The sequence below is a fragment of the Balaenoptera ricei genome, chromosome 10, assembly GCF_028023285.1.
Source record: "Balaenoptera ricei isolate mBalRic1 chromosome 10, mBalRic1.hap2, whole genome shotgun sequence".
NCBI lineage: Eukaryota > Metazoa > Chordata > Mammalia > Artiodactyla > Balaenopteridae > Balaenoptera > Balaenoptera ricei.
The window spans coordinates 8,119,815-8,191,903 of record NC_082648.1 but is presented as its reverse complement, the minus strand read 5'-3'; the positions used below and the strand labels follow the sequence as shown (position 1 = coordinate 8,191,903).

Below are 72,089 nucleotides of genomic sequence, written 5' to 3'. Positions count from 1 at the left end.
GTATTTTATTTCCTTGAGCTCATTTTAAATAAGTTATTATTTCAAAATATTTATATTTACTTTTAAAATATAAAAAATGTATATTTTAGAAATTATATATATATAAATCTAATTTTCTTTAAATTATATTTGAACGTTCTTATGTCAAAGTCTGTGTCTCACTTTGCACTTTTGGGAGCCCTTGAAGGTCTTTAACAGCTGTCTATTATTTCTATGTGTTATTTTTCATGTTGCCTTATTTACTCAAATACCCATTTTTTTGTCGTTGTTGTTGAGGGCTAGATCTTGTTTGTGAAACATGGTAATAACTGTCTGAGAACTGAAATAAGGTTATATTATTTGGCCAAGTTGGACTTAATGTTCCTCTCACTGTAACTAAATCTTAGGTTTCTTCCTGACTACAGGCTCCTGACCTCCCTTTTCTTAGAGCATTTACTTGAAAAAACTTGTAATTGAAAATTCTTTCCCTGTCCCTTTGAGATGTAAATCTTCTTCTGGCCTCTTGCCAGTTTGACGGCCCAGAAATGTTTTTCTCAAGGACTTGTGAGCCATCCCTTCGAAATGTAATCACCAAGGAGAGAGCACCCCTACCTTCCAGTCTCTGCAGGAGGGTAGTGACCTAAACTAAGAGCAAAATACCAATGAGCAAATGAGCACCAATTAGCAAATACAAACGGCCTAAGCACATTGACCAGCTCCCCTAACATCATTCAGCACCTTCTGACCCCAGCACTTGAAAATCTTCTTGCCGTTTGTTTCAACAGAATTGACCTCAATTTCTTCACTTATTGCAATAGTCTTGAGTAAAGTCTTCCTCTCCTGTTCAACTTATTCAGTACAATTTTTCTTTGATATCTTGCAGAAGTTAAATTTGCTTCCAGCAAATCATCGCGGTCACTAACAATCTGGGATCACTTCCTTTAACTCTTTAGAGACTGAAGGAATTTGAAGTTGAGCTCCGCCTCCTTCAAAGACCAGTCTACTCTCAAATCAACCTTACTCCTAGAGTGGTGTTTTTCAACCTGGGAGGATTTTGTCCCTCAAAGGATATTTAGCAATGTCTAGAGATATTTTTGGTTCTTCAACATGGTATGGAGTAAAGGTGGAGGGAAGCTTGCTACTGGCATCTAGAAGGTAGAAGTAAGGGATGAAGGGATGCTTCTAAACGTCATACAACGCACAGGACACCCCCCAACAGCAAAGAATAATCTGACTCAAATTGTCAATAGTTCCAAGGTTGGAAAATCTTGTCCTTGGGTATAGATTTTGGTGAACCAACCCAGCGAGATATACTGATTTTTCAGTCCCTTACCCCTGCTTGAAGACAGAGTTACCCTTGCTTCTAAGACCCCAAAGCCCTGTTCAGGAACTCGGCTTCTTTGTCTGTCTTTGAAAATCTTCTATAGGAAAAGCAGCTCTTCTTTTCAGGTTTCAACTTTCTCTTGGACTTGCATTATGTTATTCTTCACTACTTTCTATCTCACTGATACCTTTAATATGGTTTAAAATATTTTACCTACTTTACAGGTTGCTCTCAGTGGGGACAGGGTTGGTATCACCTAGTGAATGATTATCCATGCGTTTTATGAATAACCAAATAAGACTACTTGAACTCTCCTGCTGCCTTTAAGAAATCTCTTCTGAATAATTACCAAAGTTCTTGGGGAGTGCTTAAAAACTTGTTTGTTGCTTAATATCTCTCACTCTTAACTGTTGTTCCAGGCTTTCCATTAGTTACATTTTGCTGAATTATACCTGATTCCATGTGGTGCAGTCTTCAACTCACACTGCTTTGCTAAGTTTGAGGACATTTGCTCCCTGTGTTATCCAAAGCGCCAAAAATATAAAAGTAACACAAGTTTGCATCGAATGATGATATTGTTCCAATAAACATAATAAAAATATAGCTATGGTTATAACCAACATTATTCGGTGCTTCTATATGTCAGGGACTAAATACTTTATATATGATCAATTTACTTAATCTTCACAACAACCCTAGGATTTAGGTGTTAATTGAGATCTCATTTTATATGCAAGGAAACCAAGTCATAAGGAAACGAAGTATTTTGCCCAAAGCCTTTACATTTCAGATCTAGGACTCATACCCAGACAATTCGACACTGAGAAAATATGGCTTATTTAGGCACATAAAAATATAGAATATTTAAAATTGAATATATCAGATTTCATTGCTGTTACTGTTTATGGCAACCGCAGTCACACAGCGCCCCCTACCGACATGACATTTTTTTTCCTTCAGCTGCCACCCTGTTGCTAAAGCTTGCCTGTTCATCTTCAGATGAGATGCTTTAAAAACCATCTACTCTTTCCCTAATTCCTATAAGTTTTGTCAAAAACATCAGTGACTATTGCTTCACTTTCTAAAGCAGCAATAGTAACAGTGGAGACAAAAAGCTGACCAACATTTAAAAGGAAACACTTTGCTCATCAGTAGATTTTTGATACTTATTTGTGTTGTTGCATGTGGATTTTGAAAAGTGGGCTTTGAACCTATTCCTGGGAATCTGGAATGTCATACACATGTAACGTGTGCATGTCCAGGAATGATTTGAAAAGGCCCAAAGGTCTCACCTCTGACTGACCTTGAGACTGTAGCAATAGGAAGTGAAGGCTAACGAAAAATTTTAACTGTGTGCCTGAGTGCTGAAGCTGTGTCTCAATAGCCACCCAGGTTCCCTTAGCAAAGACTGTGGGATTTATACCTTAAAAAAACTGAGAAATCAATAAGAAAATGACAGACAGCACTAATTTTTAAAGGGGCAAAAAACTTGAAAGGGCATTGCATAAAAAAGGACATCAAAATGGCACATCAGCTTTTCAAAACCCTCAAGTTTGTCATCAGAGGAATGGAAATCAAAGCTAAAAGGAGTGACTGCACACCTACTACAACATCAATTTTTTTTTATAAAAAGAAATGAACAAAAACAAAAACTGAGAATACTAAATGCCAGTGAGAATTTACATCAGTTGGAAAAGAAAACTTCTGGAGGGAGTGTAAATTGATGACTACTTCCTTGGTTTGGCAGTCTCTACTAAAATTGAACATATAGATGCCTCATCCAGAAAGTCCACTTATCTGCTAACAAAAATAAATGTGATATGCGTCCAAAGAAAGGTGCAAAAACTTCATAGCAGTTTTATTCATCACAGCCCCGAACTGGAAACAACGGAGATGTCTATCCACTGTAAAACAGATAAATCGTGGTGCGGCTGCACCATGGAGCTCTGAACTCATCACACCTGCGACAGCACAAATAAGTATCGAAAATCTGATGAGGGGAGAAGCTAGACATAAAAGACTACAAACGGTACGATTCTATCTTTTGGAAACTTTTTGAAAGCTTGGAATGACAAGGGAAACCAGCCTAACACAAATTGTTGCATATCCTGAAAGCACTTCTTTATGGCACATTTCCATGTGGTTAGTCCACTTATTCATCAGGTTTATTTCTTAATAAAACTAAGTGCTCTTTTTTCTTCAATGTTCACATCTCATTGCAAGTTTCACTTTCTCTCGGACTCACTTCCAGGCTGCAATAGAACCTCGTGCATGCTCTGTTGGATAATTTTTTGTTTCACATATTAAATGTTAGTAAATGGGTGTCTAACTCACTAAAATCTCAGCTTCCAGTTCTAGGAGAAGCCCGTGAGTTTAGCCATTGAGTTCACATGCACTGGTGTCAAATAATGTTTCAAATTTCTGCTCAGCTCCTATCCTTCTGTGTGATGTTAGGTAAGTTACTTTGCTTTCTCGTCAATAAATAGGGATAATAAAATCACCTAGCTTTTATATTTGTTGCAATGCTATGAGGTTTAAATGAGCTAATGTCTGAAACACAAAATCATCTAAATAAATGTTAGCTTTTAGCTGATACAATTACCAGAATATATTTACAGATTTAATGTAAATGGAGGTTACTGTATTTATGTAAATATCTTTACCATAAACTTGTTAAAATTTTAAAAACTTTATATAACATTTCATGAAAATTAATCTACTAATAGAAATACACCCAATGTTTCCCTGAGCAGAAAATATTTGGAGATATCTGTCTATCTATCTGCAAATAGATACGTACCTTCAACATACATATAAATCCAGGAATAGGATCAGAAATTGGAAAGATATTGTATTTTTTAATAACAGTATGTCATCTGACAGAAAGTGCCACTCAAATTCAGAGGAAATGTGATACCAATCTAATTATATTCAGTCAAACTATATTTCAAGTTCACATGTGTAAAAAAAAAACACATTCAGACAAATTACTGAAAACTGTAATTTCTCTCTCTCTGATACGTATGTTGTCTTTGTTGACAAAACTGTCTTGACCTTATTTTGATCAAATTTCTGTGCTGATAACTAAATGAATGTCTCAGGTATTTTTGACATTACTTACTTGTTGAAACTACTGGTCGTCCCTCCACTTTTGCTTAAAACTCAATCTCTCTGTGTGTACTTGAAATTGATGATTCAATGGTTTCTTTTAAGGTAAAATTTTGCTCTTTATTTTAGAACGTATTTCTTCTTTTTGTGACTGTCTGACATTCCTGATTTGCGCAACTTCCTTTTCTTAGTTACTCCCCGAAATGTGGTTAATTACTTAACACACTATATTATCTGTTCTGTGTCTTTGACATTTACCATTATTGACATTCATCTTTTATTGTGCTGTTGTATCCTATTTTCCTTCATTGAACTTTAATAACTGGTAGAAAAAAGGGACTTTTCCAAATTCTTAAAAATGCATACAAGTTATTATTAAATAACCATTCTTCCTTAAGCATTATTATTTTTAGTCTCTTTTTCTAAACACAAAAATGCCTATTTTAGAACACCAGATTAATGGAAGGGGAAAAATAAAATAAAGCACCATAAAAGGGTAAGGAAGAAGTTAGAGAAATAGTAGGGTAAATGTCAAAGGAAGCCAGTGGTGTGTAAGAGGAAAATAGCAATATTTATATAGTTTATTACATGTTATAGTGTTCTATATCATACAATAGTACTTTCATATTATTATATCTGTTGTAGATTACAACTTCGGCATTAAAGAGATAAATTTGTCCAGAGTTGTTTAGCTACTACATTTTGAAGTCAAGACTCAGGCCCAGGCTTTTAAAATCCCAAATCCAGCATGCTTGCAATGGACTGTGTTGGAAACTTGTAACCAAATAATATAGAAAAAATGAAACAAAACAATTTACCCATGTAATATACACTTTTAAAAAACACTTGTTTATAGAATGTAATATGAAAGAAAATGTGTTTAAAATGTATAGCACCGTCAGCCACAATGGATTAACAAGAATCAGACTTATAATCAATTAGAAAATTTAGCAAATACATGCAAAAATGCTCTCAGACATTATACAATGGAGAGGTCGAGACTGTGTTCCTTCAGAAAAGGGAAACAAAAAAGATGAACACTAACATGACCCCAGATTTCACTGGGGGTAATTTTCCATAACATGGAAGCAGGAAGGACCATCCAAAGAGAGCTAGCAGCCTCAATGAAAGAGGAGGCAAAGATAAGGGCTTTGGGAGCCTGAGGCAGCTGTAAGTTGTTGGGAGAGTTCCCCCCCTCCCCCCCATCCCCCCCTCCCCCCATCCCCCCACCCCCCCCCCCAAAAAAATCCTTCCTGATTCTGCTGAATACTACTATGCTTATACATAGAATGAAAATGCACAAAGCTGGATACATAACAATGAATTAGTTATCTGCAGACCAATTCTCAGAGCTCAGACAGGATGGGGAGACATTCATGCTCGTAACAGCCAAAATGGAGAGTCATCAGTGATCATCAGGGCTATTCGGTATAGAAGCATCAGACTTTAGTAATAGGAATAAACTATCCCTGAAGGGAAGGCTACATTAGCCAGTACCTAGCAAAAATTAAAACCAGGTTTCAAAATTGTTAAACTTATCTGCAGGTAATTCAACTGCCTGATATTCTTCAAATGAAGACAACAAAACTAACATTCTTTAAATGCAGAGCACAAAATCAGGCAACTCTAAACATAAAATCACAATATCCAGCATCTAATCAGAGATTACCTAACATGCCAAAAAGCAGGAAATGTGAACAATGCGAAGTAACTGTGTAAATGAAAACAGTCCCTGAAATGATAGAAATGATGCAGCTAGCATACAAAGATGTTAAATGTTTGGGCCATATGAGCACATTCTCCTTTTCATACTAACTATAAAAACCTTCCCTTCCAAAAACGTAACTACAGAAACCATAACTGAAAATGTATACATCATAAAGCATGCAGTCCCCCTCCCCTGATTAAGGGAAACATAGTTCCACACAGTTGTTGTATTTCTCTTCACCTCCAGGATCTCAGAAGTGTGTACATGTCTCTAAGTCAGATTTATGGCCCATCAATGTATGTTTAGATGAAAACTTAAGCACCTCTAACCCAGAGAAGAAATGAAATAAGATAACCTTGGCAAAAACTCTTATCTAAAAGAACTATGTAAACAAACTTTAGTGGTTTCCAATCTAGAGACTAAGTCTCTGTTATATGTAACAAGAACTCCTTGCCCCAATGTTGGAAAGCAAATCTTTAATAATAATTCAACCTGGTTTCTATTCAATATTGTGCAGGGGGTTCTTGCCAGGGCAATGATGCAAAAAAAAAAAAAAAAGAAAAGAAAAGAAAAGAAAAGATATATACCCAGCTAAAAGTAAAAAGATCTCTATTTGCAGTTGAGATGATCTTGTATAAAGAAAATCCTATGGAATCCACAAAAACACAACAATGGTTAGAGTTGATAAGTTCAGCAAAATTACAGAATGCTAAATCAATATACAAAAATCAATTCTATTTCTGTACACTAACAATGAATGATCCAGAAATTAAATTTTAATTTTTTTTATTTACAATAGCATCAGAAGAATAAATTTAATAGAAGTTCAAGAGTTTTACCCTGGACAATGCAAAACATCATTGAAATAGATTAAAGAAGATCTAAATAAAGGAAAGACTCTGTGTAGGTGTATTGGAAAACATAATATTATTAAGATTGCAATAACCCCCCAAATTGATCTGCAGATACAATGTAATCCCTATCAAAACCTTGTCTTTTTGCAGAAATTAACATGCTTATCCTAATTTTATAAGATAGCATCAAAGGACACTATTAAGAAAACGAAAATAAAAAATTGAAGAAATTAAAGAAAATATATGCAAATCATTCATCTGAATCGAATACACAAAGAACTCTTACAATTTGAAAACAAAAAGACAAATAACCGCATTAAAAAGTGGACAAAAATTTGAAAAGACATTTCTTTCAAGAAGATATATATACAAAGGGCCAATAAGTACCTGAAAAGGTGCTCCAAAGGATTAGGGGAATGTAAATCAAAACCACTTCACACCCAGTAGGACAGCTATAGTTGAAAAGGTGAAAAATAACAAGTGTTGATGAGGAAGTGAAGGAAATGAAATACTCATACATTGATGATGACAGTGTATAATGGTGCAGCCTCAGCAGAAAACTATTTGGCAATTTTTCAAAAGTTTAAACATAGAGTTCACAAATGACCCAACAATTCCACTTCTAAGTATATATCTAAAAGAACTGAAGACTTGTTCACACAAAAACTCATAGCAGCATTATTAATGAAAGCCAAAAGTGGAAATAAATCAAATGTCTATCAACTGATGAATGTATAAACAAAATGTGGTATATCCATACAAAGGAATAGTATTCTGCTATAAAAAAGAATGAAGTACTGATACATATTACAATCTGGATGAACCTTGAAAACATTAAATGAAACAGCCAGACACAAAAGGCTACATATTGTATGACTCCATTTATATGAAATATCCAGAATACACACATCATGTGAATTATATCAGTATGAACATGTTACATAAATATAATGCAACTGACTGTACTATTATTTTTCCTCTCAGAAGAACTTTTTTCACTGTTTTAAATCACCATTGGTAAATATTTCCTGTCTGGGATTAGTAGCCACATCTCTTACGTGGCTTCTGTTTCTTCTTTTCTTTCAAGGATGCTAACTTAGATTGCAGCATCTCCATTAGTTTAGGGATATAGTGAACTCCTCCAGAAGTAAGCAACACACCAAAACATCTTGATCTTTTCTTTAAAAGTCCCTAAGTAAACATTAAGTAAACAGATCCTTAAGGCCCATCTAAGTTAACATATAGTCAGTTACTTCCAAAAATATTGCTGTGCCACAACAGAGCACAAATTGGTGGTTGAAATAAGAAAATACTGACTATCCTGTACTCCTACTAAATGTAGAATCTCCAGATTTAGGACCTGTAACATGCAACATCATACTTCTCAAATTAATTAATGTGCTGTAATAACCAATGAAAATTCTCAAACATCTATCTACTTTTCCTCCAGTGTAAGGTAAGTGTTATTTCTATACACACTGCCTCTGTTGTTTTATTTCTGTAGATTGAATTTCCAAGACACACTCTCTAGGTCATGGAGACACCTGGGCACCCATGGACCAAAACCAATCCATAGATGCATTTCCTTCAGTTCACATTGAGTTGTGGATCCTGTTTTGAAAAAGAAATCAAAGCCAGCTTTTGAGTCATGTTTTTCCCTCAGATCTGGCCTCTACTACTAAGGAGTTCCCCTGGTGTGGGAAAAATGATGGACCTTGTCATTGTTGTTGGTTTGGCATATAGGAAACGTGGTCTCTTATTCACCAGCGCTGCTATTTCTGCTCCTGTTACAGCTGCCTGAGTTTTTCTTCTCCTTATTGCTGAACCTGTACATCACTCTAAACTCATGTGTGGTAGCTTGACAGTTTTCATCTCTGGCTATATATAGAATCACATATAGGAGAGATTTTAAAAATTCTGATGCAGACAAATGAAAACTTTTTTTTAAGTCTCATGTGAAGTCCAGATATCTGTATTTAAAAAAAAAAAACACACAACTCTCCAGGAAATTTCAATGTGCAGTCAAGGTTGAGAACCACTAGCCTAGAATATTTGACAGTGTTGTAGATTACTGAAAAAGGCAAAAGACATGTCATTTCTATATAAAATTAAATCTTTTCATGCATGCATACAAGCATATGCTTTTTAAAAAACATATATCATATATTGTTGACCCTAAAAATGCATACACATACATACACACGAATACAAATATAACATAGGACACATAATTCTTTTCCTGTCTCTGTATTCCAAAGTAGATATTTATCTGCAAAATAAAATTTTCTCTCCCCTCAGAAGTATTCAGAGAAAACACTTTCTGCTTTCCACTCTTGCCAGCAAGCACAGGAGGAATTACTTTTCTGATTGGTAAACTTTCAATCATTCACTAAGTTCTTCCTGATTCCAGATGGCACTATCTTCTCTGAGCATGTTCTTTGTCACAAGTTCATCTAAGTTGAAGAAGACTCCTTCAACTCAAATGAATGACATTATATGCCACCCTCCATCACTCACCCACACGTAACTTCGAAAAGTGAAAGAAGCGGGAATCAAAGGAAAGATATTAAGCCCGAGTTTCTCCAAAGGAAGGGAGCCAACAAAAGAAAGAGGTGACACAGTGGAAAGAGCAGTAAAGTCTGGGTTACTTTTGATTGTTTGATTGTTTCGAGTTTGACATACCGAAAAGCAGTTGGAAATGAGGACTTGTACTCCAGGAAATAGGCTAGGATTGAGAATTCGATTTGGAATCCATGCACAGAAAAGTGATTGACAAAATTATTATTAATGTTAGGGCAGTGATAAAGTTTATTTCAAGTACGTATTACTCCATTATTTAGAAGTAGTATCTACCAATAATGATAACACCACATATTTAAATCACTAATGCTTAAACTTGACATTCAAAAAAGTTATACCCAGGAAAGTTGTGTCACCAAATTTGAAAATATCACTATGGACACATAATACCTAAAATACAGCAGCTTAACTAAATATCTGTTACCCTTTCACATCTTTGCTGATGAGCATTTGATGAGTTTAGACTATTTAACTAAACAGCTTTATTTTGTTTCCAGACGTGTTTTATTTGGATTACTTAATAACATGCATTCCAAGGCATTGCTACTTTTAACATTCCATTATGTAATTCATCCACAAGTTGACTTTATATAAATGGTCTTTCTGGCCGAGCAAGCCCTACCTATAGGGATTATGACACTCAATTAAAAGCCATATCTCATCGAATTTATAGATTACTACATAATGCATACCCTTTGTTACTTGGGGGCAGAGAGAGGAGACAGGGATCATTAATATTAAATTTGTAAATTCCAAGGATTTATTATATCACTTATAATAGGTTCTCCACATGCTAGTATTTGTTTTAGTTGTATATGGCTAGATCATCAATACTACCTTTCATATGATTGGAAGTCTACTTCTTAGTCAAAGGTAATTGCTCTCATTATGGAATGTTACACTCCAGTAATAAAATTCAGTGTAGCATTAACTGATTGGGTAATCCAACACATAATTACTAAGTGTCTATTATGTTTCAGGCATAGATTGAATGATGGAAATAGCAAGAATAATAAAACATGATTCTTACCCTCAAAATCTAGAAAGCATTATTGTATTATGGCCTGGGCTTTGGATTCAGTTTGTGATGAGTTCAAATCCCCACTCTGAAAATGGTTATGCAAACCATCTGCATGTAACTTCTCAAAGTCAGTTTTTCGTATATAAAATGCAGATCAACATATAAAGTGTTATAACAGCCCAGAAAAGAGGGAGTGTCAAAGTGGTGTTAGGAGACAGAGGTTGGTGTTCAAGGCTGACCTTCAAGGTCAGAAGCCTTGTGGGGTTAGTCTTTATACTGAGAGACGCCCTACATGTCAAGAAGCCAAGATATGTTCTCTAGCTATTTGATTAATGTAGGTTAAATTACTTTGACTGGGGTCTTGGAGAGGTGACTACAGTTTAAATAATTCTATGCAGTGCATTTGGGTGGATCTTGAGGAAATCAACCCTACTGGCTATCAGCTAATGTCTCCTGTCATTTTTCATACCTGCCACTTCTGAGCTCTGAGTGTTATGAGGGCTTCATGGGTAGCTGGGCTATCTCCTCAGTTATTTACCTCTGAATATTCTAGGCTTCACTTTCTTTTGCTTTGTTCCATCAATTATCACATCTCCATCTACTCTCCATTTTCCAGGAATTCGCTGAATTTTTTCATCTGTTAGAAGCCGTTCATTTTTTTAATTGTTTTGAACTCATACATTTTTATTCCTTTAATATAATTTTAGTGGAGTTTTAGAAGAAATGGGAGATTAAAATCTATGCTTAATACATTGCATTCAATGGTAAATTTCTGTGAAACTCATTTAAAAATGAGATTCATTTTCTTTTATGACAGAACCTTGAATTATTTTGACATAGAGTTATTTCTATCTCATATAGATTATTTTTCAGTTTGGAAACCCACTGCATAATCTATGCCTCAACTTACTTTGATGTTATTACTATAAAGCATAGAAGAGAAGAAATAGCTTTAAGGGTATTTTTAAAGTATTACCTAGGTAATTACAGTGCATTTCAAGATGCGGAGTCTATCAATTCTTTCTATTACATTCATATTAAAAACCCTCTTTTTTTCTTGTCCTCCCTTCTAAATTGCTATTCCACTTTGGAGAAAATGATAGAAGGTCAAAGAGCTTCTGCCAGAGAATATTTCTTAGCTAAAAGAGGAAGTGGTTTATAGAGGAAAGTGATGCAATATCTTCTGTAGTATTATTAAACGTTAAAATTATTCCAAATGTAGGCAGAAAACTAACTGAAGAGCAAGAAAATACTGCATGGATAGTAGTTTTCTTCTATATCATGCAAGTGTTCAAAAATCTATTGCCTTGATTGATAAGGCTGAACACATTGCTCTTATCTTTTATTCACTGGGGAAACCCACCAAGCTTGGGAGAGGGGAAGGAAATCATCCATCTCAATTTATCTCACTTACAGGAAGTTTGCAAAAATATGAGACTCCTTCAGCAGACTACTACTTGTGACTTTTCTCTCTTTTTAATATATGCAATGGCTGGAGATATAGTCTATGCTGATATCAAACATTCATCTTCAGAACATTCATCTTCACGTCAGAGATCTGGTAAGTTGGATTTAGAACTCTTATTAAAATTCAAGTTTTGCTTTTAATCTCCCTTATTTCTGTCCTGTGTCTGTATTTGTCTTATTGGAAATAGGAGACTGGATTCAAAGCAAAACTTACTGAATGCAAGAATAAGAGTGAATGTTTTTAATGACACCAAGTATTATAAAGTTAATTGTAACTTTAATCTTAATATGTAGAACTTGGCTTTTGGTTTTCATAGACCCTCTATTCCTTATATTTCTTGTGGTGAACATTTATTATACTCCCATGGTGACATCAAAACTCATAACCCCTTTCTGCTCTACAGCTTTACTCATCGCCAATCAAATCTGCCCTTTTAAAATAATATGATCAACTCATTTACACTGAGAAAAATATCCCTGGTAATTATTCACATTGTTATTTAGCCTTTTGGAATTTGCATATTGGTAAGATAAAAATGTTAAGCTAAACTAAAGAGACATATGATGTTACTATTTCATTTCCTGAAGTTTAGAATTAATGACTGTCTGAGTAATAGAATATTTTTGGAACATGAGTAGATAGGCACACAGCTAAAGATAAGATTGTAACCTTAATCACAAACCACCTCAGAAATAATAGATTTTCAAATCCAGTGTATTTATACATGAAGCATTAGGGAAATTTTCATGTTGCATTTATATTCTCTTCTCTAGGGTAAGAATTTTTATATTGTAAAGTTTATTAAAATGTTTGAATAACTTAAAGTCTCCTCATAGTGCTTTGTCCTTGTGGAGTGAATCTGATGTTTTGCTTTTCTATTATTTCCCAAGAATGTATTTTTTCTTCTATATTTATGCGTTTGCAGTTTTCAAGTGGATCTGATGAGTTGCTTTCTCCAGCTGCAAGAGTCTGTTATTTCCTGTGTTTAAATATTCTCTCTCTAACCTGCGCAATAGAGGCTTTTCTGCTTTCTTTTCTCAATAGACTGGGAGCTTTCATTTTATATGAGTTAATGGAACTTCGTTTGAAAAATAACATGCACTAGAACTGTACTCTTATTCCCCCATTCCCCCAAAATCTCATATAATTGGTCCATTTTTCTAGAGGTTATTTTAACTCAGTTCAAGCAACAAAACCAGTATTTTTGATTCTACATTCCAGGATTTAATTTCTTCTGTTTATGGGAAGGACATTACTCTTTTCCTGGTTTAAAGATTTTGGGACAACATCTTTAATTCTGTCCAGTCCAATATTGTAATCTTAAAAATGAAGATATATGAATATATAAAAATTAAATTATCTACCTGCAGTCATGCTTATGACCAGAAGTCAAATATCATATTATTCTTTCACTGCATGTCTCTGTTGTGGATAAACGCAACTTCTGTTCTCATGTGTCATATCAGTGAAGAGGGAAAGAACTATTTGATACATTGGATTGTAATGTCCTACAGAGTCGTACACAATTATCCCTGGCCTTTCTCATCTAAGCTTGGTGAATTTCACTTATTTTGCTCTGGTTGTTGGCTTTCTCTTCCTCTTTAAAATTACCATATTCCTTCCCATTTCAGAGCCTCCTGTGTGTTGAAACCCTCTCCCTAATCTCTTAATCTTTGTATACCCAGCACCTCACACAGTACTAAGTACAAAGCAGGCAATCGATAGATGCTTGGTAGGCGGATGAATAAATGGATGACTAAATAAATGGATCTCATTTATACTAAACACTTTAAATATTGTAGGTTCATCAGTTCTCCAAGATATAAAACAAAGAGGGCTATCACCATGACACTGAGTGAAAACTCAGTAACAAAATATGATTCCACTGAGAATATCCCAGGCTAAGATTCAGAAATTCATGCTTTTATAACCTTTACTTCAGGGGCCTAAAAGAATGACCTAGTACCCCTTATATTAGTCCTTTCATGAACTCTGATGCTTTATTCTCCAGCTTTTTAGGTCTGTAATCCCAGTTCTTCACACTAGAAATGTGTATTGCGATATTATCACATTCTTCTGGTGATGGCCTTGACTGGTATACTTTGCATTGTTTTGCCTAATAAAAGAAAATACATGGACTTCTTTTAGTGTTTTGAGAATTAATAAATTCTCACTAAAGATGTTTTACTTAATAACAATAATAATGTGGACAAAACACTCTATAATAGGATTCCACTAAATAAACACTCAGGTTAATGTCTCGACACTTGGTTTTATAATTGGTTATATTTCAACATCAGTTATAGTAGTACACTCTCAGTATATTGTATGTGTGTGTGTATATATCACATATCTAGTGGAATTGATATACTGTAACTATTTGGGATAAGAGCCTATTGGTTTTAACTATCAACCCAAAGCTAAAAATGCCAGTTTCTTTTTATGATTTATTTATCTTTCGAGTACAAGAGACAGAGTAGATAGTGAACACAGTACTAATTTTGGTAGTCAAGAGACCCAAGGTACAGTCTCAGCTCTGCTATCAAGTAACTGTGTGATTGTGGACTTGAAATCCCCATTTTTAACACGCGAATGTTGGACAAGATTAGCCCTAAAATTACTTTTATTTTAAAACGTATGATTTTATGAAATTACAATTACATGTCACAGGAAATAGGTGTATTGTATAAAGGAGGAGGCATAAAAGAACAGATCAATCCAAATAAGTGAGCGTTGTCAGTAAGCTTATTAGAGACTGGGGAATTTCACAGTCTTATATAAAAACTTAGGGATACAGAGAGTAAATCATAATTAAGATTAATATTGAGGAATACGTATGGTAAATCAACAAGGAAAAAGTTACATCTATCCACAGTTTTCTAGGTCCCCCTTTTCACAAACCAGGGGACCAAATATGCTGTGTGTGTGTGTATGTGTGTGTGTGTGTGTGTGTGTGTGTAAAAGGAAGCTGGATCTACATATTTCAAAGGAAAGTAACTCAAGACCATAACTGACAAAGTTTATTCAGCCTTTCCCTACCTCTTACTACCTAAGGAATTATTTACTGGGCTTATTAGTGAAATCTATCCAATTTTATAGATTCTCACCACCATGGAATTTTCCTGAAAGTTGGATGTGCAATGATTATCATCCTTCTTGTAATAGTAATTGTGCTGAGCATTCTTGGTAAGTAACTATCAATACCATTTATTTATCCCAAAGTATTATTTTAGCACCACCTATTGTAATTGTGTTTGCTGTTCAAGTGGTTCCTATACATTATAACTTCACAAAAAGCATGAAATTTGATACACAATTAAAATTAGAGATTTTCCATAGAACTTCAGCTTGTGATATAATACATATTATGGATTCATTTCATTGATAAAGGAAAGAGATTAGATTTATATTTTATGACCAAAATCATAAAGTGCATTTTATGCACAATGCATTTCCCAATGCAGTTGATCGTGAGTTATACACCATCTTCTCTGAAACTGTGGTCAGTGAAAGCAAATTAAATAACAAAGCATATTTCTGTTTAAGCTTATTCATATTAGTTACTACTGGACATCATCATCAATCTTGTATTCATGGATGGGAAATTTGTCTAAAATCAATCAATTCAATCAAGGATCTTAAAATTATACTCATATACTGTGGATATAGCTAAACATAGCCCAATTTCATGTGACAATTATTTTAATATTTTATTGAATAAATGCTTGGAGAAAAATTCCCAGATGATATATATATTCTAAGGAATTCAGATTTCCAGATTAAACCAAACTCTAGAACAGACAAAGGCCATGTCTACCTATGTTGCCCTTGTGAATGATATTAGTAATTATGAATGTCATTAGTAATTCGAGGTCATTAGGCAGAGTCATAGAATTCTAGAACTGAATGGGGCTCTAGAAATCAGCAAGGTCAAACCTCCATTTGAGGTGAACAATCCAAAGCCCAGAGTGATAAGTGGTTTGACTAGTTTAATGTAACTAGTCAATAGCTGAATTGGGGCTTTAACATTGAGGGGAGGAAGCAAAAATACTTAACATTAAACATCTCTGCTAGGACTTCCCTGGTGGTCCAGTGGTTAAGACTCCACACTTCCACTGCAGAGGGCATGGGTTTGATCCCTGGTCAGGGAACTAAGATCCCCCCATGCCAGGCAGTGGGGCCAAAACAATAAACAAAAAACAAGAAACTATCTCTGCTATGTTTCTTTTTGTTATAAAATAATAGATTTGTTTGTTATCAAAACAGTTTTTTGTTAGTAAAACAGATTTGTTTGTTACTACAATAGATTTTAAAGATTTAATTGCCTAATACACACTATTGTGAGATTATAAATTACCAAAAGTAATTTCAGTTAAGTGGCCATCAGAAAGAGAGCAGTCTTCTTCATGGTAGAAAAATACTCTGGGCTCACCCTACCCTTCTATGTGTAGGATTTACATGCACAATCTCAAAAGGAACAGAATCATGAACTGAAATCAAAACACATAAAACCCTTTCCATGAATCAAATGATACATGATACAGTTAATAAGAACTCACAAAGCACAAACTATCCAAATGAGGCTTATATCCAGAGCTGGTTATTTTGTGTTTATTAAAATAAATATGAAAACTCCAGAAAAAAAACAAGTGAGTATCTTTCTGGTCCCAGATCATATTTTTCCAATTCCCCTAAAGTTAACATTAATAAGATTAACAAGAATGCTTGCAAAGGAACATCCAAATCTTGGAAAAAGTAATGTTGTTTTTCCCTCTAAATTTTTAATCATTTAAATTACTATGGAGTTTCCACATTAATGAACTTCAGAGTCTCTAGAGCCCAATGATTTTCTGCTTTGTATTTAATACAGAAAATATGTTTCTTCTTTTATTAGTTATCCAGTTCAAATCTGCAAGACATACTAAAGTAAATAATGAATCAAAAGAGAAATACTGTACTGGGCAAAATAAATCTGAAACAAGCACTTCAATAGGTAATGTTATTTTATATTGCCTAATTCCTGGGTAAACAAGTATGGACAGTAGTGTGGAGTTTACTTGGGTATATCTGAATAAAGAGGAGATTCCTCTACCCCTAGCGAGGGATGGTTTAGATCATTGTTTTTCAGGGACCTATTACAGTCCTTGACAAAAATATTTAAAGATCCAAGACAAATGAGAAAAATAAGCTTATATAATGAGATGTAAATGAATATAGAGGTATTATATTGGAATAATTGCATTTTCTGTTTTTAACTTCTTTTGGGACATGTGCGGGTGCAGAATGTGATCAAAATATTTTCATTCTTAAAATTCATGATCATGTCAGGTAGCTTTTTGTCAATTCTTAATGTTATTACATGTAAAAAAATGTAAATGGTAATCTTTATCTTGCTTTCTCATCTGAATGTATTTACCTACTTTTTAAAGTCAAGAAGACACTCAGTCATTTGTCCTTTCTGTTTTCTTTTTCTTTCCAGCTGTTTTCTTTATTATTTTTAATCCATTAATTTAATTCTATATTGAAAAACGATATACCTTTCTTTTTTTGAACATCCATATATAATTCTATTAGAAAGACTTACCAGTCCATGTTATAGTGTACATTCAAATTCTAGGAATTCATTAAAACTTTAAAATAGATTTTCATGTCCCCAACCCCCCTTGACCACATTCTAAAAACTTTAATTTTTTTTAACTAGTGAGACTATGAGGGCAAATTCTGTGGGACATTATCCCCAGAACAAAAGCATATTACTGTACTCCTATACCCTTGATACAGGTGGTAATGGTGGTATTTAATAAACCTCTAGCTTTAAATTCTGTCTAACTTGTTTTCTAATCCTTATATTGTTACAGATAATCCTATCTATAACAGGTCCTAGAATCCTAGTTTCAATCCATCAGGAAAGGATACCAACTCTAAATTTGTTTCATCTTAATAAAATAATATTTTATTGATTTGAGTCCTCTCCCTCTTTTTCTTGATGAGTCTGGCTAATGGTTTATCAATTTTGTTTATCTTCTCAAAGAACCAGCTTTTAGTTTTACTGATCTTCACTATTGTTTTCTTTGTTTCTATTTCATTTATTTCCGCTCTGATCTTTATGATTTCTTTCCTTCTACTAACTTTGGGTTTTGTTTGTTCTTCTTTCTCTAGTTCCTTTAGGTGTAAGGTTAGATTGTTTATTTGAGATTTTTCTTGTTTCTTGAGGTAGGCTTGTATTGACCTATGGTCAACTAATCTATGACAAAGGAGGCAAGGATATACAATGGAGAAAAGGCAGTCTCTTCAATAAGTGGTGCTGGGAAAACTGGACAGCTACATGTAAAAGAATGAAATTAGAACACTCCTTAACACCATACACAGAAATAAACTCAGAATGGATTAGAGTCCTAAATGTAAGACCAGACACTATAAAACTCTTAGAGGAAAACATAGGAAGGACACTCTTTGACATAAATCACAGCAAGATCTTTTTTGATCCACCTCTTAGAGTAATGGAAATAAAAATAAAAATAAACAAATGGGACCTAATGAAACTTAAAAGCTTTTGCAAAGCAAACTACAAACAAGACGAAAAGACCCTCAGAATGGGAGAAAATATTTGCAAATGAATCAACAGACAAAGGATTAATCTCCAAAATATATAAACAGCTCATGCAGCTCAATATTAAAAAAACAAACAACCCAATCAAAAAATGGGCAGAAGACCTAAATAGACATTTCTCCAAAGAAGACATACAGATGGCCAAGAAGCACATGAAAAGCTGCTCAACATCACTAATTATTAGAGAAATGCAAATCAAAACTACGAGGTATCACCTCACACCAGTTAGAATGGGCATCATCAGAAAATCTACAAACAACAAATGCTGGAGAGGGTGTGGAGAAAAGGGAACCCTCTTGCACTGCTGGTGGGAAAGTAAATTGATACAGCCACTATGGAGAACAGTATGGAGGTTCCTTAAAAAACTAAAAATAGAATTACCATATGACCCAGCAATCCCACTACAGGGTATATGCCCAGTAGTAAATGGAGAAAGAAAAAAGAAACAAGAAAGAGAGAAAGAAACAATATACACATGTTGCAATTCTGTTAATCTTTATTTTTTCCAAATCCACCTGGAGAAAAGCACTTACTTTTGTCAAAGAAAGCTTAGGCCATAATTTAACACATTTTGAGAAGCTTTAATTAGTATGCACACAGTATTAGGGATACAGTCACAAGTTCCTTTTAATTACTTATCCTTTTTCCTTCCAGTTTCTTTCAACTCTTCTACTGCTAGTAAATCATGCCCCTCTGAAGACTGGAAGCTACATGGGGGGAAATGTTACTGGGTTGCTGAAAGTGAGAAATCTTGGAATGAAAGTAAAAATGACTGTGTCATGAAAAATTCACATCTCATGGTGATCCGAGACATCATTGATATGGTGAGATATAAAATTTGGAGATTATAGCATCCTTCGCAACTGCAATACCTTCTTTGTGTTACAAATTTGAAAATTTCTGTGAAATTAATTTTTTAAACCTCATTGCTATTAACTACACAATTATTGGTTGAATGAATCATTGAACTATATTATTATCTTAGGCTTCTTTTTTTGTTTTGGCTAGGTATAAGAGGAATTCATTTGGTATTATATACCTAAGTTCTTCTCTACAAGGGATCCCCACTGTTTACCAGATTTCATTTTAAATGTATGACATAAAATATCTATCTCATCTCCCATGTTTAATCCATTGCTCACAAGGGTTGTAATCAGATTGCATGGCAGCTGAAATTAAAGATGATGTTGGGGGAAAGGAAATACAGCATAATCCTTCTCATTAGGTTTTGCTCTTTGTTGAAGAAAAATAGTATTTTTCTAGCTCTGGCTTAATTTAGATTGAAATTTTGCTACAAGTAGGTTGGACACTAAACCTTCTAAATAAGGCCAGTATTGATTTCATTTTTATAAATTTATTTATTTATTTTTTATTTTTTGGCTGCGTCGGGTCTTCGCTGCTGCACGCAGGCTTTCTCTAGTTGCGGCGAGCAGGGGCTGCTCTTCCTTGGGACGCACAGGCCTCTCATTGCGGTGGCTTCTCTTGCTGCGGAGCACGGGCTCTACACACATGAGCTTCAGTGGGTGCGGCACGAGGGCTCAGCAGCTGTGGCTCGTGGGCTCTAGAGCGCAGGCCCAGTAACTGTGGCACACGGGCCCAGCCGCCCCACGGCATGTGGGATCCTCCCGGACCAGGACTCGAACCCATGTCTCCCGCACCGGCAGGCGGACTCTCAACCACTGCGCCACCACGACTGGCAAACATCAAATAAAGGTTCAGCATAAGAATTAGTATGTTGGAATCACAAGCTATGTCAAAGGCTCAGTTTCAGAAAACTCAATGACTAGCAGTGCTTTACAATCCTGGTTGAACAACAGCCATCTGGAGTTATTTACAACAGGGCAGCTGTTGAAACTTTTGAGGGGGAAAGAAAAAAATCCTGAGTTTCACAGAAATCCACAACAACAAGAAAAACAAAAAGAGAAGTAAACTATCTTCCGTGTAACCAGTGTAACCCCAAATATCAAACTGTAAAACTCTTTGTCACATGCAGTCCAAATTGGTTCAGTTATGAACCAAATCCAAAAATAGATTAAGAACTAAGAAGAGACTTTTTTCTTCTCTTAGAGGTCAATTTTAAAAAAGGGGAAGCAGGTATCAACTGGAAAACATCTGATAAGAATGCCCTGAGGGAAGGTGGGAGGGATGGAGCGCAAGAGGGAAGAGATATGGGAACATATGTAAATGTATAACTGATTCACTTTGTTATAAAGCAGAAACTAACACACCATTGTAAAGCAATTATACTCCAGTAAAGATGTTAAAAAAAAAAAAAAAAAGAATGCCCTGAAAGGAATAGGCAATAAATCACTGCATGGAGAAAGAGCAGGTGAAAGATTTCATAAAAACCTTATCTATTTCCTGCTCACCATCAAAGGCAAAAATGCTGAAATGCAGGAAAAACATGTCTCCTGGGCAATCAAGAAACCAGATTTTGGAAAAAAGTGGGACTGAGACAACATAGTTTAATGGGAATTTTCCTCCTCCAATTTAGGTTACACCTCTTCACGTTCTTAAGCAAATGAATGGGCCAAACACAATTGTTCCCTTTCAAAGATAAATACAAACACAAAAGGAATCAGCATAGGATTACTGCATAAGTATCTCCATTTGAAACTTCTCCAAAGTCAGGTAAAATATCTATTACAGAAGAATAATTACTCTATGAAACAGAAAATAATTTTCTAGAAAATACTTCTCCAGCTCCCAAATAAGTTAAAGATAAGGTGATCAAAAAAATTATTAGTCCATCTAGAATACACATGCATCTTCACATGGCAAAAAAAAAAAGGAGAGGAGGAGGACGGGAGAGAGTTAGAACAAGAGGAGGTGAGAAAAAGTATTTTAAAAAGCAAGGGAGGGCTTCCCTGGTGACGCAGTGGTTAAGAATTTGCCTGCCAATGCAGGGGACACGGGATCGAGCCCTGGTCTGGGAAGATCCCACATGCCGCGGAGCAACTAGGCCCGTGAGCCACAATTACTGAGCCTGCGCGTCTGGAGCTTGTCCTCCGCAACAAGAGAGGCCACGATAGTGAGAGGCCCGCGCACCGCGATGAAGAGTGGCCCCCGCTTGCCACAACTAGAGAAAGCCCTCGCACAGAAACGAAGACCCAACACAGCCAAAAATAAATAAAGAAGCTTTCATTTAAAAAAAAAAAAAAAAAGCAAGGGAGATTTATGGCTTTCACTCCATGTGCAAAGATCTGGAAGTAATTTTGCTACCTCTTTTACAATGAATAAAAGCTAAGTTGACTTTAAATTGCCAGCTTTTTTTCAAATCCATTGGAGAGTTGACGTTGCAGAGCCGAAATCTAGGGTGCAGCAGGCACCTGTGGGAGAGAGGAAACACATCCTCTCTTACTTGCGATTGAAAAATCAGACACCAGACATGGGAAAGAAGAGTTCAGCCAAAATAATTGAAAAAAATGAGTTAAGGAGGAGTATAGGGTGGCAGGACAGTGTGAAGCTCCTAAGGTCTGCAGAAATCGAGGAATTCTACAGTCTCTTGAAGGCTATTTCTCTACAGACCCCAACGGCTCTCAAAGGAAGATTGGAAAGAACCATAAGAAAGTGTTCATTGTGGTGCAGATCTGGTAAAAGAAAACAGCAGTTAATACCGAAGTAGCAAGAAATTCCACCAAGACCCTTCTCCCTGTCTGCTATCTGCACTATGAACAGAAGCTTAATTTAATGTGTGTGTGGGGAGAGAAGGGCGACAAACACTGCTGTCCTTAGGGAACTGATGAAATGTCATTGTAGGTGACAAAGAGGGTTAGGGGAAAAAATACTCCTGTGGGAGGGGCAAGAATACACACTGGGTCAACAGCTACAGCCAGGGTAGGGACAGCAGAACTGGAAAAGCCACACATTGAAGACACAGAGATTCAGTGCCTACCTAAACCCGAAGCATCATCGGAACAAGAAAGACCACTCCCTTCACCACATTTTACTACCAAGCCAACAACTTTCAAATGAGAAGTCAAGAAGAATACTGCTGGGAAAAGGACAAGAGAGAAATAAGAATGTGCAGAGATCCTTTCTGAGACACAGTAGAAAAATTAGAATAGACCCGCACAGGGAAAAATTAAATGGTCAAGGTTAAGGAGGCGTTGCTCTGTGGGTGGAAGTCGGGGGCTGGGAACCAGCGAAACACCAGATATCATTACAGGATTTTTGAAACCTGTGGGACAGTGAGGGTAACCATAGCAACAACAAATACGAAATCTAGCCCGTCACTTAATGATTGACTGAAACTCCACATTAAAGACCTAGGAGGAGGAACTGTGTGTTCATTTCCAAGCACAAAACTATGTAACTCAGTCTCTACTGTTCTAGACCAGATGTCCAATTTTCAACAATCTATATGAGGTATATAAAAATATAAGGAAAAAACAAGACACTCCCAAGAACAAAAAGGAGTATTGCATAATAATAAAGGGATTGTATGAGTTTGTTAGAGTTAACAAAACAAAGTACCACAGACTTTATGGCTTAAGCAGCAGAAATTTATTTCTCACAGTTCTGAAGGCTAGAAATCCAAGATCAAGGTGTTGGCACGTTTGGTTCCTTACGAGGTCTCTCTCCTTGGCTTGTGGATGGCCACCTTCTTGCTATGTGCTCACATGGTTTTTCCTCTGTATGCATGCATCTGTGTCTCTCTGTGTGTCCAAATTTCTTCTTCTTATAAGGATGCCAGTCAGATTGGATTAACATCTGCCTTAACAGCCACATTTTAGGTTCATCACCTCTCTAAAGGCTGTGTCTCCCAATGCAGTCACATGAAGTATTGGGGGTTAGAGCTTCAATGAATGAATTTTGAAGAGACACAATTTAGCCCATAATATTCTACCCTCTAGCCCTTAAAGCCCATTATAGTGATCCATTATACAGGTGAATGCAACAAGGCAAACACTGATAGAACTGAAAGGGGAAATGGATAAATCCCCAATTATAGTTGGAGATGTCAACACTCTTCTCTGAGTAACTGACAAAACAAGTAGATAATAAATAAATAAATAATTAAACAAACAAATAAATAAATAAATCTGAACAACACTATCAACCAATTACACCTAACTGATTTTACAGAATACTATCCAACAACAGCAGAATACACATTTTTTTCCAAGGAACTTTCATTAAGACAGATCATATTTTGGGATCTAAAAATTTTTAAATACAGATATCACACAGACTATGTCTCAGACCATAACAAAATTAAACTGCAAATTAGAAACACAAAGATGTTTCGAAATATCCCACATATTTGAAAGTTAAACATCACACTTCTAAATAATGTATGGTTCAAAGAGGAAGCATCAGGGCAAATTTTTTTAAAACATATTTTGAGTTGAATGAAAATAACAATATAATGTCAAAATTCATGGGTTTCAATTTAAGCAGTTTAGAGGGAAATTTATAGCATCAAATGCTTATATTTGAAAAGAAGATAATGTAGAATCATTACTCTAAGCTTCTACTTAAAAAAAAAAAAAAAAACCCTACGAAAAGAGCAAACTAACCCAAAGAAAGCAGGAGAATGGAAGACTTACACTACTCAATTTCAAGCCTTACTATAAAGCTAAATTAATAAATACGGTATAGTATTGGCAAAGAAGAGATTTATAGATCAACAAAACTGAATAGAGAGGCCAGAAATAGACCCACACAAATATAGTCAACTGATTTCTTTTGACCATAGTGCAAAGATAATTCAGTGGAGAAACATCATTCTCTCTTTTATATGCCTAATGACTATTTTCCAACAAACAGCTTTGTCATTTAGCATATGAGTTAAGCTGCATGTGACAGAGTTCCAGAATTGCTGTAGCTGAAACAAATGGATGTTTACTTTATTCACAGTATCTAAGACACTTTCAATTATAAGATGTATCATTAGTACCCTTAAAAGAAATAGTGCAATTAAAAAGCAAAAACTAAGCTGCCAATTCAACTACCATAAGCCATAGATTGTTCAATGTTTCCAAAGTCAAAGTGTTAAAATAGGGGAAAGATCTATCTTAGAATATATGTAATAAGTTATGTCACTCACATTGTGGTCTAAACTGCTGTGAGATTTCTGCTCCCATCAGTAGGGTGCTGTGTCTACTTGTTTCTGATTGGTTCACCACTAGAACCAATCACAGTTCACAGTCTAACCATCAGGGGAGAAGAAAATGATGAATAGAAGGATATGAACTTACTCTTTAAATGCTTAATTAGAATTTCAGTATTTGTTCATTCTATCCCATTAGTCAGAAATTAGGTCACATTGTCACACTTAGCCAAAAGGGAGGCTGGGAAATATCACCTTTATTGTGGCTGGCCATATACTTTGGCTCAGGGGTTATGTCACTGTACAAAAAGAGACATTAAAAACCTATGAACAGGGCCTTCCCTGGCAGTCCAGTGGTTAAGACTTCGCCTTCCAATGCAGGGGGTGTGAGTTCGATCCCTGGTCGGGAGCTAAGATCCTACATCCCTTGTGGCCAAAAAACCAAAGCATGAAACAGAAGCAATACTGTAACAAATTCAATAAAGATTTTAAAATGGTCCACACCAAAAAAATCTTAAAAAAAAACAAAAACAAACAAAAAAACCTATGAACAGTATGTGTCCCATCAACTCAGAGATTGCTTTCTTTCTGTAACTTTCCCTGTGTATTCTCTTGCTTCTAGATATTATTTCATACTTGTATTTAGTAGTAATCATTAACATTTATGCAAGGAGCATTTATTATGTGCCAGGCAGAGTTTAATAATATTATTATTTATTAACAAAACCATAATAGCTCTTTGATATAGTACTATTACAATCTGAATTTTAGTGATTGGAAAAATACAGAAGTAAAAAGATTGAATAACTGTGCAAAGATATGTAGTAGTAAATAGTAGTGCTAAGACTCAAATCAGGGAGCTGGACTCCACAGCTTTGGTATCTACTAACATTGTACGTAATTGTTGTTTAACGGTCATCCCATCGAGTTGCAGTAGTTTTTCCCTCCACTGTGCTCTATTTGAAAGCATGAAGCATGTCTAACCTGTTCATTCCCAGCTTCCAGTGCAGTGCCAAGCACATAGAAGGTGCACATGCGATATTTTTCTTGCATCTGTCAGAATCACTTTGTTTCATGTAACATTTCCTATTCTCTTTAGACTTTCCTATGGCAGAACCTACATGCTTCAGCCTCCTTTTGGGTTGGTTTGAGGATCCCTCCTGGAGAGGAATTATGGACCTGGGTGGATGATAGCACTTTTGACCCCCAGCTGTAAGTTTGTTGCATTTTTTGTGGTTTTAATCCCATATTGTATGTGACAAGATAGAGACGTTTGACATTGTTGGCCCTGAACTGATAGAACAGGTATAAATTTCCTGACTCTTACAGTCTGATAAATATTTCTATAAAATGGTTCACACAGAAAGTTGAGAACGAAAAGAAATCTCCCTCCAGCCACTCAGAAGATTTATGTGAGAAACAGGATTTGCCCCACTGCCTGATTTTGTCTTTTTATCTAAAAGGTAAATTAGCAAGTATAAACTCTCTTATGAGTGCACATGTTTAGTTTACAAAACATAACTTTCTGCTTATTTCTTACAGTGATCAATTTTTAAATGATAAAAAAGTCAGAGGTAATATTTTAGCTATCTCTAATGAACTATTAACTTCTCTGGAGAGAGGTTTGGAGAAATAAAGCTAAAAGTGGGAAGAATTGTTTTACCCATCATACTGTTGTGTATTTAAATTGTTTGAATGATTATATTTTCATCAAAAAATTAAAAAATATTTCCTTTTAAGTCTCTTGACATATGCATATATTCATGGATGACGTAAAGGTAACCATTTGCTTTCTTTCTATAGGTTTTCAAAGAAAGAAAATAAGCCACGGACCAGGAGTATGAAATGTGTCCTGGTGTCTTATACTGAGATAGCTGAAGAAAGTTGTGAGAGACTTCATCAGTGGATTTGTCAACTGTAATCCACTCGGCAGAAAATTGGTCTCTATTTGTCTGACTGAGAGACACCACATGAAGCTTGAGCTCAGATCATAAGAAAGTTCAGAGGGTTGCCTGTGTCCTAGAGGGTTGTGTGTGTGTGTGTGTGTGTGTCCATTTATGATTCACGTGGGTATAGTACTATTTCTCAGAAGTGTGGAAAGGGCAATAGAGAAAATAAAATGTTTTAGAAAATGAGTAGATATGATGAATAGATTTTTGCATGAGAATGATCAATGTAGTTATTCAATCATCCGTCTTGTTTTGCCAGTATTTTTGGAACTTCAGTCTTTATCTTTTCTGCATCTTCCCTCTATGATATCCTTAGCTAATCACCTACATTCTCATGATTTCAACTACCACATACAATGCAATGCCTATCAAAGTTATATCTCTAGCCCAGATCATTCCCTGATCACTAGACCTGTATATCGTCCTGCCTGTTTAACACAGCAAATCTACAATCCCAAAGGTACTCCGAATTCAACATATAAAAATAATTCATTAAATTTCATCATAAAAGGAACCATCTTCCAGCACTCCATATCTCAATAAAGGGTATGCCATACAAGACAATTATGCCGTCTATAAACCAGCTGTGGTCTTGTTATTACCCTCTCTCACACATACACCTCTAGGCTGCTATCCCCTTTCCATCTCATATCACCAAGTTTTATTTATTTTTTTATTAAATCTCTCTCAAACTTGTCCTCCTCTCTCCATCACCCCTTTCATGATCTTAATACAAAGGTACTAAAATATTAAATAACTGCAATAACAACATCTTCCTGTTTTACTTTTCTTCCATTTCAATCATTCCCTGCCTTGAATTCTGTGATATTTTAAAAAATATATACTGACAATGCAATCTTCCCTTTAAAAAATACCTCAATATCTTCCTTATAATAATACCAAATTCCATAACATGGCCTAGAAATCCCTATCAGGTTTAACCTTTCCTTACTTATTCTGTCTCTTCCTACACCAAACACCCAAACTCTCAGGACCACAACTCCATTAAACTAATTTTTGGAACTCGTGCTGTATTTCACCACATTGCCTTCACAGAAGTTGTTCTCTAGACCTGAAATTCTCCTTCTTCTCTTCTCCATCAGGTTACCTCCCAAATATTCTCTATATCTCTGCTCAGTTTTTAAGAGCTTTTCCTTGAGCTCCATGATAAGGTCAAATATTCTGACATTATATTCCCCTCCCCAGCACTTACCACATTTTAGGTCTTACCTATACCAGTCTTTTGAGTGAATATTTGATTAATGTCCTCTGCCCTCACTTGACTGTAAATCACATAAAGACCCCATATCTGTTTTTATATTTCTAGTGCCTTTTAAATTACCTACTACATAACAACTACTCAAAAAATATTTATTATATTAAGTTTTCTCTAAGAGATCACAGAAGTAAAATGCTGATACGTGGCTAGGGAGATGGGGTGCAAAAGAAAAAGACTCAGATGATGGAGGTCTAATTGTTAGGTCATTAAAAATCAACTGAAAACCCAAGTATCTGTCTGCTCTGTGACTCATATAGAAAGAGAATCCTATAAATACCGAAGGAGTTTATAAGAAGGGTTAAGTGCTTCAGAGACAAACATTTTTGTGATGTTTATGCTCACCTCTTTACCTTGATTATATCTTTACAAGTTTTCTTGCATATTATCTCATAACACAAACCACCTTATATATGCTGAGTTGGACATTGTATATAAACTGGTGAGCAAAGCATTTACATTGTGGGATGTCAGTACTACATCCCAACAACAAAAAAACATGTTTCATTTTATGGACACAGTAGTGTTCATAAAACAATTATGAAGGTCAACAAAGAACACATGAAAGATTAGCAGAACCCAGTGGCCAAGAAGACTCAAGGCAGAGGTTATAAGACCATTGGTGGGGCACAAGGAAATTGATTTGTCAGTATGTGCTGACCAATGTCAGAGTGGTGTCTGGTGGCTGGGAAAGCCCAATGATTGAGTAAAAGGAGCTCTTTGGGAGCAAGACCCAGACTGAAGTTATGACAAAATGAGAAGAGGGGAGATAGTGAAGGAGAATAGATCAGAACTGAGATAGGAACCAATAAGGACAGAAGAGCCCTATAGAGCACTCAGGAAAAGAGGGGACAAAAAGACCAGAACTAGAGAGCGCTCAGCAGGGGTGGTTAGTGACTTCGAAGTGTTTGCTGAGACGGTGGACACCAGAGCTAGAGAAAGCTAAAGACACAGAGTTGTGCAGGCCAAAGAAGTTCCCCCCACAAGTTCCTTACACAGCAGCCCAGCTTCCACCATTGTTACAGCAGAGGTCTTGCTGCAAGAGCTGCCAGCAGGCACCCTTAAGGTAGAGCTTGTTCCGGTGGCTGCAAGAGACAGAAGATACAAGCTCCAGCCAGAAGCAGAACAGGAACTGGAGGACCCAGCCATCCTAGCAGGATTCATATTTCCCGATATCCCTGACTTCACCACATCCTTTTACTCTCGCCCTAGGGCTTTCTTCATGTTGCCTTCCCTGTGGTTTCTCCTACTCAATGTCAACCCAATCTGTGCTAGGGCCCTGGAACTCCACATATCATGTGAGGAAAAAGGATACAGGAAAGAATGAAAGTAAATTCATCACTTTTTTAGAAAAGAAAGCCAGTCTTGGGTCAAGCTCTCCAAGCTTGGAAACCAAGAGAATCTATCACAAGTGTTCAAGATCACTTATGTTATCATCTTATGTGAGGCTGAGTAGAACTAGTCCTTGGGGAAAACCCTTAAGAGATTAGACTTTGGTATCTCCAACCTTTAGCATACAAGATCAAATGGTCAATGCCAAAAGGGTGAGATGTGTGTGTGTGTGTGTGTGTGTGTGTGTGTGTATGTGTTGTATTATCATACACAAAGTGATTTTATATACATTATCCTATGTGAAACTCACAATAATTCTGTGTGGTATGGAGTCTAGTTTTTACTTTTGTTTTTCTCAATTAGGAATCAATGACATAAGAAAATTAAACCACTTGTCCAAAATCCAAGTCAACTTCTCCCTCTGATTACACCTGATATGGGAGGGTGACTGATTAATATCGGTAAAATACTCTCTTTCTGCAAGTATCCTGAATTCTTGTAATAAATCATGGCCATTGAATCTTCTGTGTTTAGATTTCATTCTGGAGCCCTAAACCATACTTAGATGGTCTGAGAGCTCCTATCCATACTACGCCTGCCTTGAGCAATCTATCCCCTGAGAAGAATGATATCTTATTATTTTCTAAGAGTTTCTGTCTTGGTTGTCTCTCTGAGTTTACATAATCGATGTAGAAAAGTGGGAAGACTGCAGGACCAATATAGAATCAATATCTGCTGGGGGCTGAGCCTAGACTTCCCTTACCTAATTGATGTCTTTCACAAATATTAGCAAAAACTGATACAGTAAGGGTAAAGGTGACATATAGAGAAAGAAGTGCACATCATACTCCAAGTGTGATTTTTTTTCCCCCAAGACTCTTTTGTATTCTGCCCTTGATGGTCTCAACTCTCCCCCCCTCTCCAACCATTCAGGTCCTCACTTTTCTGGTCCCTCTCTCTCAGGTACCCACCCTTCCCCTAATACTTTTTATTCTTCTCATTCATTTTAAAGAGAAATCCACCTCTGTCAAGTCCCTATCCCAGTCTGACCCCACAAATCCACCATGTTTTGGAGAGCATCTGGGAACCTGCACTAACATAACCCAATTTCTTACAAGAGCAGTCAATGTTATATATAACAATGCATTTTGGTTAATTCCATTAAGAAGAGTTCTTTGATTGTTCTCATATACTTTCTATTTTTTTTAACAAAAACTCCCTTTGACTTCTCAATACTCATTTTTAAGAAAGCAACTGCTAAGAGATTTACACCCAAATATAAAAGTAATTATGTTGAATGTAAGTCAACAAATGCTACAAATAAACAAGATTGTCAGGGTATATTTAAAAACAAGGAAAACAAAAACTAGTCTTTCAACAATGGCTAAGACAAACAAAAAATTTAAGAGTATGTGAAAGATTTGAAAAAAAATTAACAAATCTAACAGAAATGACCTATCAAGAGCAGTACATGAAACAATTGCAGTTTTCTTTTCAATTATACAAAGGACATTTATAAAATGGACTTTCAGCTGGGCTATTAAAAAAAAGAACAGAGCTCTACAAATTACAAAGGATTGAAATCATAAAAAATATGTCTTAGCAATATCACTAAGCAATATTAAGAAAGGAAAAAATAACAAAAATATAATATGAAAAAATTTATTTGAAAATAGTCTGAATCATATTAAAAGATCACAATAATAATTACAAAATAATTCTAACTGAGTGATAATGTATATCAAACCTTGGAGGTCATAGCTAAAGTTGTGCTTATAGGAAAATATATATCAGAAATGCATATGATCCAGCAATCCCACTACAGGGCATATACCCAGAGAAAACCATAATTCAAAAAGACACATGCACCCCAATGTTCATTGCAGCACTATTTACAATAGCCAGGTCATGGAAGCAACCTAAATGTCCATCGACAGACAAATGGATAAAGAAGATGTGGTACATACATACAATAGAATATTACTCAGCCATAAAAAAGAACAAAACTGGGTCATTTGTAGAGACGTGGATGGATCTGGAGACTGTCATACAGAGTGAAGTCAGAAAGAGAAAAACAAATATCGTATATTAACGCATATATGTGGAACCTAGAAAAATGGTACAGATGAACCGGTTTGCAGGGCAGAAAATGAGACACAGATGTAGAGAAGAAACGTATGGACACTAAGGGGGAAAAGCGGCAGGGGGTGGGGGTGGGGGTGTGATGAATTGGGAGATTGGGATTGACATGTATACACTGATGTATAAAATGGATAACTAATAAGAACCTGCAAAAAAAAATTAAATTAAATTAAAAAATTTAAAAAAAAGAAATGCATATTCTGAAAATGCTGAATATCAATGATCTAAACATTTGTACAAAAATATAAAAAGCAGCAAATTATATCCAAGATAAAGGAGAAAGAAATTACCAAATTAAGAGCAAAACTAATAAATTGAACATGAAATAGAGATATGAAATACAGTTGCATTTTTTAAAGCCAATTAAATTGTTAAAGCTACTTTTAGATTGATAAAGATAAAAAGATGGAAACACATACAAGCAATCTCAAAAATAAAAAGGGTACATTTCAGCAGATTTTGTCCATGTTAAAAAGATAAAAGGATAATATAAACAATGATATGACAATAAACTTGAAAATTTAGATGGAACATTTTCTAGAAAAATAAACACAACTTACAAAACTTCATACAAGAAGAAACTTAATTTTTTTTCTTAACTATAATAAAATTGAATCTATAAATTATAACTTTCTACAAAATTCCAGGCCCTGGAAAAAAAAAAAAAGTAAAGCAAATCTTCCACAATCTCTTTCAGAGATTATTTGAGAAGCAAAATATCCCAAATTGTTTTATACATCAAAAAAATTCTGACGCTCAACCCAAAAGGATATAAATAAAGAAAAGAAATAAAGGTCAACCTCAGTCATAGATAAAAAATCCCAACTAATTTATTAATATATAAAAAGATTACTATAAACAATCAAATTTGATTTATTCAAAGACCCTATGTCACCCTCTAGTGGCAGCCTGAAAGGATACATGGGGCCCCATGGCCAGGACCTCATGATTCATGGGGCCTGATTGCTATGGATTTTACTTGTTCCCAATTGGTGGCCCTGTGTAAACAGCAGAAGGGATCCATGAGCCACTCATTAGACAGGAGACATTCCTCTTGTGGTGAAGAAGGGTCACCAGAATTCTCAATGAAGAGAGTTGAATTAGCCAGGGTACCACCAGAGGAACAAAACTAGTAGGATAGATATAGATAGATGATAGATAGATAGCTATACAGAAACAGAGAAATTTATTGCAAGAAATTTGCTTATGCACTGTGGGAGCTAAAAATAAACAGATGATAGATAATTTAAGATATAGATAGATGACAGATAGATAGATAGATTGCAAAGAATTAGGTTACACAATTATGGAGGCTGGCTAGGCAAATCTAAAATTTATGACGAGATGATTGGAAGGACAGGCTGAAAACTCTCCAGCAGGAGTTGATGCTTCAGTCGACAGAAGGAATTTCTTCTTCCTCAGGAAACTTCAGTTCTGTTTTTAAGGCCTTTCAACTGATTGGATCAGGCCCACCCAGGTTACCTCTGAATAATATTCTTAGCTTAAAGCCTAGATGATAATGAGATATACAAAATACCTTCACAGCAGCACCAGGATTAGTGTTTGTTGAATAACAGAGTGCTATACCTTAGCCATAACCAAGTTGACACATACAACTTACCATCACATCCCATGCTTTGTCAATTTGGCACCCATATTTAATCTTCTTAAACCATACTTAATCTCTAAATAAAGACAATAACAAAGTTATGTTTCTGCCTAATATGATACAACTATCTTGCATACAACTAAAAACATGTTAAGCTTTCCACAGAAGAGGATGCAAAGTCCTTGGGCAATGTTCAGTCTTCTCCTTGATAATCATGTAATTTAAATACTGAGATTAAAGTTAACTACTATAAATACATCTTATTTAACATATGATACGAAGATAAGGGAGGAAAACAACAAATATTATGTGTAAATATACATATACATACATTCACATATTCATAGCAAAATAATGCAGAAATACTTATAACAATTACAGTCTTCATTTTGCAACTGGTCACATGATCATAGTTGGTATTTACAACTACCTTCTTCCACTATGCATTCCATATTCCCTTGGCCCTCAGCAAGCACCCCAGCTGGTTGTAATTCTTTGCCTGGTAGAGTGATTGAAACATTCATTCCACAAATTCTGCTTGAATTGAGCTGTTGTAATTTTCCTCGACTTTAATCACAGGATATGGTAGTACTAAGAGATGTCATGGGAATTTCCTGTATCCCAGACATACTTTTCCTTTCCTCTAATGTGTTGTAGCAGTCCAATTTTTCCTTAGAATCTGAATCAATTAACCCAGTCAGTATGGTAACTCCCTTTTTCACCCATTGATTCAGAGGCATGAGAAACCCAAACTGGTTGGGTGGCAGTATTCACTTCCAGTTTAATGGAATCACTGCTGTGGTCCCAATGGAAACATTCCTCCTTTTGGGACTAAGACCTATAGACTAGTAAAGCATACTAAGGTCACAGGAATAGGAAGCAAAAGTTTTTCCAGTGAATCCATAGAGGTAATAGTGTGGTGCCACTCTCATTTCCACTCCTTGATTCCTGGGTTCTTGACTCCTGGCTATGGGAAAAACAGGATACCATGTATTCTGATTTAGAACATATACTGCCTCCAAAACTGGTTGTAGGAGGGTCAAGATGCATCAACTTCTTCTTCACCTTAGGAGAGTTAACTTGACATGCCCTTCACTACTAGACTCCTAGAAATTTCACTAAGGTCAAAGGCCCCTGAATTTTTGTTGGATTTATTTCCCACCCTCTGACATGCAAATTACCAATATGTCTAGATTAGCTGAGACTTCTTGCTCACTAGGTCCAATCAGCAAAACATCATCATTTAAAATGGACTGGTGTGATACCTTGTGGAACAGAAAGGTGATCAAGATTTCTGCAGACTAAATTATAAGTCTGGAGAGGCGATATATCCCTGAGGTAGGACAGTGAAGATGTATTGCTGGCCTTGCCAGCTGAAAGCAAACTTTTGTTTTTATTGTTTTTATTGGAACCCATCTGAACATCAGATATACCTGGTGTTGGTTAGCAAAAACCATTTGTACAATTGATATTGATGGTGCCAAAACCAAAACAGTGACTGGACATGATGGGGAAAGACGTTGGGAACAAAAACCTGATTTTGGAGAGGAAAATAAAAGCCAGTCAGATTCAGTGAGGATTCAAAACCTGATACAACAAAATCCTTGTACAAAATATAAATTTATTATGAATACCTGGAAGGATAATCTGAGAAAGGAAAAGATAAAAGGAGGCCAACACGAAGGAGGCAGGAGGAGGGGGAGAGGAAAAAAGAGAAGACAAAGGTGAAATGAGAGGAAGAAGAAAACACAGCTGAACACAACAGAGGTGCAGAAGCTTACCTGCCCAAATGGCATTAAAGTCTTGCTATGTAATCTCAACTTCTGGTAGTCTTTACTAACTAACAGATATTGAGAAAAAAACATTTACCAGGTCAATAGGTGCATATCAGTTACCAGGGGATGTGTTAATTTCCTCAAGCAATGAAATCACATCTGGAATAGCAGCTGCAATAAGAGTCACCACTTGGTTAAGTTTACAATAATTGACTGCCATTCTTCAAGATTCATTTTCTTCTGCACAGGACAAATAGGTGCATTGAATGAGGGTTTGTTGGAAATCACCACCCCTGTTTCTTTCAGTCCTTTATGGTGGCAGTAGTCTCTGTGTTCCCTCCAGTAGTGTGGTTGACTATTTTCCTTTAAAGAGGCAGTTCTAAGTGGCTTCCACTTGGTTTTTCCTACCATAACAACTCTTACTCCACAGGTCATTGAATCAATGTGGGGACTCTGCCAGTTGTCCAGTAGGTCTATTCCAATTTTACATTCCAGAACTGGGAGAAAAACCACACGATGGGTTCTGGGACCCACTGGACTCACTGTGAGGCAGATCTAAGCCAAAACTTCATTGATCATCTGATTTCCTTATATTGACCTACTCTGACTAGTGTAATACAGTGATGTCTTTGGTCTCCTGAAATTAGTGTCAGGTCAGAGTCAGTGCCCATAACTCCCCCAAAGTCTGATTCTTTTCGCAATGCACAGTCACCCAGGTAAATTGTCATAGATCTCTTTGGGGAAACGTGGGGAAAAGATTAACTATAAAAAGTTTGCCAGTTTAGCAGGGCCCTTCCTCAAGGGACTTGCCCCCCGACCCTTAATTAAAGAGGTTCTGGCTCTGTAAACTGACTCATGTCTAGGAATTGATTGAGGGGACAGTGGTCTGTTGATTCAAGTTAGCCCCCTGTTCACTCACCTCAGGACTCTTCTGCTTAAGGGAGGCCATTACAACTTCTTCAGGCAAAACAAAGTTAATCTCCTCACACAGGGGTCACAGGGATACTTCTAATGGCAAAAAGGACTCGATAGAATCTAGAGTTTCATATGCCTAGTTTGATTGGAATCTTCCCCTATGTCCCCATTCTAGTTTTCAAGATCTCGTTCTTTCCCAATCAGTGCCCTCATTTTAACAGAAGATGTCTGCGATGTTGAAAATGCAGGACAACCCTATCTCCAGCCCCCTCACAATGCAGCTAACAGTGGTTTCAGGAAATTTCATTTCCTGGAAAATTCCAGATATTTCTAGGAACTTGGCTATCTTGTCCCTGCACAAGTTGTAGCTGATAACAACAAGCAGTGCAGACTCTCTCCAGCAGAGGGAACCATTAAACAAGGGCATTCTTAGAAAACATCATTAGAAAAACTTTTCTGTTTCTCTATAGTCTTCAAGACATTGAGAGCAACTCAACATAAGTAACTGATAAATTAGGCAAGAAAGAAAAGACATCCAAACTGGAAAGGAAGAAGTAAAACTGACACTATTGCAGATGACATGATATTATATACAGAAAACCCTAAAGATTCTACCAACTGTTAGGACTAATAAATGAATTCAGTAAAGTTGCAGGACACAAAATCAATATACAGAAATCTGTTGCATTTCTATACACTATTAACAAACAATCAGAAAGAGAAAGCAAGAAAACAATTGCATTTACAATTGTATCATAAAGAATAAAATACCTAGGAATAAATTTAACCAAGGAGCTGAAAGACCTATACACTGAAAATTATAAGACATTGATGAAAGAAATTAAAGAACACAAATAAATGGAAAGATAGTCCATGCTTATGGATTGGAAGAATAAATACTGTTAAAATGTCCCTACTACCAAAACAATGTGCAGATTCAATGCAATCTCTGTCAAAGTTACAATGTCATTTTTCAGAAATAGAAAAAACAATCCTAAAATTTGTATGGAACCACAAAGACCTTGAGTAGCCAAAGCAATCTTGATAAAGAAGAACAGAGCTGGAAACATCATACTCTCTGATTTCAAATTTTATTACAAAGTTATAGTAATCAAAACAGTATGATATTGGCATAAAAACAGACACACAGATCAATGGAACATAATAGAGATCCCAGAAATAAAGCCACACATGTATGGTCAATTAATTCATGACAAAGGAGCCAGGAATATACAATGAGGAAAAGGACAATCTCTTCAGTAAATGGTGTTGGGAAAACTGGACAGCCACATAAAAAGTAATGAAACTGAACCACTATATTACCTCATACACAAAGTTAACTCAAAGTGAATTGAAGACTTGAATGTAAGACCTGAAACCAAAAATCTCTTAGAGTTAAAAATAGGCAATAAGCTCCTTGGTGATGATATTTTGGATTTGACACCAAAAGCAAAGGAAATAAAAAAAACCAAGTGGGACTACATCAAACTAAAAAGCCTCTGAACAGCAAAGGAAACCATCAGCAAAATAAAAAGGTGACCGACTGAATGGGAGAAAACATTTTCAAATTATATACCTGATATGAGGTTAATATGCAAAATATATAAAGAACTCATACAGCTCAACAGCAAAAAAAAAAAAAAAAAAAATCCAATTTGATTTATAAATGGGCAGAGAATCTAAATAGACATTTTCCAAAGAAGATATACAGATGGCCAATGGATACAATAAAAGATGTTTAACATCACTAATCATCAGGGAAAAGGCAAATCAAAACCTCAAGGATTATCACCTCACACCTGTTAGAATGGCTATTATCAAAAAGACAAGAAATAACAAGTGCAGGAAAGGATGTAGAGGAAATAGAATCCTTGTGCACTGTTGACGGGAATGTAAATCAGTGCAGTCGCTATGGAACACAATATGGAAGTTCCTCAAAAAATTAAAAATAGAACTATTATACAATCCAGCAATCCCACTTCTAGATGTTTATCCAAAGAAAATGAAAACACTAACTTGAGGGACTTCCCTGGTGGTCCAGTAGTTAGGACTCCGCACTTTCACTGTCGAGGGCCAGGGTTCGATCCCTGGTTGGGGAACTAAGATCCCACAAGCCACGCAACACAGCCAAAAGAAAAAATAAAAAAAAACACTAACTTGAATATGCACCCCCATATTCACTGCAGCATTATTTACAATAGCCAAGATGTGGAAACAACTTAAGTGTCCACTGATGGCTGAAAGGATAAAGAAAATGTGGCATATACACAATAGCATATAATTCAGCCATAAAAAAGAATGAAACTTTGCCATTTGTGACAACATGGATGGACCTTGAGAGTATTATGCTAAGTGAAATAAATCAGACAGAGCAGACAGAGAGAGACAAATACCATATGATCTCACTTATATGTGGAATCTTAAAAAAAAAAAAAAGCTCCTGGATACAGATACAAAGATCACATTGGTGGTTACCACAGGCAGGGGTGGAAGGCGGGCAAAATGGGTGAAAGAAGTCAGAGGTACAAACTTCCAGTTATAAAACAAATAAATCCTGTGAATGTAATGTACAGCATAGTGGCTATAGTTAATAACACTGTATTACATATTTGAAAGCTGCTAGGTGAGTAGATCTTAAAATTTCTCATCACAAGATAAAATATTTTATAGCTGTGTTATGACAGATGTGAACTAGACTTATTATTTTACAGTGTATACAAATAACAAATCATTATGTTGTACACTTGCAACTAATATAATGTTGTATGTCAGTTATACATCAATCATAGAAAAGATGAGTGAGGTATTCACCTATTCAGAAATAGAAAAATAAATATTTTCATGATTTATATTACTTATTTAAATAATGTTATTATTTTAAAAATTGTAATGCATGCTTACGATATTACAGAGATACAGTATCTTCTTCAACCATTCAAACCACTCTCTGAGGGTTGTTATCCCAATTTTATAGATGAGGAAACCAAGAGAGAACAAGTCATTTAATGAAGTGTTGGAACTAGAATTTGGATCCATGTTGTCTGATGCAGAACCTGGACTCTTCAGCATGTGGATACATCATTTCTTGAAAAAGAAAGTTTTCCCAAAGATACTTATTCTATACCACCTAAGTGTCTTTATTTAATTTTCCTTTATCCTGTGAGAAACTTTACCAGTGAATATTAATGTGTGAATAATCATCTTTTTAAATCACCTACTGTGAATTTGGTTCAACCAAGAATAATATCCTCCTAATAACTTGTTACTGAGGAAGCAACATTTTGATAGGTAAAACAATCAAAATAAATTTTGATTAGGAAATTTAGGGTCTCCAAGACCAAGAGAGTAGAGCAAAGTGGTCTTTGTACAACCATAGAACAATTTAGTCATCTAGAGACTTGACCAAAACGTTCAAAAAGAGAAATAAATTATATAGAGAATAATTTTCTATAACTGTCAAAAAAAGACAGGAACAATAAAGAAATGGATGGATTTATTGACAATCATATGCAAAATATATTTACACCATAACAAAAATTTAAAGACAAATAACATGGAAAACATTTGCAATGTATATGTAAAACAAGGAGTTATAGCCTTGATATATAATGGGCTCTTTCTTTTCAGCTTAAAAAGAACAGCAGTAGAAAAGTGGAAGAAAACATGAAGTAACAATATGTGAAAGAAGAAAATACACTGTCAATAACATTTGAAAAAGTTCTTATTTGTATAAATAAATAGCCCATCTGAGAGCATTGACTGTCTCTCCATTTGTTTGTGAGAAGAGGCACAGTTGATACAAAGGCACAGAATAAAACATAAAAACAAAAACATAAACAAAAACCCACCAAAGTATGTATCTAACCACATCAAATTATTTCAGCAATTTCCAAATCTTATTTTATTTTTTCCTAAATAAGTCACCTTAATATGTACTAGACATCCTCATTGTATAACTGATACTAGATAAGAGTCCACTTGTACAAACTAATGTAAAAGAAAGACCAACATTTCATAATAAATGGTGGGGCAGGGGAGTTCAGTAAGCTTTATCTTGAAAAATTAAAAAAAATAGTTTTGAAAATAAGTTTATCTTATACTTCCAAGATTTAAGGGGCTTTCCTGGTGGCGCAGTGGTTAAGAATCTGCCTTCCCCGTGCAGGGGACACGGGTTCGAGCCCTGGTCCGGGAAGATCCCACATGCCACAGAGCAACTAAGCCCGTGCGCCACAACTACTGAGCCTGTGCTCTAGAGCCCGCGAGCCACAACTACTGAGCCCACGTGCCACAACTACTGAGCCCGCGTGCTCTAGAGCCCGTGCTCCGCAACAAGAGAAGCCACGGCAATGAGAAGCCGGTGCACCACAACAAAGAGTAGCCCCCGCTCGCCCGCACGCAGCAATGAAGACCCAATGCAGTGAAAAATAAATAAATAAGATTTAAGCTACAATTGTGTATATGCAGTAATTATTAGACTGAGAAAGAATCAAGGGTTGAGAGGGCCATTATTTCTCAACCTAATTTTATAGTAGCAGGGTAGCACGACTCTACCTCTTGTTTGACTTCTGTAACATGTATAATGTGTCATTTTTGCAAAAAAAACAGAATATTTTTGGATTTTATTTTTACCAAGAGCATCTCTTAATACTTCGTGCTTCAATTCATCCTCCTTTGAAGCACCTGCCAATCTTCTTAGTGTCCCTGTTGATTTTCTATATTTAAATCATTAACTTGTTTAATTCTGATGTTCTCCCATTTGTCAATAACTTTGCCTTAGACAAACTTAGACAAATCTCTACTACTACTTTCATGGCTTTCGTAAAATCTGAATTACTTTGAAAGTAAATGTAATTGCCATAGTACACACTGTGTTCACTATTATCAAGTGTTAGCATCTGACAGCTGGTGAAAGGCAGTCCACAATGTCCTTGATGTCATGATACAGATGAAGGAAGGCTAATGCCAGGTAGGAAGGGTGAGTGAGTGGCAGGCAATTTGCAAGTGTCAGCTCATCAGTAAATAATTTTGCTTCTATTGCTTTTAACATTTATTGCTTTCTTATACAACCTCATAACTGCAATGATTCTGTGAAGAATGGGGACTTCCTGTATAATATGGTAAAACTGAAGATGCTTTAACACAATTCTTAAGTGATTCTCTTAGCTCTAATGTGATGTAGTCAAGACAGACATCATTATTTCCACTTTATACTTGACTTAGAGAGCTTACACAATTTGCTTGAGTTCACAGAATCATTGAATAATGTAGCTGAGATTTGTACCCAAATCTGTTTCTGTACTAAAATCCTGTTTAATCTAATGTATTATACTGCCTCCCAGTGGTATGAACTTATATTCACAGATATCTGTAATAAATAGTTACATTATTTCCATTCTTCTGGATTTAGGAAGGTTGAAGATTTAATTGTTCATTAGCAAAGTAATCTTTCCCTGCATATCAAGGATGCTCTTTTTTAATATTTACATCCCTGCATACCAAGGATGCTCTTTTTAAATATTCACATCTTTCTGAATTTGTACAATTTTATGCTTTAGACATGCAAGGCGAAGTTAATTATATGAAAAGTTAACATGTATAGTGTTTATTTTATCCAAGGCAGTGTATCCTAAAAGTTATGAAACTATTTTTATTATTCCTACTTTAAGAGTAAAATGAATGAATCTTGTAGTCTACGTAACTTGCCTATATTACACAGCTAACAGTGGCCAAGCTAAGGCTCACACTTTCCTGTTCATCTCTAAATCCAAACCATACCTTTAGAGCTGCTTTCCAATATAGTAGCCATTAATCACTTTTGAGTATTTAAATTTAAATCAATTATAATTAAATAAAATTTTAAAAATCTAGGCACATTTCAAGTGCTCATGAGCCCCATTGTGGCTGGTGGCTACAGTTTTGGTTGCACTGATGTGGAATATTTCCACCATTGCAGAAACCTGATTCAACGGTGTTAGTCTAGAATAAAGATAATAGTTTTCTTCCAGATGTTGAACAAAAAACTTGATTTGTTCTGGAGATCTGAAAACTTTGATCTAAGTTTTAACTCCAAAATATTGTTTAAATATTGTTTTTATATCTTCCAAATTTGGCACAACTGGGTTTTTGTACCAGTATCTCTAATCGACCTGGAAGTCGATTTCAGAAATTTGCCACTGCACCATCAGTCACGCTCATTGTATTGTGACCCTGTTACCCCACTACCAGGTGAGATTTCAGTTTAAGTGAGTAACCATTCCAATTCTGGATCTACACTCTCCTGTAATTTCATCTGAAGGTTTTGACTCGGGTTTGTAGTCTTGTCTATAAAATGGATGATTCGTTACATAAGAAGCAGTTGATTTTTTATCAATTCAATAAAAGAGTCAGACCGGCTAGGGGGCAAGATGGCGGAAGAGTAAGACGCGGAGATCACCTTCCTTCCCACAGATACAGCAGAAATACATCTACACGTGGAACTGCTCCTACAGAACACCCACTGAACGCTGGCAGAAGACGTCAGACCTCCCAAAAGGCAAGAAAATCCCCACGTACTTGGGTAGGGTAAAAGAAAAAAGAAATAACAGAGACAAAAGAATAGGGACGGGACCTGCGCCAGTGGGAGGGAGCCGTGAAGGAGGAAAGGTTTCCAGGCACTAGGAAGCCCCTTTGCGGGCAGAGACTGCGGGTGGCAGAGGGGGGAAGCTTCGGAGCCGCGGAGGAGAGCGCAGCCACAGGGGTGCGGAGGGCAAAGCGCAGAGACTCCCGCACAGAGGCTCGGCGCCAACCAGCACTCACCAGCCCGAGAGGCTTGTCTGCTCACTCGCCAGGGCGGGCGGGGGCTGGGAGCTGAGGCTCGGGCTTTGGTGCTAGCCGGGAGGGAGTCCGGGAAAAAGTCTGCAGCTGCCGAAGAGGCAAGAGACTTTTTCTTGCCTCTTTGTTTCGCGGCGCGCAAGGAGAGGGGATTCAGAGCGCTGCCTAAACGAAATCCAGAGACGGGTGCGAGCCGCGCGGCTATCAGCGCGGATCCCACAGCAACAGGGGCGCAGAGGGAAAAACGGAGAGATTCCCGCACAGAGGCTCAGCGCCGAGCAGCGCTCACCAGCCCGAGAGGCTTGTCTGCTCACCCGCTGGGGCAGGCGGGGCTGGGAGCTGAGGTGCGGGCTTCGGTTGGATCGCAGGGAGAGGACTGGGGTTGGCGGCGTGAACACAGCCTGAAGGGGTTGGCGTGCCGCGGCGAGCCGGGAGGGAGCCGGAGAGGAGGTCTGCAGCCGCCGAAGAGGCAAGAGACTTTTTCTTGCCTCTTTGTTTCGCGGCGCGCGAGGAGAGGGGATTCAGAGCGCCGCCTAGACGAACTCCAGAGGCGGGCGCGAGCCGCGGCTAACAGCGCGGACCCCAGAGACCGGTAGGAAACGCTAAGGCTGCTGCTGCCGCCACCAAGAAGCCTGTGTGCGAGCCCAGGTCACTCTCCACACCGCCCCTCCCGGGAGCCGGTGCAGCCCGCCACTGCCAGGCTCCCGTGATCCAGGGACAACTTCCCCGGGAGAACACACGGCGCGCCTCAGGCTGCTGCAACATCACGACGCCTCTGCCGCCGCAGGCTCGCCCCGCCTCCTCCATACCGCTCCCTCCCCCGGCCTGAGTGAGCCAGAGCCCCCGAAGCAGCTGCTCCTTTAACCTCGTTCTGTCTGGGCGGGGAACGGACGCCCTCAGGCAACGTACATGCAGAGGCGGGTCCAAATCCAAAGCTGAACGCTGGGAGCTCTACGAACAAAGAAGAGAAAGGGAAATCTCCCCCAGCAGCCTCAGAAGCAGCGGATTAAAGCTCCACAAACAACTTGATGTGCCTGCATCTGTTGAATACCTGAATAGACAACGAATCATCCCAAATTCAAAAGGTGGACTCTAGGAGCAGGATATATTAATTTCCCCTTTTCCTTTTTTTGTGAGTGTATATGTGTATGCTTCTGGGTGAGATTTTGTCTGTATAGCTTTGCTTTCACCATCAGTCCTAGGGTTAGGTCCGTCCATTTTTTTTTTTTTTTTTTTTTTACTTAAAAAAATTTTTTTTCCTAATATATGCTTTCTTAATAATTTTTTCCGTATTTTCTATTTTTAGAAATTAAAAAAATTTTTAATAAGTTTTTTCATATTTTTTATTTTAAAAAATTAAAAATTTTTTTAATAAATTTTTTCTTAAAAATCTTTTTCTTATTTTTTACTATAAAAAAATTAATAAATCTATTTTTAAAAATTAAAAAAAATTTTTTTCTGAATACATTTACTCTTAATAATTTTTTTTCTTATTTTTTATTATAATAGCTTTATTTTATTTTATTTTATCCTCTTTTTATCTTTCTATTTTTTTCTCCCTTATATTCTGAGCTGTGTGGATGAAAGGCTCTTGGTGCTCCAGCCAGGCATCAGGGCTGTGCCTCTGAGGTGAGAGAGCCAACCTCAGGGCACTGGTCCACATGAGACCTACCAGCTCCACGTAATACCAAACGGCAAAAATCTCTCAGAGATCTCCATCTCAACATCAAGACCCAGCTTCACTCAACGACCAGCAAGCTACAGGGCTGGACACCCTATGCCAAACAACTAGCAAGACAGGAACACAGCCCCATCCATTAGCAGGGAGGCTGCCTAAAATCATAAGGCCACAGGCACCCCAAAACACACCACCAGACGTGGACGTGCCCACCAGAAAGACAAGATTCAACCTCATCCACCAGAACACAGGCAATAGTCCCCTCCACCAGGAAGCCTACACAACCCACTGAACCAACCTTACCCACTGGGGACAGATACCAAAAACAACGGGAACTACGAACCTGCAGCCTGTGAAAAGGAGACCCCAAACACAGTAAGATAAGCAAAATGAGACGACAGAAAAACACACAGCAGATGAAGGAGCAGGGTCAAAACACACCAGACCTAACAAATGAAGAGGAAATAGGTAGTCTACCTGAAAAAGAATTCAGAATAATGATAGTAAGGATGATCCAAAATCTTGGAAATAGAATAGACAAAATGCAAGAAACATTTAACAAGGACGTAGAAGAACTAAAGAGGAACCAAGCAACGATGAAAAACACAATAAATGAAATTAAAAATACTCTAGATGGGATCAATAGCAGAATAACTGAGGCAGAAGAAAGGATAAGTGACCTGGAAGATAAAATGGTGGAAATAACTACTGCAGAGCAGGATAAAGAGAAAAGAATGAAAAGAACTGAGGACAGTCTCAGAGACCTCTGGGACAACATTAAACGCACCAACATTCGAATTATAGGGGTCCCAGAAGAAGAAGAGAAAAAGAAAGGGACTGAGAAAATATTTGAAGAGATTATAGTTGAAAACTTCCCTAATATGGGAAAGGAAATAGTTAATCAAGTCCAGGAAGCACAGAGAGTCCCATACAGGATAAACCCAAGGAGAAACACGCCAAGACACATATTAATCAAACTGTCAAAAATTAAATATAAAGAAAACATATTAAAAGCAGCAAGGGAAAAACAACAAATAACACACAAGGGAATCCCCATAAGGTTAACATCTGATCTTTCAGCAGAAACTCTGCAAGCCAGAAGGGAGTGGCAGGATATACTTAAAGTGATGAAGGAGAAAAACCTACAACCAAGGTTACTCTACCCAGCAAGGATCTCATTCAGATTTGATGGAGAAATTAAAACCTTTACAGACAAGCAAAAGCTGAGAGAGTTCAGCACCACCAAACCAGCTTTACAACAAATGCTAAAGGAACTTCTCTAGGCAAGAAACACAAGAGAAGGAAAACACCTACAATAACAAACCCAAAACATTTAAGAAAATGGGAATGGGAACATACATATCGATAATTACCTTGAATGTAAATGGATTAAATGCTCCCACCAAAAGACACAGACTGGCTGAATGGATACAAAAACAAGACCCATATATATGCTGTCTACAAGAGACCCACTTCAGACCTAGAGACACATACAGACTGAAAGTGAGGGGATGGAAAAAGATATTCCATGCAAATGGAAATCAAAAGAAAGCTGGAGTAGCAATTCTCATATCAGACAAAATAGACTTTAAAATAAAGAATATTATAAGAGACAAAGAAGGACACTATATAATGATCAAGGGATCGATCCAAGAGGAAGGTATAACAATTGTAAATATTTATGCACCCAACATAGGAGCACCTCAATACATAAGGCAAATACTAACAGCCATAAAAGGGGAAATTGACAGCAACACAATCATAGTAGGGGACTTTAACACCCCACTTTCATCAATGAACAGATCATCCTAAATGAAAATAAATAAGGAAACACAAGCTTTAAATGATACATTAAACAAGATGGACTTAATTGATATTTATAGGACATTCCACCCAAAAACAACAGAATACACATTTTTCTCAAGTGCGCGTGGAACATTCTCCAGGATAGATCATATCTTGGGTCACAAATCAAGCCTTGGTAAATTTAAGAAAATTGAAATCGTATCAAGTATCTTTTCCGACCACAACGCTATGAGACTAGATATCAATTACAGGAAAAGATCTGTAAAAAATACAAACACATGGAGGCTACACAATACACTACTTAATAATGAAGTGATCACTGAAGAAATCAAAGGGGAAATCAAAAAATACCTAGAAACAAATGACAATGGAGATACGACGACCCAAAACCTATGGGACGCAGCAAAAGCAGTGCTAAGAGGGAAGTTTATAGCAATACAAGCCTACCTCAAGAAACAGGAAACATCTCGAATAAACAACCTAACCTTGCACCTAAAGCAATTAGAGAAAGAAGAACAAAAAAACCCCAAAGCTAGCAGAAGGAAAGAAATCATAAAGATCAGGTCAGAAATAAATGAAAAAGAAATGAAGGAAACAATAGCAAAAATCAATAAAACTAAAAGCTGGTTCTTTGAGAAGATAAACAAAATTGATAAACCATTAGCCAGACTCATCAAGAGAAAAAGGGAGAAGACTCAAATCAATAGAATTAGAAATGAAAAAGGAGAAGTAACCACTGACACTGCAGAAATACAAAAGATCATGAGAGATTACTACAAGCAACTCTACGCCAATAAAATGGACAACCTGGAAGAAATGGACAGATTCTTAGAAATGCACAAACTGCCGAGACTGAACCAGGAAGAAATAGAAAATATGAACAGACCAATCACAAGCACTGAAATTGAAACTGTGATTAAAAACCTTCCAACAAACAAAAGCCCAGGACCAGATGGCTTCACAGGTGAATTCTATCAAACATTTAGAGAAGAGCTAACACCTATCCTTCTCAAACTCTTCCAAAATATTGCAGAGGGAGGAACACTCCCAAACTCATTCTACGAGGCCACCATCACCCTGATACCAAAACCAGACAAAGATGTCACAAAGAAAGAAAACTACAGGCCAATATCACTGATGAACATAGATGCAAAAATCCTCAACAAAATACTCGCAAACAGAATCAAACAGCACATTAAAAGGATCATACACCATGATCAAGTGGGGTTTATCCCAGGAATGCAAGGATTCTTCAATATACGCAAATCAATCAACGTGATACACCATATTAACAAATTGAAGGAGAAAAACCATATGATCATTTCAATAGATGCAGAGAAAGCTTTCGACAAAATTCAACACCCATTTATGATAAAAGCCCTGCAGAAAGTAGGCATAGAGGGAACTTTCCTCAACATAATAAAGGCCATATATGACAAACCCACAGCCAACATTGTCCTCAATGGTGAAAAACTGAAACCATTTCCACTAAGATCAGGAACAAGACAAGGTTGCCCACTCTCACCACTATTATTCAACATAGTTTTGGAAGTGTTAGCCACAGCAATCAGAGAAGAAAAAGAAATAAAAGGAATCCAAATCGGAAAAGAAGAAGTAAAGCTGTCACTGTTTGCAGATGACATGATACTATACAGAGAGAATCCTAAAGATGCTACCAGAAAACTCCTAGAGCTAATCAATGAATTTGGTAAAGTAGCAGGATACAAAATTAATGCACAGAAATCTCTTGCATTTCTATACACTAATGACGAAAAATCTGAAAGTGAAATTAAGAAAACACTCCCGTTTACCATTGCAACAAAAAGAATAAAATATCTAGGAATAAACCTACCTAAGGAGACAAAAGACCTGTATGCAGAAAATTATAAGACACTGATGAAAGAAATTAAAGATGATACAAATAGATGGAAAGATATACCATGTTCCTGGATTGGAAGAATCAACATTGTGAAAATGACTCTACTACCCAAAGCAATCTACAGATTCAATGCAATCCCTATCAAACTACCACTGGCATTTTTCACAGAACTAGAACAAAAAATTTCACAATTTGTATGGAAACACAAAAGACCCCGAATAGCCAAAGCAATCTTGAGAACGAAAAATGGAGCTGGGGGAATCAGGCTCCGTGACTTCAGACTATATTACAAAGCTACAGTAATCAAGACAGTTTGGTACTGGCACAAAAACAGAAATATAGATCAATGGAACAGGATAGAAAGCCCAGAGATAAACCCATGCACATATGGTCACCTTATCTTTGATAAAGGAGGCAAGCATATACAGTGGAGAAAAGACAGCCTCTTCAATAAGTGGTGCTGGGAAAATTGGACAGATACATGTAAAAGTATGAAATTAGAACACTCCCTGACACCATGCACAAAAATAAACTCAAAATGGATTAAAGACCTAAGTGTAAGGGCAGACACTATCAAACTCTTAGAGGAAAACATAGGCAGAACATTCTATGACATACATCACAGCAAGATTCTTTTTGACCCAGCTCCCAGAGAAATGGAAATAAGAACACAAATAAACAAATGGGACCTAATGAAACTTAAAAGCTTTTGCACAGCAAAGGAAACCATAAACAAGACCAAAAGACAACCCTCAGAATGGGAGAAAATATTTGCAAATGAAGCAACTGACAAAGGATTAATCTCCAAGATTTACAAGCAGCTCATGCAGCTCAATAACAAAAAAACGAACAACCCAATCCAAAAATGGGCAGAAGACCTAAATAGACATTTCTCCAAAGAAGATATACAGATGGCCAACAGACACATGAAAGAATGCTCAACATCATTAATCATTAGAGAAATGCAAATCAAAACTACAATGAGATATCATCTCACACCGGTCAGAATGGCCATCATCAAAAAAATCTAGAAACAATAAATGCTGGAGAGGGTGTGGAGGAAAGGGAACCCTCTTGCACTGTTGGTGGGAATGTAAATTGATACAGCCACTATGGAGAACAGTATGGAGGTTCCTTAAAAAACTACAAATAGAACTATCATACGATCCAGCAATCCCACTCCTGGGCATATACCCTGAGAAAACCATAGGTCAAAAAGAGTCATGTACCAAAATGTTCATTGCAGCTCTATTTACAATAGCCAGGACATGGAAGCAACCTAAATGTCCATCGACAGATGAATGGATAAAGAAGATGTGGCACATATATACAATGGAATATTACTCAGCCATAAAAAGAAATGAAATGGAGGTATTTGTAATGAGGTGGATGGAGTTAGAGTCTGTCATACAGAGTGAAGTAAGTCAGAAAGAGAAAAACAAATACAGTATGCTAACACATATATACGGAATCTAAGGGAAAAAAAAGCCATGAAGAACCTAGTGGCAAGACGGGAATAAAGACACAGACCTACTAGAGAATGGACTTGAGGATATGGGGAGGGGGTGGGGTGAGATGTGACAGGGTGAGAGAGTGTCATGGACATATATACACTACCAAATGTAAAATAGATAGCTAGTGGGAAGCAGCCGCATAGCACAGGGAGATCAGCTCGGTGCTTTGTGACCACCTAGAGGGGTGGGATGGGGAGGGTGGGAGGGAGGGAGATGCAAGAGGGAAGAGATATGGGAACATATTGTATATGTATAACTGATTCACTTTGTTATAAAGCAGAAGCTAACACACCATTGTAAGGCAATTATACTTCAATAAAGATGTTTAAAAAACAAAAAAATAAATAAATAAATAAAAATAAAAATAAAAGAGTCAAAAAAGGACTCAATAAAGGAGTCAAACGATCATCATTACACTGTGCATCTTGCCTTACTACCTTTCTACTCTGAGTTGATTCAAATTTTTATCCAATACTAATGAAGCTGCTAGAGCATTTTTCTGTAACAACTGAAATATCAGTTTTACAGGCCTGATAGTTTGATAGTCTGTCAACTTCACGACCGTGTAGTTATTTTTGCCAACATCCCTACACTGACTTCTGTTCTCCTCACTCTATTTGTCATATTATCTTCTGTGCTAATTGGAAAGAAACATTTCATATTATCTTTTTCTTTGTTTGGGCCCAACAACTCCAATTTTCTTACACAGTCAACTGCCATCTTATCATTGTTTGTATGGTATACCATAACATGTGGTCCTTCTCCATCTGTATTTCTAGCTTCTTTCTTTTTTTCCCATGGAGTTTTGTGAGGACTCTGCAGTACCATTGCCAAGGGCTGAGTCAGGATCATTTTGGCATATATCTTACATCAGTAGATACAAAGGGAATGTCTTGTGACTTCAGAGGACTATTTTCAGCCTCATTTTTAGGCTTTGTACTTAGCTTATTTTTATCCACCTCTCAAAGTCTGAATAAGAGCTTATTCCAGATTGCAGTAATCCTACGACTGCATCAGTCATTTCCGGGCACTCAGAAACAGAAGTAGCACCTGTCAGTATAGGGGCAGGGCACTTTTCACGATTGGTTATCCCAAGGCCAAGGCAGGCATCTGGGTTGGGTAACTTTTCAGCAGAGTTTGCTTCGAAGCCCTATTTGCGTCCATAGCTTCTACAGACTTCATAGCATTCACATGGCTCTTCTTATGCAAGGAGGTTTTCAGAGGATGGAGATGATGCTTTTTGCTTTATTCTTCTCAAAGACGAATTCTCTAAGGATGTGGTACTGAGGTGTAGGGAGCCTGTTCTCACTATATCTACTCCACAGAGAACTAATTTGTTTCATCAACACTCATGAAATTCACTACACAAAAAGCTGGTCTCCCTTGTGTGTGGGCAAGTTCCTGTGGGGCACTCTAGAACTCTAGCACTGAAGGCAATGGATGGCATGTCTTCTTAGGTGGACCTGATGGCAGGAGTTTGAAAAGTATGATTTGGAAATTATATTGAACCTCATAAAAGTCAGACAAGGCTTACTTATTAGGAGTATTGAAGGGGCGCACGCAGTTTCCTCCTGCTTTTTCTTACTGCTTTGGAAAAAGCTGAAAAACCCTTTATTTTCTTCTCTTTCATAACGTCTAGGATCTGGGATCCCTGGCAGGACTCTTTGCTGACACCTATGGCATACAATTCTTTTGGTCCCAGATCATTAAGGGATGTTGCCAAGTAGAAAGGCTCCTGAGTTTGATAATCCCTCAACAACACAGTGTGTTGATCAAACTCACATTTGCTGCATATAACAGGAAAAAGGTCCTGAAGTGACACGTGAACTAACCCTCACTATTGTCTTCTGGGTTTTCTTTTCTTTGAAACTTTGCAATTACTCTATTTCCACGAAAAGTAAAGACAGCATATTTCTGAACTTGGGGTGAAGCAAGGCAGACAGTAAAAATCAGCTATCATTTTAAAATGTTTCATTTCAGTTTACCAAAGAATCTATGAGATTGTTAAGAGTTACAGACAGTGCAAAAAAGGGCTTCCTTATAGATACAGAAAAATCCAGCATTAAAAAACATCAACAGTATTCCAAACAACCACAGTAAAATATCTCTCATCAGTTCATTTAGCCTTAAGGCATTAGTTCTTATTCCACTGGATTTTGGGTCGGCAGTCTCTTGGAGTTGTTTCTCAACTAAAAAGAGTTCTGGAAATCTTGATCAATACACTGGAAAGATCTGAATATTGTCCAAATAAGGACATTCCCAAGAGTCTGTCCTTTGGAGCGGGGCTGTAGGGAGTTTGAGGTGCATGGTGCCGTCCTTTTCTGTGGGGCTCAGAGGTGGTCCTTCTTCATTGAAGTCACAAATTCTGACCTCTAGCTGGTTGCAGACCCTTTGGACAAGCATCAGAGTAAAACAAAACTATCTGTAGATGGACAGATAACAGTTTTGGGGGGTTTTTATGCTCATTTTACAAAAGATAAAATTGGAATACACGGAAGTTGAGTAGCTTGCCCAGGGTCACAGAAGTAATAAGCAAAAAGTCAAGAATTCCCACCAGGCAGCCCTGCTCCTACCCTGTAATCCCAAACTACTAAGTGGGATGCACCCCCGCCGTCCCCCACCCCACGCACACCTGTGTGCTGGTGCTCCTGGCAAAGCCATTTACCTTCTGAGCAAAGCCAGAGGAGCCCTCCCTGTCTTCATCAAAACCCATCCCTCTGGCATCTTGAGGGGCTGCTGTCGATGTCCCTGCCTCAAGTAAGCCCCGTGGGGCCCATGCTTTGAAGCTGTCTTGCTAGATTTGACTGGAGCAAATTTAACTCCAAGGTCAACCACTGTGAACGCTGAGGGGCTGAGACAAACTCCCTGCTAGCCATGTGGTGCCCTTTGTACACATGAGAAAAAGCACCCCTTTGGGGGCAAGGGTACTTTTTATGAAGGTACCTCATCTGCCCCTTCTGGGCTGAGACAGAACCGCATCACCCCACCAAGATGCAGGACTTATTTTGAGTTTTCTTAAAATTGATCATGCCTCGCACAGTGTCCTCCTATTACAGGTGCAGGGCTCTTTCTTAATCCAAAATCGTTTGCTTTAAAATTACCTTCTCCACTTCCAACATTCCAGTTGGAGTGTTTGGCTTAGAGATAGATAGTGAGGTTTTTACATCTGGCAGCAGATCAAGCATGCAGCTTGAAGGATTTCATGAGGTTGTGCATCCAGGAATATCAGCAAGTCTTTACTACCTGGAAGAGCAGTAGATTTGCTAAGACTTCCTGTAGAGAGGTCAGTGTCTTTATCACGTTCGCCTTCTGTTCCATGATGAAAGGCCATTTCACAGAGCTGTCAACCGAAGAAACAACTATTCTGTCTGCACTGGAGGATTGTTCTGCTCCTCGGCCATGTTTCATTTTTCTCTGAAAATCATTAGTATGTCTCTTGGTAAGGCTTCATCTCTGATGGACAAAGTTAAACTCTAGAGACTTCTAGTGGCAAAATCCAAATGGTAATAAGAAGGCTGACCTCAGTCTTCGCCTGCGGTGGCTGAGGCCAGGGAACGGGGCTGCTGGGGCAGAGGTGACGCTTCCTGTGCTTGTTTTAGCTCTGCCTGTGCCTGCGGGCAGGGGATGGGGCTGCAGAGGCGGAGGTGGCGACATCCTGTGCTTGTGGTATTCAACAGTCCTTCGCCCTGCAGGTGTTTGTGCCAGCCCTCTCTCCTCCTACTCATCCCTCCTGGTGTCTGCCCGATTTGAAGAGGGAGGAGAAATGGCACCTTCTCCATAGCTCAGCCCAGAGCCTAAGGTTCTCACGCTCTTGCAAGGCACTGCGAAGCCTTCCCCGCCCCCCGCCCTGCAGCATTCTCCTACCCAGAACTCACGACCTGATCTCACCTCCTCTGACCACCACTCGGAAGTGGGGGCGAAGTGGGTTGCATCTCGGCAAGGGAGGCATCCGGCCACAGGGAGGGTTAGGGGTTAGAGGAGGTCACTGGTGACCCTGATAGGAGCAGTTTTGGTGAAGCGGTAGAGAAGAAAAAACACACCATACACAAACAAAAACAGACATCCAAATGGGTTCAAGGAAGAGGCTAGGAGGAGAGTGAAGAGGGGATTATTATAGACAACACTTTTGAAGATGTATGCTGTAAAGGGGGCACCAAAACAGCTGAAATTTTTCATCGTTACAGTGCAATTGTGATTAAAGCTGTTTCACTCAAAGGGATCCTTCATTTTAGTTCTAGACACTACTTTTGTTAACTTATTTAGGAATTAAATCAGCTAGCCTGGAACCATTGACTGTTTTATTCTTGCCAGAGAGCCAAGCTCTTAAGTAATGAGACAAGTGAGTTTGGATGAAATGGTTAATGATGGAGAAAGGTCTGATGCAGGCACACAACACTGTCGAAAAGAGTGGGCCAGGGGTTCAGACGCGGGCTCTGAGCGGCATCTGCCCGATGGCAGCAGTAGTTCTGGGGGGGAGACACCATGGGTCCTGAAAGTATCTTCCCCAGTCAGACTGAGGAACTCGGGCCACACCAGGGCGGTACAGAAGGCCCTGGGGATTGGAGCGGTGAGGAACCAGAGGAAGAGCAAGAGGAAACGGGGGCAGGACCAGCTGGCTACTCTTACCTATCCCTGAACCAAGATCCTGAACAAGAGGAGGTGGATCCGGCACCAGTGGGGGATGGAGATGTAGTTGTTGATATCCAGTGTCGGAGCCAGGTATGGTGGAGGAGGCATTGTTCCTGAGCAGGTGAAGCTGGAGTCCCTGCAGGACCTCTGGCTCTGCAGGCCCTGGGGCTTCATTTCCCAGACCCACCATTAGAAAGTGAGGATGCAGAAGAGGAGGGAGCTACAGGACTGAGCAACCACAGCTCTATTCCCATGGACCCAGAACGCGTAGAGCTGGTGAAAAGGACGATGGCTGGAGTAAGCCTGCCTGTGCCAGGGGTTCCGGCCTGGGCTCGAGAGAGATCAGATGTCCTGCGGGAAGATGTAAGACAGAAGGTCCTCCAAGCAGGGCAGGCCGCCCCGCCTGGAAATGACCACCTTGAGAGTTGCCTTATCTCCCTGCATTCCAGGCCAGAACCAACACAGGACTGAACACATCCTGGTTGTAATGTTCACCTCCATCCTCCCCGTCTCCATTCCACGTCAAGGCAAATCAGACTTCCTCTCAGAAACCCACTTTATTCAGTTCTGTACATATGGGGACATCGGCCCAGGCCCAACCCACTGTAGCAAGTATCATTCTGTGGAGAATAAAGCATCCTATGTACACAGCCAAAAACAAAAAAAGAAAGAAAGAGTGGGCCAGGTAGAGGACAACAGAGGCAGGACTGGAGCATCAGGAGTTTCAAAGTGGGTACTTGAAACTGGAAAGTAGAACACTGAGCAAACGGTGTTGAAGAACAACAGAAAAACACTTAACATTCTTCCCAATTTTTCTCAAGGCACACCATGTTGACAGTTTTCTCATTATCATTTGGATTTTGCCACCAGAAGTCTCTGGAGTTCAACTTTGTCCATCAGAGATGAAGTCTTACCAAGAGACGCACTAAGGGTTTTCAAAGAAAAATGAAACATGGCAGAATAATCTGTAAAGAAAAACATACTGCTTTGGTCATGATCCAGATGGTGAGGACTTGAATACATGAATTTTATTTAACTAATTAGAAAAGGAATTTCCTTTGCAATTATATTTTTATGTTATTCCTTTCTGTGACATAACAAAAAAAAATCAAATAATCCACTGTAAGAAGGGTATTTTGAGTCATTCATTGAGCAATGACATGCTTGTTACTAGTTTTGGCTCCTGGGAAATAAAACAGATGGGTTCCCTCCACTCAAAGTACTGAGGAGGGTCAGCATGAGTTTACCTGAGGAAATAAAGCCTAAGGTGAATTTGAATCAAGTAGGAGTTAACCAGAAGAGGTGATTTGAGAGGGGATTGAGGACATGCAGGAAGTGGAGGAGGGCTTTCTGAGTAGTAATTACATGGACTTTCTATTTGTTAGTATTATACGTGAATTTATTTTTTTTAATTTTTATTTTATATTGGAATATAGTTGATTAACAATGTTGTGTTAGTTTCAGGTGTACAGCAAAGTGATTCAGTTTATATAAATATATAAAAGAATATATATATTCTAGTTCAAATTCTTTTCCCATTTAGGTTATTACAGAATATTGAGCAGAGTTCCTTCTGCTATACAGTAGGTCCTTGTTGGCTATTTTAAATACTGCAGTGTATATATATATGTATTTATATATATATATATATATATGTATTTTTATATATATATATATATATATATATATATATATATATATATATATATGTGTGTGTGTCAATCCCAAACTCCCAATCTGTCCCTCCCCCCACCCTTCCCCCTGTAACCATTTCCCAGGTAACCATAAGTTCGTTCTTTAAGTCTGTCAGTCTGTTTCTGTTTTGCAAATAACTTCATTTGTTTCATTTTCTTTTAGAGTCCACATATAAGAGATATCATATGATATTCGTCTTTCTCTGCCTTTCTTCACTTAGTGTGGTAATCTCTAGATCCATCCATGTTGGTGCAAATGGCATTATTTCATTCTTTTTAATAGCTAAGTAATATTCCATTGTATGTATGTGCCACAATTTCTTTATACGCTCATCTGTTGATGGACATTTAGATTGTGTCCATGAACATGGACTTTTAAACCATATTGTAATATAATGAAGACTTCAAGACAAATAGAAATACCTACTACTATACACCTCCAAAGTGAGGGACTCAAACTGACAAGCTTTTTGTTAACTACCTCTTCTTTCCATCATTTGTTTTTTTCTCCCAGCTGTCATTCCCTGCTATGTAGCCTCGTGTTCCACTCTAGGCCTATGTTCATCCCTTACTTCTAATCTACTCTTTATAGTTTGTGAACTATTCAAATAATCAAACCCATTAGAATTGTGCATAATGTAACTACATAACTGATTTTGAATCAGGATCAGAGTGGGGCATGCTTCTGTATAGTATTTATTAGCTTTATTCTGAGCACAGTGTTTCAGCAGATCTTTATAAAATTAATAAATTCTTTACGGGCTTATGTATTATTCATATATTTTATTTTAAACTCTATTAATGAGATTTTTTCCTCAGTTAAGTTTAATTAGCATAATGTTTAATTTTTGAGTAGTTCACTGTCCCCCATGATGAAATGCAGATTTCCTAATGTATGAAAGTAGAGTATGTCAAGAGACTTTCCCTGTGAAAGACTCAGCTAGTGTGGTTCTATTTTTTCCCTATTACAAACAATGCTGCAATGTACATTACTACACAGGTGCTTATTCTGAGAATTTCTCTCCAGTAGAAAACCACAAGCTTATAGAATGAATATGCACATTCTTCAACTTTATTAGATATTGACAAATTTTTCTTAAAAGGAATTGTAGCAATTTATATTTTCATTTCCCAATAATGAGAATTCTGGAAAATTGCTTGTCATTGACTCCTCAAATATTGCCTCTGTCATCTATTTCATTTATTTCTTATAGAATTATTATTAAATGATTTCTGGCATCTTCTCATTCTATCATCCAAGTTTTTAAAATGTTTTATGTTTTTTAATCTTTTATTATCCTCAGCTTTTAGTTACAGTACATTAATTACTCCTTCAGTTTAATTTAATCAGCTATTTATTTGATTCATTAAAAAATTTAGCAGATTGTTCATTTCTTTTATTTTTGAATTTTATTTTATTTTATTTTTTTATACAGCATGTTCTTATTAGTTATCTATTATATACAAATTAGTGTGTATATATCAATCCCAATCTCCTAATTCATTCCACCACCACCACCACCTCCCCACTTTCACCCCTTGGTGTCCATACATTTTTTTCTGTATGTCTGTGTCTCTATTTCTGCCTTGCTAACTGGTTCGTTTGTACCATTTTTCTAGATTCCACATATATGCATTAATATACTATATTTGTTTTTCTCTCTGACTTACTTCACTCTGTATGACCGTCTCTAGGTCCATCCACGTCTCTACAAACGACTCAATTTCATTCCTTTTTATGGCTGAGTAATATCCCATTGTATATATGGTTTAATTTAATCAGCTATTTATTTGATTCATTAAAAAATTTAACAGATTGTTCATTTCTAAACGTTCTATTTAGTTATTTTAAAAATGTGAAGCCAAAGATCTCACAGCAAGATAGAGTCTGGTCCAGCAATAAAGTCCAAGAATACTCCTTGCCAAAAAAAAAAAAAAAAAAAAAGTATCTATTTTTGTTTCCTTTATTTTCTAATACTCTGTTTTGGTTCATTACGTACAACATGATCTTGGGGTCTTCTGATCCTAATCCTCTTTTTCGTTGCTTCTGTTGACTCTCAGACAATGCTTTCTTGTCTTCTATTGTGGACTCACCTTAAATGTGGATTTTTCCACATTGTAGGTGTGTCACTCCAGAGTAGTTTTTTTTAATTGAAATAAAATTGGAGTACAGTAACTCTCCTACATATGAATGAGTTCCATTCCGAGAGCACGTTCGTAAGTCCAATTTGTTCGTAAGTCCAACAAAGTTAGCCTGGGTGCCCAACTAACACGATTGACTATATAGTACTGTACTGTAATCAGTTTATAATACTTTTCCTACAAATAATAAATAAAAAATACAAAAACACAAAAAATAGAGAAAACATTTTTAACTTACAGTACAGTACCTTGAAAAGTACAGTAGTACAGTACAACAGCTGGCATACAAGGGCTGGCATCGATTACTCATTGTGGAGGTTCTATATAACATAAGGGTGGGTCTGGTCACCAGAAAAGTCAACCACCCTGTGATTAGAGGGTAGAGACTTTCAGCTACCTGACCTCTGATCTTCAAAGAGAGAGGGAGGCTGAACATTAAATTTAATCATGTGGCCAATGATTTAAGCAGTTATGCCTATATAGTAACACCTGGATAAAACTCCAGACACAGACTCCATGCTGGGATTTCGATGCACCTGGTTTCTATCAGGTGAGGGCATTGAGTGCTGTACTCTCACCCCCACCTCTGCTTTGCCCCATGTGCCTCTTCCATTTGGCTATTTCTGAGTTGTATCCTTTATAATAAAACTGTCATCACATGTCTAGTGTCTTCAGTGAGTTCTGAGAGTTGTATCTGTGAATTATCAAACCTGAGGAGGTTGTGGGAAGCCTTAACTTTGTAGTCAGCCAGGCAGACGTGTGAGTAGCCTGGGGACCTCACCTGTGTCTGACAGTTGGCCTTTAATTTGGGGGATCTGATGGAAACTACGATTAGTTAGTGTCAGAAATGAATTGAAGTATAGGACACCCAGTTGGTATAAGAAACAAAGCCAGAGAAGATATGCTGCGAAAGAGGAGCCTGATACTGGATCCTGTGGAGTTTCTTGTTCCTGGGCTTCTGCTCCAGTAAGTTGTGGTCTCTGAATCCACCAGTGTCTCTCTTCAATTTGGGGGTGATGGTTTTCCATGTAACCTCAGTTCTCTGATCAATCTAAAAAGAGATGTTGATTTTCAGTTTTTTTCTTGTTGTACAGTTGGGAGCAATGACTTCAAAGCCCGTTACATGCTAAACCAGAAATCTGAAGTTCTTTAGAAGATAGTTTTCTTTGTTTGGCCCTGATTCTAAATTCATATACCTTACAGGACAGAAGAGGGGCCTCAGGGTAAGCCTAAACTATAACATTTAGGCATCTATGAGCATTTCTGAGAGCAAGAGGGTAGGCCAGTCAAGAGGCCTTAAATGGGAGTTGGGAGCCAATTTGAAAAAGCATGGACCAAAGGCAAAATAGGCTGGGTTAAAAAAAGGAAAGATGATTAATAAAAACCTTCTGTCATTTTATTGTTAGCTCTTTTAGGAACAGAACATTGTCTTTTTGCTTGCCATGTTCCCTCTAGTATCTAGGTCAGTGCCTATGAAATAGAAAGTATTCAATAAACATCCAACAAATGGGTGATCCTGGTTCCAAGTAAGGGGAGTTAGCACACCACACACTGTCTCTCCTACTAAATGTACCTATAAAACCTGGACAGAATGCATAGAACAGCTACTTGAGGACTATAAACTCTATATAGTAACAGTAATTCTATGCAAAACACCAGAATTCGGGGTACTACAAAAACTAATATTGAATTTACCTCCCCTCCAACCCCCCGTATCAGTGTCCTGAATATAACACACCCAGAAACCTGGAATTGAGCATCTATTAGGTCACAGACATAGAGAGCTCCAGGAGAAGCAGTCTGGTTTGAGTAGGAAAGTGAGCTCCTAACACAGAGGGAGAATATGAAAATACCCCATTTTTTCTCTCTTTGTTCTCCATTCTTGTGTGCCTCAAACCTCTGTCAATTTCAAGATGGTAGCCACAGCGGCAACTATGACACCTAATGGCCAAAACCCTGAAGGAGGTGAACAATCCTCTCCATTTGGTAGAGCTGTGCTTCCAAGAAGGTGGGACCAAACCCTCTGCTTTTTTCCCCCTCCTTTCTCTCTTTCTTCCTGCTGTATGGTCTTATAGATGTAGACACAATTGAGAAGTGCATGGTAGAGCAGGGTAATTACGTCACAAACTTCTGGCAGGAGGATGGAGAAAAGAAGCTTCTGGGAACCATTAAGTATTGGGCAGGTGATAAAGAGGGAGGGACTTTGTAAAGAGACGCTTGAATCTTATTAGCAAACTCCTGGACTCCCCCTGCCCACACACACACAAGCTGTGCATGCCTACACCTGACTCTAATGTACCAAAGACTTTGAGACCTAAACTGTTCATAATAGAACATTGCCCAAATCCCAGATTGGCCATTGGCTATGTACTTGTAAGAAATATCTGTATAACTCTACAAAGGCTCTGAAAACTGAACTGGAACCAGAGCCCACAGAAGGCCTGAACCTAGCCAGAGTGATTGCCTGCACAAACCAAAAATTTGAATGTGCGCCAAACATTCATACAAGGTCAAGAGTCTCATAACAAAATAGTTATTCAAAATGTCCATAAGACAATCCAAAATTATCCAGCAAACGAATAGCCATGAAAATTTTGACTTGCATGGGGAAAGACAATCAACAGAAGCTGTGCTGAAGTGACACAGATGTTGGAATTATCTAGCAAATATTATAATCAGCTATTAGAAAGTTACTCAAAATACCAAATGAATGAAGAAATAAATGAAATCATTTAACAAGAATTAGAAATCATCTTTTCCTCATCTGAATTGCCTTCTCTCTAAATTGATTACTACTTTTATTAAGGATAAAGAAATTTTTCCATCCTAAATTATGACACCTTAATTTTCCCCAACAGGTAAAAATCACTTTTTTACACTTATTAAATCATCATGCAAAATCTCAAATACAAGGTTTTTTGTTAATTTCAAGCTCATTTAAATATATATATCATATATGCATATATATACAAATATTTCTCATTTTACAGTGCATCCAATGTAAGATATTTCATTTGAATGCTCTACTAAGTTTTTACTTGGACTTGCTCACTTTTTTAATTTGTAAATGTCTTTTACTTACCTTTTTTTTTTTTTTTTTTTTTAAATTAATTTATTTATTTATTTTTGGCTGTGTTGGGTCTTCGTTTCTGTGCGAGGGCTTTCTCTAGTTGTGGCGAGCGGGGGCCACTCTTCATCGCGGTGCGCGGGCCTCTCACCGTCACGGCCTCTCTTGTTGCGGAGCACATGCTCCAGACGCGCAGGCTCAGCAATTGTGGCTCACGGGCCCAGTTGCTCCGCGGCACGTGGGATCCTCCCAGACCAGGGCTCGAACCCGTGTGCCCTGCATTGGCAGGCAGACTCTCAACCACTGTGCCACCAGGGAAGCCCTTTTACTTACCTTTTAATGTTTTCTCTCCTATGAGCTTCCATGATAGGTTTTCTACTTTATTTAATAATATAATATGTTGCATCTGTGTAACACTTTACAGTATGTATTGTTCTCAGTGAAATTAATCATTTCATTCTCAGTCATAAATTTAACCTGATTCCATCCTCTTACATCTTTCTCTTAAGAGTTCCCTTTCCTTACTTGTTAGGGCAAGAATTTCAATATCTGCTTATTTTTACACAAATTATAAACAAATTTATAACCTCTAGCACTCCATCTCTCATCCTCGAGAGCTCTGTGCCTGTTAACCATTTTCCCTGTGTAGAAACTAGAGTCCATCAGTGTTGTTACCTTATCACTCCAATTCCCACACTCACTCCATACAGCCCAACTTCTTATCTCGATTTGCAATCCATAGGGTTGGAACAAAGTCTTTCTCTACAATATTCGTGTCATGCAGTTTGCACTTTTCATGAGAGAACCAAAACTACACTCAACGGTTTGAGGTCAGAACTTCCTCAGTAAATGAAAATGTCAAGTCAACGTTAAATTGGGTAATGAAAGAGGCACACGGTGAGCCACACATTTTTAGTCAGAAGGCAACTTGCCACAAAAAAAATACATAAGTCCCCTACATACAAATGAACTCAGTTTTGAGTGTGTGTCCAAAGCCCAAAAAAGTTAGCCTAGGCACCCAACTAACACAATCGGCTATATAGTACTGAACCGTAATAGGTTTATAATACTTTTCACACAAATAATACATAAAAAAACAAACACAAAAAATAAAAGCATTTTTAATCTTACAGTACAATACCTTGAAAAGTACAGTAGTACAGTACAACAGCTGGCATACAGGGGCTGGCATCGAGTGAACAGGCAAGAAGAGTTACTGACTGGAGGAGGGAGAGGAGGTGGGAGATGGTAGAGCTGAAGGATCATCAGCAATAGGAGACGGAGGGCAAGCTGCAATTTCACTCACGCCTGACGTTGATGGCACAGGTTCTGGTTCCTTGCTGGGTTCAATTCTATCTACCCTCTTGAACAAACGATCCAGTGATGTCTGGGTAGTACTGTACCAGCTACATCACTGCCACTTTTATGCTTTTCTGGACATCCTGGGCTTGAAATAAAGTACTGTACTACTACTACTGTACTACTGTACTCTATACAGTAAAATACATAAAAGCACAACCATTTGTAGAGGATGCACACATGTAACAATGTATACCAGACACGTGAGCTAACTTATGTAATTGGACATGTGAATGCACGTTTGCATCTCTGAAAGTTCGCAAATTGAAGTTTCATATGTAAAGGACTTACTGTAACTCATTTATTTTGTTAAGTGGAGGTTTTTCCTCTCAATCTCCCTCACATATTTCTTTCCTTCTGTTGCCCATCTCCTTTCTGGCAAATACCTGTTTGTTCTGTGTATCTATAACTGTTTATATAATCTATATCTGTTTATGTTTTGTTATGTTCATTTTTTAAATATTTCACATATAAGTGAAATCATCTAGTATTTGTCTTTTTCTGTCTAATTTCATTTAGCATAATACCTTCTAGGTCCATCCATGTTGTTATGAATGGCAAGATTTCAATCTTTTTTATGGCTGAGTAATAATACATTGTATTATATATACCACATCTTCTTTATCCATTTATCTATCCATAGACCGTTAGGTTGCTTCCATAATTGGGGTATTGTAAATAATGCTGCAATGAACATAGGGGTGCATATATCTTTTCTAATTAGAGTTTTTGTATTCTTCAGATAAATACCCAGGAATGGTAATGCTGGATCATATGGTAGTTCTATTTTTAATTTTTTGAGGAATCTCCATACTGTTTTTCATAATGCCTGCACCAATTTACATTCCCATAAATAGTGTACAAAGGTTCCCTTTTCTCAGCCTCTTGCCAACACTTGCTATTTGTTGGCTTTCTGGCAGGTGTGAAGTGCTATCTCATTTTTGCTTTTCCCTAGTGATAAGTGATGTTGAACATCTTTTCGTGTGCTTGTTGGCCATATGTGTGTCTTCCTTGGAAAACGTCTAATCAGATTCTCTGCCTATTTTTTTTTTAATTAATTAATTTATTTATTTATTTTGGGCTGTGTTGGGTCTTCGTTTCTGTGCGAGGGCTTTCTCTAGTTGCGGCGAGTGGGGGCCACTCTTCATCGCAGTGCGCGGGCCTTTCACTGTCGCGGCCTCTCTTGTTGCGGGGCACAGGCTCCAGACGCGCAGGCTCAGTAGTTGTGGCTCACGGGCCCAGTTGCTCCGCGGCATGTGGGATCTTCCCAGACCAGGGCTCGAACCCGTGTCCCCTGCATTGGCAGGCAGATTCTCAACCACTGCGTCACCAGGGAAGCCCTCTGCCCATTTTTTAATTGTGTCTTTTTTTTTTGATGTTGAGTTGTGTGAGTTCTTCGTATATTTTGGATATTAATCCCTTATCACTTATATTATTTGCAAATATCTTTTCCCATTCAGTAGGTGGCTTTTTCATTTTGTTGATAGTTTCTTTTGCTTGTGAAAGCGTTTTAGTTTGATGTAGTCCTGTTTGTTTATTTTTGCTTTTGCTTCCCTTGCCAGAGAAGACATATTTAAAAAAAAATGTTACAAAGACCAATGTCAAAACGCATACTCCGTATGTTTTCTTCTAGAAGTTCTATCATTTCAGGTCTTATATTTAAGTTTTTAATCCATTTTGAATGTATTCCTTTGCGTGGTGTGAGAGAGTAGTCCAGTTTGATTATTTCACATGTAACTGTCTAATTTTCCCAACACCACTTGTTGAAGAGGATGTCTTTTCCCCATTGTATATTCTTGCCTCCTTTTTCATAGATTAATTGCCCACATAAGTGTGGGTTTATTTCTGGGTGTTCCACTCTGTTCCATTGATCTATGTGCTTGGTTTTGTGCCACTACCATATTGTTTTGATTACTGTAGATTTGCAGTACCCTTTGAAAACAGGGAGTGTGATACCTCTAGTTCTGTTCTTTCTCAAGATTGTTTTGACTATTCAGGATCTTTTCTGTTTCTGTACAAATTTTAGAATTATTTGTTCTAGTTCTGTAAAAAAAAAAAAATGCCATTTATATTTTGATAGGTATTGCATTGAATCTGTAGATTGTCTTGGGTAGTATGGTCATTTTAACAATATTAATTCTTCCAATCCATGAACATTATATACCTTTCCATCTGTTTGTGTCATCTTCAGTTTCTTTCATCAGTGACTTATAGTTTTCCAAGTACAGTGTCTTATAATCTTCCTTAGAGAGACTTATTTCTAGGTATTTTATTCTTTTTGATAGAATGGTAAATGGGATTGTTTTCTTGATTTCACTTTCTGATAGTTCATTGTTAGTGTATAGAAATGCAACAGATTTCTGTGTATTGATTTTGTATCCTGCAGGTTTATCAAATTCATTGATGAGCTCTCATAGTTTTTTGGTGGCTCAAATATTTGTATCATTAAATTATTCTTTCATTATTGATATTTGTCTTATTTCCACTGTGGATGACAAAACACTCTGAATTATTTTATTCCCTTAAAATACATTAAAATTTGTTTTATAGTGTCAGGGAGAGGGAAATTTCCCTCCTACCCCTCTTGAGTTCTTGTGGCTGGACTAATAATAAAAATTAACACATGACAGGTTAACAGGAAAAAAAAGAAGCAAATATTAATTTGTATGCACAGAGATCTCATAGAAATGGGACCTAAGAAGGGGCCAAAGCAGGCTTTTATACCTTTTAGAAGAATAAACAATAAATTTGTGAGGAATTGACAGGACAAAAAAAAAAAACTTAGGCTTAATTAGTGAAGAATCTAGACAGAGTTTGGGCTTGGGGTAATAAATTAAAGAAGTAACAAGATTCCCTATCTCTGGTGATAAGTACATCCTACCTCCAGACACAGAGAGTGCACTTTTCATATGAGAGATTTATTTTCTGCTTTCACAGAGACAGACAGGAGATTCAAACTGTTCTTAAGTAACTTTAATTCAAAATAGTCAATATTCCATTGAGGTATATTTGGGGGCAGTCTGTCCTGGGCCCAAATGATAGCCTGCATGTAATCAATTTTTCTGAGCATTTCCAATTCCATAGAAAAAATGTGTATTCACTCAGCGTTGGTTAGTATGTTCTCTATATGACAATTAGTCAACCATTATTTTACTATTGTTTATGTGCTTATTCTAAGATTAAAATCATATCCTTGACTTCATGTTATCTCATATATTTTAGTACTTTACCACTCCCAAGAAATACTAGAACCCTAGAACACTTTAACGCAAATTACTTCTTTCCCAACATTTTATTGTTGTCATGCATCTAATTCTAGTTTTACTCTTTGCACTTCTCAAGATATTTTTATTACTGCTTTGTATAATCGATATTAATTTATATTACCCTTTCCATGGCTTTTCATTTCTTGGCCACATTTCCATGTTTCTATCGGAAATCATTTTCTTCCTGCTTGAGGAATTCCTTTTAATGTTTCTTTCAGTGTAGATTTGGGGGTGATAAATCCTTTTATGTTTTACATAAATGTCTTTGTGCTGACTTCACTTCTGAAACGTATCTTCACTTGTTATAAAAATCTAGGTTTTCTGTTGTTTTCTTTCACCACTTTAAAAAATATTTATTTTCTCATTGTTTCCATTATAAAGGCACTGGCCAGTCTTATTATACCTCCTTCTTTTTGCTGTTTTTTCTTTTTAACTTTGCCTTTAATTTGCAGTAGTTTTACTATAACGTTCCTAGGTATAATTTTCAAAAGTCTATCTTGTTTTAAATTTGCCAAGCTTCTTTTCTTTTTCAATATTTATTTATTTATTTATTTATTTATTTATTTATTTATTTATTTATGGCTGCGTCAGTTCATAGTTGTACCACATGGAATCTTTCATTGCAGCATCTTTCATTTGTCTGTTTGTTTGTTTTACCTCTTGGCACAATAAGAGAATTTTTGCTTGACTGTTTTCACTGTAATTATACATATATAAAATATGAAACCTTCTTCCGGATAGTATTCACATTATCCTCTGGTAAGTGTTAGATTCTATAGATATTGTCTTAATCCAACGGTGACTGAGTGGATTAAGTCTAAATCGCAGTTTCTGCAAAATTCTATCTACCTTTTTCCTACCATTTCACCACTTCTTCTTTATCCTAGCACCTATGACTAAACCTTCTAGAAATTCCATCTGAGATCCTGGATAATTACTAAGGCTCCTTTTCCTTGTTGGAGACTGAATCTAAATTTTTTTCTCCTCAACACCACATGACTGTCACAACTCCACTCTGCTTTTCACTTTTTTCTTCTTAGTCTCTTTCCCTGTGAAGTTTAATAATTTGGCAAATGGCTTGAAGGAAAAATATTAATCTCACTGCTTTGGTCCTCTTTTGCCTTCAGGATTTTGGCCTTTCAAGTGCATTGGCAGAGATTTTTATCTCACCTAGGAGAGTGCCTGCTAGCCATCGCCCTCTGCCCAGATTCTGAGCAGGTGACCCTTCACCAAAATACCTCTAGGAGACGAGTGACTCCCAAAATGTTTACTCACTTCTCTGAATCTTTCCTGTTCCTCCAGTTACCTTAAAAACTTTCCAGTGCCTTTAAAATGTTTTTGTTTGTTTGTTTGAATCCGGCTCTTCTAATTCTTCTCAGCATCAGGTTGTTCTCTCTCAACTTGAATTATTATAGACAGAAGTACATATGAACTTGCAAGTTTATCCTTTTTACATCATTTCATGATTTTGTTGTCAAAGAGAAAAGGAAGTAACCTTAATAAATTTCACATTTTCTTGGAATTCCCAAACAGCTGACAGAACTAATAACATTACTTTTACCATTATTATCATGGCATGACAACATAAAGCTACAGTTTATTATCACTTACCGTGATCCAGAAACAGGGACAAAAGATTTAAATATGTCTTATTTAATTGGTCAAAGTACATAATGAGGCTGATATTATTACTTTTATTTTAAGATGAACTCCTTGAGTGAGGGACCAAGTAAATTTGTTCTAAATTCACAGTTAGTGACAGAGTCCACAATTAAATGATCTGATTTGGAAATTAGTTTGAAATTAAGGCAGTAAATAAAGGTCAGTGTTAACTCAGTGTTGAATCCGTTAATATAAAATCTCTCAGTTTCACAGTGCTGTAACCGCTCCTCATTCTGAGAAAAGGAAACTGAAAACTAAGTGCCCAGATAATGACATGGTTATTCACTTGCCATTTATCACATATTTTTGAAGCTTAAAACATTTGAGTCACCAGGCCTCATGGTGGATTCTGAGTGTAGAATAATGAAAAGATATAGTCCCTTCCTTTGAGGAACTTGATAGAAAACTGAATAGTTAAGTGGGCATATATGATTCACTGTGACAAGTTATTGATACAAAAGGCAGTGGAATAAGTTATTATGAGAGCACTTAATGAGATACCGAACCAAGGGAAATTTTCCCAAAGAAGTGTTAAATAAATTTGCAAACTGAAGACTTGAATAGGCGTTGGCTAAATGAAAAAGTGAGGCATTTGAGTTTGAAAGGGGAAATGTTGCAGTTGAAGGGAACCGCAAAAGAGAAGAGAATATATATAGCACAGTTGGAAAACCCCCTGAAATTTAAGATGGCTCAAACACAAATTATAAAAGAAGAAGTATGAGAAAAGAACTTTCCAAATAACACAAAGGCTCTTTATTAAACTATGCAAATTTTGTAATTCCTACACCTTATCGTCCTGTTTACTTTCTTATGAAAACCTATATCCGATACCTGATACCATGCGTAAGATACAGTGACATGTTTTTACATGGTTCCTAGGGAGTTGCAGTGTGCGGGGAGAAAGTACACAGAGTGTTGTTTTAATTTCACTGAGGAAAAAAATTTTTTAGCAGGTGCCAGACAAGGAATCTAGGACAGCTAGTGCTCAAAAAACCCTAATTCTCTGATGGGTTTTGGGAAAAGCATTTTTAAAGGGGGGATGTCAGGGTGTGTGGTCAGCTTGATTCTGATTGGTTGATGGTCAGGTAACAGGGCGGTGTCACAGGGGTTAACATTATCAGTCCCTGGGCTCCAGTAGGTCTGGGGGCTCGTAGTCACGGTCATCAAGTAGTTAACTTCTGCCATTTGGTGGGGGGGGTGTAAGCATCTGTAAAACAGATCAGGAAATGTGCATCAGATACTACCATCTAGGTAATTCAGAGAGGGGCTAAAGATTCTATGACTGCCATATGGCTGATTACTGTCTAAATTGTCACCTGGCCCAACTGCTATTTTTGTCACTACATGTTCATGTCCTTTCAATCATTAATTCTTGAGCCAGCCTTTTGTGACTCAGGAGAGGTCTGGGAGACTACACCTTTTCTCCAAACAAGAGGCAGGCACACGACATGGGGGGAGGGGTCTGTCCCAGGAAGACCCCATAATGTCCTGCTCAGTCACAATTATTCATGCTGGCTTAAGGAAATACTATGAACTTTATTTTTCTTTTTTGAATCTTTTTTTATACAGCAGGTTCTTATTAGTTATCTATTTTATACGTATTAGTGCATGTATGTCAATCCCAATCTCCCAATTCATCCCACCACTCCCGGTGAAGCTTTGGTTTGGAGAATATCTACAACCTTTTTCTCCAGGGCTCAGATAAAGCGATATCCCTCAAGAATAGCACACTGGCCAGAGACTCTTTTGATTGGCCAGTGCCTGGGTTTAAATGTTCTGAATACCAGTGTTCCTTCAAGGGTAGGAGAAATGGTATATTTCATCCTAGTGTATCATGAAAAGGATCTGAGAGAAATGAGTGAAGCCCACTTGATTTCAGAGAGACAGCAGAGAGCCATGGCTTGAAGCGAGATCTTAGTTCCCTGCCCAGGAATTGAACCTGGGCAGCCTGGATGGAAACCAGGAGTCCTAGCCGCTGGTCCACCAGGGGCTCGAGGCTAGAAGCAAAGTTCCCCTGGCTCTTGCCCCCAGTGAAAAATGCATTTCTCAAGGAGGCAAAAACTGTAAAGCCAGGTACAAAGTTTATTATTAGAGACACAGCACAAGTGCGAGAGCACACAGAGAAACCGTTTGTTTTGTTAAGACAGAAGCAAGACAGAGCTGCACACCCTGAGAGGAAGGGTGTGGGCATCCTTCCTAATGTGCAGGAGCGCAGTAAAGAGGCGGTTAAGTCATTAATATAGGGCAGTTCTTCCGGATCTTTGTTTATCTTTTGCCAACTATCTTGTTTCTTTTTCCACACCTGACCTGCCCTAAGACCCTCCCCAACACGCATGCACAACTTTTTTCCAAGATGGATTCCAGCCCAGAGGCCTATAGGGGGCCTTGGCATCACATATTATGGGGTGGTGCCCCCTCCTTTTTGACTGCCAAAGACCCTTTCTGTGCATGTGCAGTTGGGGAGGTCTCCCTTGCCCCAAGGTTGGGAAATATGTGACCTCTTGATCTTTTGCTCAAACAGGGTTTAGCCCCTCTCTGTCCCTGCCATGACTGTTACCTTAAAGTGTCCACAGGAAACAAAGTCCAGCTACTTACCCTGTTCCTGTCGTTATTTCTGTCTTAAAGTGCAGACAGGAAGTTGGCCATAAATATCTAGCCTGGAGCCCACTTGTCTCCTCTCTCAAGAAATGTAAACAGGAGGCTAGTTGTAAATGTCTAGGCTGGAGCCCAGCTGTCTCCTGCCTCATGCTAAGCAAAGCAACTCCTGTTAGGTAGCTCAGCAGAGAAAATGACCCTCCTCAAGAAGCAAGAATCCTTCCTTTGCAAGAAGCAAAGTGATTCTGCGTGTGCCACATCAGCTACGTACACATGCAGACCATCCAGCTGCACAGTTCTCCGTGCTGAAAAGGGTTTCATACTTGGCTTAATGCCCTACCATCAATGTCTTGAAACGATTAATAACTTTTAAACAAAGCGCTCCACCCTTATTATTTTGCACTTGACCCTGCAAATTACGTAGCGGGTTCTGACTCCATGTGCATGAAAGAGATGAATTGGTTTTTTCCTTCATCTAATATAGCTTGTATTGTAGGCAGCTTTTGGCAGGAAAGTGTTCTTTGCAGAAAAGGGCCCTCTGCATGTTACCGATTGAATTGAGACTGCTGCTCGCCGCTTACAAAGTCAAACTCATAAACGTTGGTAGAGGGACAAGCTTTCTTTAATCAGAATACCAGCAATCTGAGGAGATGGTGAACTCAGTGTCCCCCAAGAGCCACCTCCGGAGATTTTGCTCGGCCGTGAAAGTCTTACAGAAAAGGAGGGAAGTAACGTCAGTTAATCACTGAGATAGGGGGGGTCAGAGTTGTCTCCATCCCCCACTGTGTTCAGGCTTGTCGACTCCTCGTGCTCTTCCTCTAGATGTTATCTTGGTCACACAGTTTGTTTGGGAGATCACCGAAGGGGAAGCAAGGGAAGAGATCTGATCATCTGTTGATTACTTATTCTTCATTTCTACTTCTTTGATCTATGGAAAGAACCCACAAATTAGGCAAGGTACTGTGTGATTAACAGATCTGAAATGTGTGCTCGGGTCAGAGATGAGTAGAGCATGGGGGAGTCCAATTAAAAGTTAGTTACAATATGGCTTTGATAAAGTGACAAGGAAAAGAGCTTCCTCCTGAGGGCTGTTTTCTGCAAAGAGCTGCTTACATGCAGGAGACCCCTCTGTCTTATCACTAACCTCAGATTACTAACCTCAAATTACCAGACGATCAGATATCTTCCCTAGTTTCCCCTTCAGTAATCTCGTAAACAAACTGTGTGAACAAGATAGCATTGAAAGAAAGGTCACGAGAAGTCAACAAGCCTGCACTGACAAGTCTGCACACAGTGGAGGATGGTGATGATTCTGACCCTCCATCTCAATGATTAACGAGGTTGCTTCCTTTTATCCCTTTAAAAACTTTCGTGGCCAAACAGAATCTTTGGAGGTGGTTCTGGGGGACACTGAGTCCACCATCTCCCCAGATTGCCAGCATTCTGATTAAAAACAACTTTCTTTTCTACCAACATTTGCCTCTGTCCGGTATTGGTTTTTGGAGCAGTGAGCAGTGGGGCCTAATTTGGTAACATGATTTTTTAATTAAACTTTAAAAAACTTTTCAGATCATTTTAGATTCACATGCAGTTGTAAGAAATACTACAGAAAGATCCAATGTCCTTTTTACCCAGTGTCCCCCATGGTAACATCTTAAAAACTGCAGTATGAAATCACAACTAAGATGAGGACACTGACATAGTCGAGATGCAGAATGATTCCATCACCACATAGATCCATCCTCTGGCTCTTTCATGGCCACACTCCCCTTTCCTCTCCCTTCACCTGTCCCTTGCCCCTGTTCTTCATCTCTATAATTTTGTCATTTCAAGAATGTTATAAAAATGAAATCAAACAGTATGTAAACTTCTGTGATTGGCTTTTTGACTTTTAACATTGATTCCACCATATTGTTCCATGTGTCAACAGTCCACTCCTTTTTCATTGCTGAGTAGTATTCCTTTGTATGGTTGTAACAGCATTTGCTTAATCATTCATCCATTGCAGAATATCTGGTTCTTTACAGGTTTTGGCTATTGCAAACAAAGATGCGTGTTTAGTATTAAAAGAAACTGTCAGTGTCACAACAAGATGACAAAACAGGAGGTTCTGGACTCTTCTTTCCTGCCACAATACACCAATTCAACAGGCACACATAGATTAATTCCTTTGTGAGAAATCCAGAAGCTGTTGGAGAGGCTTCTTTACCCTGGATGAGTGTGAAACTAATCACATCAAAACGGGTAGAAAATGCTGACAACACTTTTTCACCACATTCCCCA

General features: G+C 37.5%; 1 protein-coding gene and 2 pseudogenes across 1 annotated transcript; 2 read left to right on the top strand and 1 right to left on the bottom strand.

Annotated features, from left to right (window-relative positions):
* The first annotated feature begins 3,278 nt into the window (after nucleotides 1-3,278).
* Nucleotides 3,279-26,842, top strand: LOC132372990 (killer cell lectin-like receptor subfamily B member 1B allele A). The gene is made up of 7 exons (XM_059935287.1): nucleotides 3,279-3,332; nucleotides 11,991-12,135; nucleotides 15,142-15,228; nucleotides 16,937-17,035; nucleotides 19,307-19,476; nucleotides 25,807-25,919; nucleotides 26,511-26,842. Exons 1-7 carry the CDS (start codon nucleotides 3,297-3,299, stop codon nucleotides 26,626-26,628), a joined length of 768 nt encoding a protein of 255 aa, XP_059791270.1. The 5' UTR covers nucleotides 3,279-3,296; the 3' UTR covers nucleotides 26,629-26,842.
* A 22,983-nt stretch (nucleotides 26,843-49,825) lies between these two features.
* Nucleotides 49,826-52,800, bottom strand: LOC132372832 (cordon-bleu protein-like 1; annotated as a pseudogene).
* A 1,043-nt stretch (nucleotides 52,801-53,843) lies between these two features.
* LOC132372830 (male-enhanced antigen 1-like) lies at nucleotides 53,844-54,492 on the top strand (annotated as a pseudogene).
* The last annotated feature ends 17,597 nt before the right edge of the window (nucleotides 54,493-72,089 follow it).

Bases quoted from the DNA above. Each gene is read 5' to 3' on its own strand.
- LOC132372990 (XM_059935287.1), top strand. From the start codon at position 3,297: ATGAGGGGAGAAGCTAGACATAAAAGACTACAAACG. The intron at 12,136-15,141 runs GTAAGTTGGATT...CCAATTTTATAG, and splicing joins ATCTTCACGTCAGAGATCTG to ATTCTCACCACCATGGAATT. The intron at 17,036-19,306 runs GTAATGTTATTT...TTTTCCTTCCAG, and splicing joins TGAAACAAGCACTTCAATAG to TTTCTTTCAACTCTTCTACT.